The sequence below is a fragment of the Diuraphis noxia genome, unplaced genomic scaffold, assembly GCF_037042655.1.
Source record: "Diuraphis noxia isolate RWA-SAM2 unplaced genomic scaffold, SU_Dnox_SAM2 contig0004, whole genome shotgun sequence".
Taxonomy (NCBI): Eukaryota; Metazoa; Arthropoda; class Insecta; order Hemiptera; family Aphididae; genus Diuraphis; species Diuraphis noxia.
In genome coordinates, this window is record NW_028301714.1 from 24,559,332 (window position 1) to 24,631,420 (window position 72,089).

The 72,089-nt window shown below is 28.9% G+C and overlaps 2 protein-coding genes across 3 annotated transcripts in view; both read left to right on the forward strand.

The window, feature by feature from the left end:
* LOC107169356 (dyslexia-associated protein KIAA0319-like protein) overlaps positions 1-1,460 on the forward strand; it is an 8,847-nt gene extending 7,387 nt beyond the window's left edge. The window contains exons 15-17 of the mRNA XM_089226538.1: positions 1-72; positions 748-912; positions 979-1,460. The exon at positions 1-72 is cut by the window's left edge and continues 30 nt beyond it. Of these exons, the coding sequence (XP_089082664.1) occupies positions 1-72; positions 748-912; positions 979-1,130 (389 nt within the window). The 3' untranslated portion in view covers positions 1,131-1,460. The remainder of the gene's footprint in view (positions 73-747; positions 913-978) is intronic.
* A 14,423-nt stretch (positions 1,461-15,883) lies between these two features.
* On the forward strand, positions 15,884-49,824 carry LOC107169362 (uncharacterized). 2 transcript variants are annotated; one of them, XM_089227833.1, is made up of 23 exons: positions 15,884-16,272; positions 30,995-31,099; positions 31,170-31,302; positions 31,361-31,524; positions 31,591-31,746; positions 31,837-31,965; positions 32,037-32,234; positions 32,416-32,712; positions 32,851-33,048; positions 33,127-33,273; positions 35,254-35,403; positions 37,288-37,428; positions 40,043-40,198; positions 40,262-40,360; positions 40,470-40,670; positions 41,747-41,918; positions 45,157-45,237; positions 47,370-47,492; positions 47,635-47,740; positions 47,854-47,871; positions 48,261-48,485; positions 48,781-48,941; positions 49,390-49,824. In XM_089227833.1, the coding sequence occupies exons 1-23, from the start codon at positions 16,231-16,233 to the stop codon at positions 49,695-49,697; spliced, it is 3,510 nt and encodes a 1,169-aa protein (XP_089083959.1). In that variant the 5' UTR covers positions 15,884-16,230; the 3' UTR covers positions 49,698-49,824. The 2 variants fall into 2 exon arrangements, with proteins under 2 accessions (XP_089083959.1, XP_089083960.1); XM_089227834.1 differs by lacking the exons at positions 15,884-16,272; positions 45,157-45,237 and adding an exon at positions 29,471-29,649.
* The last annotated feature ends 22,265 nt before the right edge of the window (positions 49,825-72,089 follow it).

Here is a 72,089-nt window from a genome sequence, read left to right on the forward strand (position 1 = left end):
TATGTGTTTGTGAAGCATTTTGGATGCACAATTTGTACAGAGCTTTATTTGGAGACGGCGAATCCAATTGTGGTAAACTTAAACATACAATTTTATTATTTTTTTTTTTTATTTTCTTAATAATGTTATGTTTTCTTAAAATATTTTAATATTATATCATTTTAAATAATTAGTAAGTTATTTTATTTTTATGTAAAAGTGACTCAATAATTCTAAGCCCTATGATACCTATTTGATTTTATTCTAATTTTAAATAATGTTTAGGTAGTATTAAATTACACGAGTATACTGTCTAACTTGAATGGTAAATTATAATTTTTATTAATTATATCTTTAAATATATAAACATACAATTTACAAGTCACAAGGTGATTGTTTTTGAGGGGTTTCAAGTAGTCTTTTCTACTTCTCTACTCATTTAAAATTTAAATATCTTATTATTAACTACTCGCCTAAAATTAATATTTTTTTCATTTAAAAAAGTAAAAATTAAAAAAATAGTAATCTATATTTTTTTATGTCTTTAAATTATGTAAAAGAAATGTTTTCAAAAACTCTTAGCAGTTGTATTTGATTTGAAACCCACTGTAAGTATCTAAAAAAAAAAATAATAATAATAATAAATTAAAAAGGATTATATAAATAATAATCAATGCGGTAGAGGATATCATTAATGTTATTATTATTTATAGAATATTTATTATGTGACTTTTGTATACTATTTTCCAATTTTTTTTTTTTTAATAGAATGGAGTATTGTATACGTGGTCATCATATTAGTGGCCATGTTTGTAACTACAGTTTTTTGTTTTTGGAGTATTGCTTGCTTCTGCAATCGCATTTGTAATACCAAACAAAAAATTAAAAAATACAAACTGGTTGGAGTCGATGAAGATAATCACTCAATGAAAAGTTAGTCTTATGATTTATTATCACCATTATTCACTATCAAAATTTGGTTGTATTTTGTTTTTATAGGTTCAATGTCGCACTTAGAATTATCTGACACGGATTCAGATTCAGACGTTTTATTAGATGTAAGGAAGGCCAAATTGAACCAAAACAGTATGTCAAACAAATTTTTAAATGCATCTCGGTACAAGAAGAATAAGAGAGGAGTTAATGCTTGAAATGCTGAAAATTGCTATTATAATTTTTACTATTTATAACAGAACTTCAGAACATAGCTTCTCATACATTAAAATAAGAGCTTTATAGTTTATTTTATGAAAAAACTAAATTATTTTTCAAGTTTGTGGAAAATGAATTGTTTATTTGACGAACTGATTATATTTTACACACATATTTCTGATATTACTTTAAATTATTTGAATATTATATTTTAAACAGAACCTTTATCGAATATTCTGATGTATACCATTATTTTCTAGTCATGCTTGTTTTGTTTTATTGCAAACTTATTTGTGACAAAAAGTAAACCAATTTTCTCAACTATTGAACATTGTGTATTTAATTTTTATTATTGTTACTAGCAGGGCTTGTAACCATACTATGTAATTTATAAGTATAATATTTATGAACACAAAAAAATAATTTATGAAATTTATTTCATAACCTAAATTATAGTTGAGAGATATTTTAAAGTTAGGCAAAATTATTACTTTGTTATAAAATAAACAATATTATTTTATTTTATACCATTAAATTCCTAGTTACAAGCTTTGATTTATTGTAGTTATTTTATTATATTATGTACTAAAAACCAATTTAAATTTTTATAATAATATATATTATTACCAATTAACATTTGTATGAAAAAGTTCCTTGAATATAATATAATTATATAATTATTCATATTGGTATCTACATCATAATAAATACCATTGTCTATTTATTTTTCATAACATTTTAAAAATTGTATAAGAAAAATGTATGATATATGATCATAGTATAAAATGTAATGCTTTTTCAGTAACATTTATCAAAGAAATTAAGGAATTCACTCTGCTGTATAGTAAATGTGATTGTATTAGATGTTCTAAATTTAAATTCAATGATAAATCACTGTATACGGCGAGAAATTGATTCTGAGTGGTATGTTATTCAGTTCTTCCAAGCCTTTCATTATATTTCTCTTTGCCAAATAACATCTACACCATGATACAATGGAATAAAATAACTGGTGTCTAGATCTCCTGACAAAAACTAAAACATCATAAAATTGCCAATGTAGAGATACAGTAATGTTCATAACTTTAAACTTAAAGTTTTATTACAGGTGAATTTACTTTAATATTAAAGGTAATAATATTGGTTTAGTTCTGCTAAACATAAATTTGATATAATATCTGGTATCTGTCAGAGAGATAAAACAAACGGTGTGCTGACATCCTCGCAAAGTATATGAAATTTTCGATGACTTTTAATAATAATTTATTTAAGAACAACTTATGAGAGTTATGAGTAACCTAGTATACCCATGTATAGATCATCCACATGGCCACATGAATTTTTCAACTACTGAATTGTCTGAATTACAAATAAATTCGGGCCCCAATTGTACATTACATGTAATTTAAAATATTAGTTTCTAAACTAGCTTCTTTTTCTGTTATGCACCTCGATAGAATATCAGGTATAGTTCAATATAAAATATAATATAGTAAAAAAATAAGATGTTTTTAAAACACTCGCACGCACAATTACTTATTGAATTTTAATATAAAAATCAACTTTTACGTTTTGTTGAAACACTTACCTACTAATAAATTAATTATACAGCCATGAAGCCATGCAGGTATAAACTAATAATTATTTAATTTTCAATCGGGAAAAAATGGCACTATTAGAAGAGCAGCTAGGTGGCAGACTTCGGATTTCAGCTTTAGTATCTATGGCTTTGGGGATATTATACAAATTGCTGGTATCATCCATGTTTTTTTTTTAAATGTTCACGTCGCACGACTCACCCGCCTAATGCCGATGCCAAAATTGCCTTATATTTTTTGAAGTAAAACCAATAAAGATACACATAGATCTTGTATTAAGAAATCAAATTATTTATTTAATAGTATTGTGAAATGGATATGGTGACTTTGGTGGTACGGATCTTTTTATTTTTCTAGATTAAAATACCTATGTGTATATGTATATTGACTATATATTGTATATATAATATTATAATACCTATTATGTTTTTTCCCCGGACTCCGAGACCATAAACTTCATCAGCAGTCCAAATTCACGTCCCGCTAACCGCGCCAGCAGAATTCATGGCGTACCTACCTACTAAAGTAACACATTGATTATGAACCTAAACCAAAATTAAAGAGTTTTTCCAGCTATTTTTTGGGACACGCGGTATATATATGCATTAAATATATAACATGTATATTGTATATATTGTTATTATTTCATGTACAATCGACAAGTGCAGATAAGTACATACACGAAAAATTAATATTACCAATCAACAATTCACCTATTATGTATGTGTCTTTAGCCTAGTACCTAATAAACTATAATAATATTACCTACATTAGGTATACTAGCAAAAGTTGATCAATTATTTTGTTTGGTCGCCGTCGTTCGTTTAATTTTCATTTTTCCCCGTCGCCACTATATTGTATATAACATTATATACGTCTACCAACCTATTATACATTATCTTCATCATGACATCGCCAGCATCATTAGTATTGTTAAATGCTGCAGTTGTGGTGATAATAACGGGCGCTGAAGCCGGGGTGTTTATAATAATGAAAACAAAATCCTCTTCGTGTTATTGTATGCTGGCGAGGGTACCGTAATATTATTATACTTGTATGATGCGTAATAATAGGTTATATTATTTTATCACTTTACCATCGTAAAACGAAAACAAACCCTCTCTTTTATACCTATAATCCCGCGGAAAGCCAGAGCTATAATACAATGTGTTGTGCTCGAATAAACATCCATCATCGCCGCAGTCTTGTAAAGAGGACGCCACACCCGCATGTGTGTTGTATTCGTCTTACAATTGTGTGTCATACCTGATTTTACGCTTAGCAGTTTAAATTTAGATCCGTTAGTTTAGAATTTAGAGTGAATTGATGACCTCTTATGAAAATTAAAGGTAACATTATTATTTATAGGCTTAGGGCTTTTTATTAAATTTTAATTTTGAAGCGAGTTATGAGTATTTTAAAATATAATAAAAAGCCTATATGATAACCTAGAACCTTTGATTTTTATAAGAGGTCAATTCACTGTACATTTTAAACTAACGGAGCTAAATGTGAACTGCTGAGCGTACGATTTGCCATGTTACGCAATTGTAAGACGGAAAGTCAAATTATGCGGGAGTGGCGTCCTCTTAAGAATACTTTTTACATACATTCAAAATATGCTGTATTAAAGAACTTAGTGTTGCTTGCATTTAAAATGTGTATTCCAACACCGCTGTATTTCAAGAGTTTTTTAATATAAATACTACGAATATATTTTAAAAGTACCTATTTAAAATATACTTTATGATCATTTTTTGCAGTCCTGAGCATTAACAAGCTTAAAACTTAAACATAAAGTCCTAGAAAACCAAAGTTCAAAATAATCATTGAGGTGCATTGCTACCCCTAACAAGAACGTCACTTTAGAGTTTAGTGATCATGGGACTAAGGAGTCAAGCAAAATAAAAATTGAAAATTAACCATAGAGTAAAAGCGCCCATCCCATCATCATCATTTTAAATAAAAATCAAATAATTAAATAGTACCTATATAATATTATAGTACATTTATATATATATATATATTAGCTACCAGCATAAAACTATAGTTCAACAATTATTATAAAATAAGACTAATGAGTGGTTTACAAAATTAAAACATAGATAAATCATCTATAAGTATAACCTTGGATAAATGTTATAATGAGGAAATAGTTATGGAGATAAAGTAACTTTAGAGATTAGTCAATTTAGAACCGAGAAGAGAAGCGTAATTGGTGGACTGATTAAAGAGTTGAGATTAGTGATGAAATTACTAATTAGATATTGTGAAAGAATATTGAACCTGGGTGACATCCAAGTAAGATTTCACACTGGAATGAGAGTGTGGCCCTGGAAATTTGACTGGAGGTGCTTTTGAAGGGTATATATTTTATAGTAGTCAGTAGATGGCTTAGGTTAGGTTATACGTCTATTTATACATATATGGATATTGGATACATGTCACCCCAAATCAAAATACTCCAACTACTTTTCTTTTTTTAAATACAGTTTTGTCTTGTCGTCGAATCGCAGTGTACTTCACTGAAATAAATGTCAACGTTTAACACAAAGCACATTATACTTACGATTATCGTATCGAATGTCAGACCGAAACCCGTCCAGACGGTTATTCCTATTATTTTTTACATGACATCTACCATAGTTTAAATATTACTAATATTAGTTTATCCCGAGCACCGAAATTGATATACATATTATGTACCGACTATACCTATGCCCTATGGCTACGTATATACACGTATATACTACCGTAGTACCGCAGTGTGTGATTTGTTTGGTATTATCGTATTATTGTTATTATTATTATTATATATATTAATATTATTATTATTATTATATAATATAATTATTATTATTATATTATTATATTATTATATTATCGTATTATTGTTCTGTGGTATTATGTATATGACCACAAATCCACAACCTTTAGTGGTTAGGTTAGTTAACGGAAATTATAGATCATTCGTCATTGATGAACCATTTTATTGAACAGTGTATAACTGTATAGGTATATAATATCACAGTGTACGATAGGACCAGGTATACGATAAACAATTTAATTAGGTACCAATAAAAACGATTGAAAAAGATGCACAACAACTATCGATGTTTTAAACTACTAAACAAGTTATTAAACGATTTCAATCATTGTTTTATAATACATATATAACCTATATAGTACCTATTGTTTGTGTTATAAAATTAATGCCCACCTGAGAAATAAACCGTTATATATTAAGCAATCGTATAATGTATGAGAAATATGAACAATAAGCATAATATATCTAAACCCCGAAAATATGTTTAAATATTATTTGAAATACATTCTTTCCCACGCGTTATTCTTTAATCAATAAAGCATACACATTTATTACCACTGTTATTGAGCTGCCAGTTGCCACAAACCCAACAAATAAATGAAATATTATATAAAAACCTACAAATCTATTTTCTAATTCTAATTATACTGCAGTTCACAGAAATAAAAAAAAACCGCAATTTTATAAATGTTTACAGTACCTACACGCCTACGTTCTACACTAATTTATGTCCAAAATCAAAATATTTAGCAACATATATATCAATGATAATTACATTTGATTTCGACTTATCTTTAACTGACAACTGCACATAAATATGAGTTGAACCTCATCCTCGCGCGCCTACACACCCGTTGAAGTGAAATGTAATAATAATTAGTAATTACTATTATAATTATTATTATTATTATTATTATTACATGTTATTGGTAAGACAGCACTGGCATCATCGGTCTCTAGACGGAGGAAATAGAGAAGAGAGAGAGAGAGATAGAGAGAGAGAGAGAGAGAGAGAGAGAGAAGAAGCAGATGAGAGAAAATGAGAGCGAAAAATTAAAACAAAATTGGATACGACAACCGCAGAGATCGCGTATCACACACCACACTACACGTCCGCACTCACGCTCCACCCCTATTATAGGCCTGTATACTGTGTACACTGTACAGTGGAGGTGCACAACACCTATGTAATATTTTATATCGGGTGTCTCGAGGGTCGTCGTATTCGGATTCGTATTTTTCGAATTAAAATTTATGAAATACGATGTCGGACGCTTGTTATATTATGTATATTATATAAACGGTAAACTGTGGAAACTATAAATACTAAATACAGCTAACATTTATTCAATATAATTATAAAGGTGATACATGAGTATTGAGTATAATATACCATGTGTTCGTATGGTATATATGTATTATATAATATATAATATGTCATATGTGGATATGGATATAGATGTTTTTGTTTTTTTTTTTTTAAATTTAAAAAGTTATTGGTACAATACTAGTTTTGTTTTCTCAGGATCTGTGTAGAAAACAAATTAGTGAAAATATTTTTAGGGATAATTCACCGATTTCCATAATTAATACTCGAACGCTTATTATTATAGCCACCGACTGTATAGCGACACTTTCAGTTCATAGGCAAAAGGCTCGGTTTTAGATGTTAACAAGATGAGTACGAGTGTCTGGACATTTCGTCGATTCAAACCGGTATAAAATAGGCTAGGTGTAATACTCAAGATTTTCAAGAAATAAATTGGAGTGTCGATTTTATTTTGAGTATTCAAGAAGTTCAACATACAAGCGATACGTACCGACCTGAATCGGGTTTAGACTTCGATACGAGTCGGTACTTAAATATTCCCAGTCGATACGTATCGAATGCTTTTTCTTGAAAATTTCGAATGTTAACGTGCGGCGTAAACATCCCGATACATTTATTTCAAAGCGCGCACAAGCGAATTTCTAAAGCATTTACCGTGCAGGTACCTAATTATAATATTAGACCATCTGCAGGTATTTACCTATATTACCACGGTAGCAGCGAACAGGTTTGTACAAGAGTGAGAGAGAGAGAAATAGAGTGAGGGGGGCAGTGAGATGAAAACGAAATCCCGCGAGACACCCTGTACATGCTGCACTGCAATATTTACACCTATTCGCGGGATCGATCACCGGCGGCGGCGCTTCTCCGCCGGATACACCGCCCTGGTGGTGGTGCGGGCTTAATTCGCTCGTCGTCGCGTATCCGCTTATCTTTATCGCCAAGCACCTCCAGACAGCACGGCCACCGTGCGAGTTTGTTTTTTTTTTGTCGGTACGATTTTTATACACACATAATAATATATTATTATCATAAAATAATCATCCTAGATACGCTTGATATCGAATCGTAAAAAATATACGGGCCAACGAGCGCCACTCGGTAATCAGTAGCGACATCGGTCGTCGAATCGACCACCGTCGGCGCAGTCATGTCCTGAGCGTATAATAACAATATTGTATTTATAATATTGTTGTATTATATACTGGACAAGCGGCCGCGAGGACTTCCGTTCCACCATGGAACAAGAAGAACCGGAAAAGCCGAAAAAAGTGAGTAAACGATTCTTACAACATTATAATAGGTATATTAATCACGCACGCGCGGATGTCTGAGTGCGTTAGATATTAAATTAAATTGATGGGCATATGCATATAATAATATTATTACATTAAATACTTGTGTAAAGATAGTGTGTGATGTGTGTGCACGGTTATGTAGGTATCAGGCATCAACTCTACTCGTTTTCCGACGCATTTTATCATCATCGATTGTTGTTTAGGTATATAATATGGACAATATGGTTTGTTATTTTGAATTTTTGATATTCATATAATACATAGGTAGGCATAATATTCGCAAAGCGAAGATATACGCACTAGATAATAATATAATATGATGTTGTGTATTTGGCATCATGTAATGGTATACCCGTTAACGACGGGTAATAAATTGTTATAAATGACGAACAATTTAATGTATATTATACATACAATATTTATATACTATACTGCAACCGACGTCAGTGCGGGCGGGTTTTTATAGGGCGTATTCACGACAACGACCGTATATATATAAATATATATATGGCTATATAATACTATTTAATAAGCGATTTGGGTACTGTATGTGAAGTAATATAAATATTTTAGTTTTTAATTTTGTACATCGAATTATCAATCATTAAAATGTAATCACTATAGGGCATTAGTAATATATATTATTCAATTGGCATGAGCTATCTTTATAATTATCAGAAGGTCCAGTAAAAAAGATTTTTGAAAATTAAATAAATATATGTATGTTTCTACCTACTGCATAATTATGTGAAGAGGTACAATATTATGCGCCTAAATTTCTAACGTCTCGTTAAAAATCATAAATAAACACTCAAAGGAATCAATTATTTGAATTTTGAATGCGTTATATACACATTATATTACTGTAGTAAAATTAGCGCTGAAGTTTATATTATAGTAAATCATCATTGTGTCCGAAAGAAATAAGATTTTTTTCACTTGGTAGCTATTTTCACGCAATTTTATTGGAGAATTTAAAATTTAAGCAATTCTATATAAAAAAAATTATATTATAAAGAGTGTTTTAGTTTAAATAATTAATATATAATATATAAATTATGACTAAATTATCTCTGTATGACTATAATTCTAATCATGACATATATATATATATATATATATATATATATACTGTTATAGCAATACATGTATAAAATTATAAAGCATAATATTATATGAATAAATAGTACATAATATATGGTGATCGGAAATTTACCCTTATTGTTATAGTGTATGAGATGTATATATTTACATATAAATTCCATATTCTTATATAATGTTATATATCTCATGACCTATAATAATTGTACAAGACTGCGTTATTATTATACATTTGGTTTTCCGAAAGATTGAAAAACGTCAATACGACTGTAGGGCTATGTATAAAATGAAATAGTGGGACCGCCCCCAGTGACTGGGCTTCTCTCATTTGAAAAACCACGTTCCAGCGTTAAAATGCCGATCGTCTGTGAACAAAGATTGTAGTACTCAGGCATCAATCAAATTAGATAGAGGAAGCGTAAAAACGTAAGCCCCTTAGGATTTTCTGTTTTTTTCACATTCTGTTTGTACCAGTAACCATTTATCCATGAAGTGTCAGATATCTGTTTATTGCTGCTCAAATTGTGCGGAAACAATAGATACAAAGTGTGAAAATTACATTTTGTTGAAGTTTAAAACCGCTGTTTATATATCCCCCTTTTTTTTTTATTAAAGATACATCCTAGTAAGATACGTTATCCTTAAAAAAATAGTTTCAAATTCAAGAGTGCGTAATAAGACCACTGCAGCAAAATGCAATCTATATAGTATGTAATATATTGTTTTATATATGACTGTCTCAGTTTAAATTGAATGTATAATGTTTATGAAATTCTAATGCATATATTCAAACCGACGTATAAATGTTTTATGTAGGTTATTTAAGCTTTTATATTATTTTATTGATTGTTTTAATAGTATATGTTATATAACTTAATCCCCTGCTGTATTCTAATTTTTTTTTATACAAATAATGTATAAATGCCAACTCATATAAATAAAAAAAAAATTTTATGTAGTACCTACTTTATAAAATATGGGATTATTATTTAAAACGTATACTTAATAATAATATGTAATGCGATTTCAAATGCAAATATGCAATATATTATACTGCAATTCTATCACGTGTATTATCCAGTAAGCATAATATTATATTATACATGTATGGACTAAATGTAGGTATACATTTATTTCGATATTCATTAATTATAATTTATAAGTTAAAACTTATAACATTGAACATTAAAATTTAAAACTTTTTGTTTGGTATTATTTTTTGATTTTAATCATATAATGGTGTGTAACAAAATCTTGTTTCAGCATAAGTTAAATTTAATGTATTTTTCTTATAATTTATTGATCGCCACTTTATCAGATCAATACGTCGAATATCGCTTCACCGGACGATTGGTTTAAACTCTAAAGCCAAGATTTAGCTAGTCTGCGACCGAGATTATACTTTAGGTTTTCGATGATCTCCGAGATAATGTTGTTTCAAAAACAATTTAAACGCCTAACTGTAAATTAATATTAATATGATTGTTTGATGATATCGCGTTTTATCACGAACGAAGTTAATTTTTAAATAGATAGAAAGATAGATAACTATACCAGAAAATGTGATTTTAATCACAATTTTATCCAACAATATGATTTATAATTGCTTCCTTAGCATATTTAGTGATTATTATTTAGGTAGGTACTACTATTATTGGTAACATAGGCGGAAATGGGGGGGGGGGGGTTAGTCCCTCCAAAATGTTGTCAGGTTTCATGTGAAATGCATGTGATTTTATTTGAATATAGTTTTTTTTTGGTTAATTTAGCCCTCCCAGAAATTTCTATGCAGTGTTCGGATTAGATAAGTATTTTTCTATCTAGATAAAGATAAAGATGATGCAACTGAAAAGTATCTAAATAGAGATGAAAGATGACTAAACTCATATTCATCTAGATAAAGATAAAGATAGATATTTTTTTATCTAGATAAAAAAAAGATACATTTTTTTAAAAATTATTTTAAAATAGGTGTACCATAATCTGAAATAACAATATAGTTATTTTTTGTTCATTTTATTTTTTTTAGTGTGTAAAAATGGATTAACATATATAGAACAAGTAAATCACATTTTTAAATTAAATGTTAATATTAATTATGCTTTGTTATAATAATAATAATTATAATTTAACAACCGTCGATAATAACCAGACAACGGCAAGCATCTATTCCTAAAATAGACGAATTGTACATTTTTAATTTCTACAGGCTACGATATCGATATGACGATATGTGACAATGGGAAATGAGTTTAACACAGTCGTTATTTTACGTTATTTGTTCATATTATTATAAATTGTATTATTTATAAATAATACATTTAATAAAAATTAAAAAAAAATCGTTTGGCCAATTCTTACGATTTTCATCAATAAAAAAAGTATCTAGATGAATTTATTTAGATTAGTAAATTATTTATCTAAGATAAACGTTTAGATACCTTATAACTATTTATCTAGATAAGATAAAAGATGAACAAAAAACTATCTAGATAAATATCTAGATAAATTTATCTAGATAAGTCCGAACACTGTTTCTATGGTTTTTCGCATATGATTGGTACTTCTCGAGCTCTTTTGAAAATATGATTAATATAATATATACATATATAAATTTTATACAATTTAGTTTTCAGTATTACATATTGTATATCATATTTATTGCAAAATATTGTTATTGTAAAATATGCAAATCAAACGATTGTGTATTTCTGTAATAGGATACAGAGCTATGGTGTCAATCATTATATATAAGTATCTTTTCTTACTATAGTGATTTCAAATATAATTGTATCGAAAATTTGTAGTTAAACTAATCTTTTCTAAATGTTTAGGTGCAAATAAAAATTTTAGGGTATTTATTTTGACTAATATTTAGGGAGGGGAAAAGAGTAAACAAATCGTTCGGTTGCGATGACGACACTGCACCAAACAAAATACAATTCAGAGGACGAAAAAAAAAGAATAGTTGCAGGTGGTGACAAATCAAACTGAACAATATAAAATAGACAATGCGGCGAGATTCGGAAAAATATGTTTTTTTAAACAGTAAAAATGAGTAATAAGTAACAGTAATAACGAAACTCGCAGATGACGAGAAACACACCATATAATAATAATATACATGTGTACGTAGGCATACATACGCAAATTAATTTATATTTATGAGAGGAGATCAATATGGCAGTGTCATAGGTAAGACTCGACGACGACAAACACGGAACATATTACGAATTATGTAACCACTCTACTGAGAGAAATATAACCGCACCTATAAAATAATAAAAACAAACTATGAGTTGTGCTCCAAGCTTTTGATTGAGTGCGGCGAAAACCAGTCATGGACTATATTATTAAACTGTAAATTGTTTCATTACAACATTTACAACGATTTATTTTTTAATTACATGTATATGTTTTAAGTAATTAAGTAATAAAATTTTTCCATTATGTGAAAACATTCTTTCAAATGAACAACATGGTTTTCGCCCAGGGCGTTCAACAATAACTAATCTTAGTATATTTAAACAATTAATTCTGGAATCTTTCAATAACAAATCCCAATTTGATGTTATTTATACGGACTTTGAAAAAGCCTTCGATAGAGTTAATCATTCTCTTCTAACAACAAAACTTAAAGCCTATGGTTTTTATGACCCACTTCTTTCATGGATTCATTCCTTCTTAACCAATCGCACTCAAGCCGTAAAATATGAAAATTATATTTCAGATCAAATTAATATTTTATCCGGCGTTTCTCAGGGTGATCACTTATCACCCTTACTATTCTCAATATTCATAAATGACATTAATACAATTTTAAAACATTCAAGTTGTCTTCTACTTGCGGATGACACGAAAATATATAAGAATATTAAATATACTAATGATGCATTAGAACTACAATGTGACTTAAACAGCCTTTATCAATGGTGTATTGAAAATCATATGTCTTTGAATATTGATAAATGTGCTATAGTCTCATTTTCTTTAAAAAAGAATACTTTACTTTTTGATTACACATTAAATAATTCCATCTTAACACGTAATAATGTAATTAAAGACTTAGGTGTTTTTTTCGATACAAAACTTTCTTTCAATTTTCATGTTAATTATATAAGAAACAAATCATATAAGAAACTTGCCTAAAACGTATGTGTAAAGATTTTTACGATGAATCAGCCCTAAAAATCTTGTACTTTACGCTAGTTCGTTCTAACTTTGACTACGCCTCTATAATTTGGCGTACTAATAATATTATCCAAAACCATAGTCTATCTACTATCCAAAATAACTTCTTAAGATACCTATCATATAAATATCATTATAAAAGAACTCCTTATTCTGGATATGACATATGAAACTGTTTGTAATCTCTTTAAAATAATGCCCCTAAATAAAAGATTTATTATTTTAAACTGTAAGTTTTTATACAAACTATTACATAATATTATAGATTGTCCCAAAATACTCGAACGTTTAAATTTTAGAGTAAACCAATCTAATTCTAGAAATAATTCCACTTTTTATCTTTCCTCTATCTCTTCAAACTATATGCTATATACCCCTGCAAATATACTTATGTCTGCAGGTAATTTAACTAAAGACTTAGATTAAATAAGGTAGTATTTAAAAAACCTTATTTAATTTGTCTAATATTTAATCTAAACATCTCTTATCCTCTTATATTTCTCTGCTTTCTGTTGTCATATTTTCCCTCCTTCTATTTCTTCTACCTACATTTATAACCACTATATTCACAATATAATTATTTATTCATATCATGTCACTTTTATATAATATATTGAAGTTTAAATCGTTATTTAATATTTGTATATATATACTTTCTTTCTTTTTTGTTTATTTTATTTTGATCTTTTCTCTATTTTGTTTTGTTTTATGTTATCTGTATTCATATTACTTTTAAGTTATAACCCATATTATGTGCACCTAACAAAAAAACTGTCACTACAATATTTTTGTAATTGGAATTTATTTCCGTAAATAAAAATAAAAAATTATTATTATTATTATTAATTATATGCTTTGACTTTTAATGATCGATTTCCAATACACTTTAACGTGCATAATTTAAATTTTTATTCATTTATGGGATTTTTTTTATCCATTATGACATGTACTTACCTATACAAATCAAATTTAAAATTTATGATCAACTTTCAATGTGTCAAAAAATATTGTCTTTACCTACGCGTAGTATACAGATTTTAACGATTTGATTTCGTAATGCTTTCAATCACGTAAAGAATAATCGAAATAAATTATTTATCTGTAACCTACACAATATACACATGCTCTGTGGAAAATTATTTAATTATCTGCAGTGGTGAACTCGGTGACGAGTAGTCTGCAGTTGATTACAATAAAACAATAATACAATACAGTACCGATAATATAATATAGTGAAGACGAAAAGACGAAAGGCAAAATCGTTATAATAATTATAGTTATAATAGGTAGTCGTATTATAACTATATTATGTATTTATTAAACAAAAATTATATTTTGTATGACACAATAATCCGAGCCCCGTTTGTTGTTTCGTCGTCCAGTCCGTCCGTCTGCTCGCGTGTAGAGTGTAGATGTTTCGAAAAGAAAAAGAAATCTTTATTATTTTGTCCTATACCTATAATATTATTATAACACGCGTATCTGTGTCTTCGTAATTATTGTATATAATATTAATTATTATAATTTAATATGTTCGTCTCGGTGGTGATGGAGGCCACAGACACGTCTTTATTTTCCGATGTAATCAAGTACTGAGGTAAAAGGCAAGGTATAATAAGGCAAGAATAAGGCGTAAAGTTTAAATTTATCGTGCCCATATTTAAAAATTAAAACCAGGACTAAAATCATTAATATAATTGTTTTATTTTTAACTCGTAGCTATTAGGTTCATAATTTTTAATAAAATTAACATCAACATTTCGTCTATAACACTATTCGTGCACTTTTTATCATTCATTTTGACGTTGATTGTTCTGATTGTATGCGTGTCAATTACATGCGTAATTTTCCATGTATTTCCGGGGAACTTATTGGTTGTGATATACCCCTGCGTGATTTGTAGCGATTATACTTACTTAAATCGATCGTGTTCACGAAAAATTGATTTTTATCATCGGTCCGACAACGTTTTATCAATTGACGACACGTTTACAATTTTGAGGCTAGCCATTGATAGTATGTTTAGGAACTCTAAATTGGTAACATGTATTGATATATATATAATATAAGAACCTATGTCCTATACCTATAAAATATACATCTGCATATCTGCATCAACGTCTGCGTGCGTGCATAATAATATATTATAATTGTGTTCGTCTCGGCGATGGCGGACGGACACGGTATAGTCTTCCTCTCCGACGTGGTCCCCGAATACCTAAGGCGTAAAGTTTATATTTATCGGTCTATTTTTACGGACCTGCGTGCACCGGCGTCGCGCGCGCGAGTTCACGCACACACGGACATGGTCGTGATATCCGCGCGTACGAATATAATCAAGGAGAGGAATATATTCATAAAAGTTTACACGAATCATCCGTCGGTACTCCCGTGATTTGAGTCGACCAAATACGCATGCCACGGGTGCGTTGAACGATCGTCACTAACCACATATAATATTATTTAAATATTATCATTATCATTATTATTTTAGCAGCGCCGACAGTTTTTTTGATATTTTATAGTGCACCGACGAAAATATAAACGCAGCAGATCGATTATTATTCCGCCGAAAACGTAAATCGTACGGTTTTTGTTTTTTATTTTCATCGACGCGAATTGCTCTCCGACGTGCACACAATAATAATAATAATAATAATACTCCTCATCATCATATATACACGCGCGGATATACACCACACACGCGGACGTTGACATTGACCGAGCGATTAAACAATAATAATTACAATTATTATGAACAACAATAAGAAAATCCCATCCATTCTTAACGTCAACGTAAGTACCTACTACAATCTAGTATTATGAGTGCACACTTTGTGAATAACTTATATACATAACATATAACATTGTACCTAAGTTTATAACACGTGCATATAGATTGGTTGGGTACATTAAAAAAAAAAAAAAATAATGTACTTAGGTACGACCTGAATACATATGTCCTATACTAACCAACCATGATGGTAATGGTAAATAGATACCCAATATTTTATATTACTTATATTATGTGTCTTATATATATATATACGTTCTTATCAATACAACTATTGTTGTATTGTATTTTGTCGTCACTAAAAAGTAAAAACGAGCAACAGTTATAGTATATTAGTATATACCTACGTTATTATGTATGTTTTCATATTATGAATATGTAGCAATAATAATATGTCCACCGACTACCCAGTACCTTCCTCCGCCTATATTAATATGCCCAAGCCAATCTTGTTCGTGTTTTCGTATTGAGTCGTGTGATTTTATTGCGTTTCGAACTCCGCTGACGCGCGACGGTCTCGTCGTCTGATGATATTTTTTACGTGTGCACTTGTACGTCGTTGTTGAATATTCGATTTTAACATATTATATCGTGTTTCATAAGAATGTACCTACTTCACCTAATGGCTAATGTCTAACGATATTATTATGATTCAATATATGTATATTGGATATTATATTATACCATACCTACTATAGTAGTAAGATATGGCTGTATGGGAAGATTTTGAAATCTTATAATCGAAACACTCTGTTTATCAATAATAATATTATTCATTAGTCATTGTATAGTATAAACCTACAACTCTACAAGTTTAAATCACTGATTAAGTATATTACTTTATGTATATTTATCTATACTATTATATTTTAATATTTTATTCAATTATTCAAATAATTTTCATTAAAATGTTTGAACACTATTAACATTTTGACTTTTTAGTCTTTTTACATTTGAACTTTGGACGTATTTATTAATAGAATTAATTGGAAAACAACTATAGATATTAAAATATTTCTTTTATGCTGAGAAAAAACACAACGGTTGCTTTTTTTACATCGAACAATAATATTATAATATACAGATTCAACCTGGCATACAATTTTTGAGAAAAACAACATTATCTTGCTTATAGTCTATAATTAATTTAGGATATACCTAGGTAGAAAATATTTTTTGTAGCTTGAGTAGGTACTGTTAAATGGGATGTTACCTGTAATTTGTTAAGAAAATTAGTTAGTATATTATAAATTATAAACAAAACATGGTTAAAAACGATATAATACCTATATTTCTAACAAAATTTATTTAATATCGATTAATAGCAAATAGCTCACGAGTTATAATACGTTCTCAAAATTCAGTTAACATAATATTTTCGTTTAATTTTCCTACTGATTAGATTAACGCACAATAAACATTTTATCAAGTAAATATAAAATTAATGTAAAATTGTCAATTATTGCAGTCACTACAAAATCTAATGAATTTGTTTGATGCAGTTATAAACTTATAAATGATTATTATTATTAAAATCAGTACAATTATTTATTTAAATAAAACTATATAGTTACCTACGAACAAATGCAAATTCTTAAATGTGTGAATCGCTTAATAATTAAAATATACCTTCCTAATTTAAATTAACTATATTTAATTAACGGTACAGTACAGACTTAAGATTAATAAGATTAATTTTTCGTTGTTTTTTGAAATACTGGGAGGTAAATGCACACTTGTGTACCTACTTATATATAGCTTGGCATGACACGCGTGGTATGTTATGTAGCTGTTAATCACAAAGTAATTTTTTCAAGTTCTCTTTAGCCTAGCTTTAGTTCACAGCTGTTATAATATACTGTTATATATCTAGTCAAGATTTGCTAAAGATTTTATTAGTATAATTATGAGTTATGACTCTCTAATTCGATGGTAATAGATAATCTTCTATAAATGTATACAAAAAAAATATAGTAGGGATACTGGACACTGGTTAGTTCTTGAAGAAGATGAACGTATATAACTCAAAAGTTACATAAACAGTTTTATCACATTTGTTTTATCATTAGGTAGGTACCTACTGTGCGTGGCAAAATATATTGATACCTTTTCTACTTACCAGCCATGTTTATTTAAAACGTATTGATTTATTGCCGAGACTTAGTAGCAATAGTAGCCTTGATGCGTTAGTGTTTGTTATGTTTCGTTCTAATGGTTTTATGATTCCCACGCAAGATTATATTTACCCTCAAGTAGTGGCAGTTAACCCGGTGAAATATGTGATACCGTGACGTAGGTATACACTATACATACTATAGATAGGTACTTACATATTAAATTATATTGAACCAACTGGGATATTTCGACTTATGTTACATTGTCAATAAACGCTTGTAATACGTGTTATATTGCTAATGTTTTGGTAAGCCTTTAATTAAATAAAGTTGACACTATCATAATAATATCATTCAAACAAATTTTATTATAATTATTACATACAACTTAAGCTGCATATAAATAGGTACATATATGGTAATATAGATACCAACATAATAATATTAATAAATAAGGTTATTTTTTTAATTTATAACTTTATAAATATACCATAATATACTATATATTTACTCAGTTTTATGTAAAAATTAATTTAGCAATACAAATGCACAATATGCATATTGTCTCATAATTTATCGAGAATAATAATATCATAATACTTATTATAGTTGTATACACGGCATATCATATATATTATAATATTTCGATCTTAGAAAGATATTATCATTTGAAAAAAATAAAATTTAAAATATTACCGCATATAAAACTAAAACGAAAATCCTTAAATCTCCGTCTGCACAAGCTCAGACAACTACTCTGCTCTAAAATCTCACTTGAAAACAAAATGTTAATTTATAAACAATTGATACGCCCGGCAATGACGTATGGCATCCAATTATGGGGCTCTACAAAAATCTCTAACCTGAAAATATTCCAAGCTTTCAATCCATATACCTTCGTCTCCTCACAAACGCCCCATGGTATGTAAGTAACAGATCCCTCCCCGTCATCTCAAACGAAAATGGCCACGTGATTTCCTAACCAATTAACTGAAATTATATATTATAAATACATTTATGTATTTTATACAATTAAATTAAATTTAAATTTTAAGTTCATATTGGAAATAGTGTCAATGGACTCTCAATTAGTACCTAATCAAACAATACCTACTAGATAATATCAATAATTATGTTTAACTTTATTTCTTTACAACTTGCAAGTAGCAAGTTAGTTGGGTTATTGATATGATAATTAATGGAACATAATATTGACAGTAAAATATTTCATTATATTTTATTTTATTTTTATAATAAAATATCTATATTTAAATAAACTTTAAATGAGAATATAAGAAATATTACAGAACTACTTTTTAAAGTAATAATATCGTTCGAAGATCTTTCTAGTTTATATACTATTTATAAAAAAATACATATTATTATAAAATATAAACAGTATTTTAATATACCATTTTCTAATGGTTTTGAGCACGTAGAAATATTGTACAATACAAATTCTCTGGAGAAATTAAGCGCAAAAAACATTAACAAGAAAAAAACGTAGTTAGTTTTAAATTATATTAGAATTGAATGTATTTTATAACCTGAAAACACGAAAGCGATTTTGTTCAGAAAAACTACCATGTTATTTAATACTTGCACCTAAAATTATATTTTTATAGCTTATTCCGTTTAAAATAGTAATTTAATGCTTGTAGATTTCATTTTTTTTTAAAAGTGGTTTGTGTATATACAATCATTGATTATAAATACTATAGATTGCTCACTGGCCGGTTTTTCGGTGGCGTACATTAAAACTCTCGATAGATGGCGATAAGAACAAACAATATTAATAAATTCGTATTTTATTCCAAATGCCGTAACCGCCGCGATTGTCGCGGTGCGGGTATAACTGGTTTTTATCGTCACTCGTCAGTCGTCATGACGTCGACGACTCCCGATCCCGAAGTCCGACTTCTAATAATAATCAAATAATCACTATTTTTATTTTGAATGATTTGGTCGTGTGCGCAGTGTCTACGGGCATCAATTTTTATTTTTGTTTTACGTTACCGATCGATGTTCACTGAAATGAGTGACCATTTATTTTGCTCTCCTCTGATCGTCATTACAATAATTATTTATATTATTAATTAATAATCAAACCTTCAACTATTGTCTATTAACATATTGGGAAAAGAAACTAATTTAGAGCGTTCTAATTTACTATTAATTATAAGAGCTGTTAGAAAATTAAGAAAGAGTAAACTAAAAAATATTGGAAAGATGGGACTTATCTATTCTTAGTTTATTTAGGTAGGTATTTTACTCAAATAAACAGTAATTAATATTCCAGTAATTATTTTATATACCTATAATACCTAGGTACAATTAGTAAATCATAAACCATTAAGAGTTTGAGTTAATGATATTGTTGCAATTTTTATTATTAAATTCGATGGAGCTTTAAGTCCTTATGTTTGCTCAACAAAATCAAAAGTATTATTTTAATGGCTTTCGATTGATGAAAACATTTTTTGAAATATATTCACGTTTACAGAAATAATTATTCAAACAATAATATGAAATTTACAACTACAAGGTTCAATTAATATACTGTATTTATAAACATTTATTTTTATTTATAACAGGTTAATTTTTAAGATTTCTTGTAAAATAACTAAAACTATCAAATGAATACGTACTTTATGCAGCACCAATCAATTACTTATTTTTAAAAATTTTTAATTTGTCTGCATTTTGTAATTCTCTTTTTTTATGACGAATTCTTGTCAATGTTTGAACTTCAAATGCTAATAAAAAAAAATTGTGCCTATGTATTCTTATAATTTTTTAATCACAATAAGAATAACTTATGAGGAACTTTGTATTAAATTTTCAAGTATTTTGGTAGGGCCAAAAAAATTTTATCGACAATTCACAAAATTTTTTTAAGAAAAATTGAAAATTTCTGTGGTCTATAAATATCTCAAAAAAAGTCAAAATATTTTGAAAATTAAATCATGTAAAGAAAATGCCAATCTTAATAACTGGTAAAATTTTCAAGTATCTGTCACTTATACTTTTTGAATAATAACAAATATTTAAAATCGTTTCAGGATAAATCGTTATCGTTACGCTATTTCGTAAAAATTTAAAATTCAGATGCACTTAAAATTTTTCCTATAATGACGCTTCGAGTTTTGTCTATAGCTACTTGAAGAAAAACTTATGGAAGACTTAGTGTTGTATTTTCAATCCTTAGTTATAAACACAAAAATTTTTATGAATTTTCAACTTCAAAATTACTTGCGAATTTTCGCGTTTTCGACAGATTTCGTAAAAATTTAAAGTATAAACGCTTAAAAAAAAAAATTGTGTCTAACGATTTTTAATTTTTTTTAGCTATAATAAGAACAACTCATAAGGAACCTTGTATTAAATTTTCAAGTTTTTTTTGGTCATCCAAAAATTTTTTACCGACACTTCAAAAAAAATTGCTCATAAAAATCGAAAATTTCAGTGGTCTATAAATATCTCAAAAAAAGTCAAAATTTTTTGAAAATTAAACTGTACATAGATAACACTAACATAAACATTTGGTAAAAATTTAAAGCGTTTACAGTGATTAGTTTTTGAATTACCATCATATAAAAAAATCGATTTGGTCTAAAACTGGTTTTGCGTAAAAACTCCCGTTTTTCCGTCATTTTTTTTTGTTTTTCTCGATTTTTTTGAAAACTGTTGGAAAATGTTTACTTTTCACCTCTATAATGCACCAAGGATATTCACTTTTACATCAGAAACCACCCCCAAAGTTGGAAATCGAAGCATTTTTTCGACTAGTGATGCTGTACACAGACACACATCATTGTAAAATCAATACATTCATCACTTCGTTCAGAATCTAAAATCAATAATAAATTATGATATACATACAAATAAATATAAATTTAATAAATTGGTTGATTTTTTAATCCTATTTTTTTCACATATTCTAAACGATTTATTTCGCCATCCTGGTATTTCTTCGTGAGATACCCTTAATTTATTGTTAGGAGGAGAGTTCATATAAATAAATGTTTCGCTTTATAATTTTAATAATACATCAATTACTATGGACGGAACAATGAGCAAAATAAAATTGATCTTTTAAATGTGGATGATATGATTCAGCTGCATTTAAAGTTCGTATAACCTCATTATCCGGAATTTCAGCCTAAATTTACACAGGTACCTAGGATTTTGGCGCTTTCGTACGATACGATTTTGGCGCTTTTGTACGATAAGACTTTATTTTGTCTTATCTAATTTTGGCGCTTATGTCTTCCATCGTAACAGATAAAACTGACTTTTAGAATAACTTTTGTTCTAATTAATATTTTTTTATTTTTTTTGTTGCCGGAATGGATTATCCACTTTTTTAATAAATTAGAATCCAACGGAAAGGTGTGAAATCGAGTTTTGGTATTTTTTTGCATATTATTGCAATTAAAATAAGAACACTTTCTTCTCGACATTTTGGCGTAATAAAAGAAACGTTACAGAACGTGTTAACAATCGCGATACAACCGTGAACCGACTGTCAAAGCGTCAATTGGAAATGAAAAACTACACACCATATTATCCATTATTGCATATGTGTGTGTGTGTGTGTGTGTGTGTGTGTGTGTGTGTGTGTGTGTGTGTGTGTGTGTGTGTGTGTGTGTGTGTGTGTGTGTGTGTGTGTGTGTGTGTGTGAGACATCGAGCCATTGACTAAATTATACACGAAACCAAAATAGATTTTGAACGTTTATTAGTTATTAGGTACTTAATATTATATTTAGCATTTCGCACTCAGTTAGACGCTAGCGATTGCAGCGTTACCGTGCACAACTAACCACGCGTCCGCAGCGCAGCCTAACGATACCGTGCAAATAGCACGCCACCGAAAAACCGGCCAGTGAGCAATCTATAGTATTTATAATCAATGATACAATATATAGATTATAGGAAGATACTAGATATACTTTTACAAATATTATCAAATATATGATTGAATCATTATAGATAAATATTAAAACTAATGCGAAATAAATTCTGTATAGGTAGTGTCTATAATATTATTTATTATTTATTTCAAAATTAAATATATCATTAATTTATTGTGTGCCTATTTGCATTTAAGTTTTACATGTTTTAATTTATTTATTTTTGATGATTTTATTCAAATTTAGGTTAATTTGTATTTGATGAGACTAAAACATCTAAATATTGATTATATTATACCTCATGTTTTTGAATCATCTGCAGTGTATCTAATTTTGGAATGTTGGAAAACAATTGCCATTTTGGCTCGGAAATACGTTACTGTTAATAAGCGACGAATGATGCTGCAGTTCTGACATTTAAGTGTATATATTATTTTAATAAAGCTCGTTAAACCATGTCATCTACAAATAAAACGAGATTATCCGTTATTATATTTCCTCATGAAATAAAATTGTTCATTTGTTGTTTTTATTTGATTTCATTTAAATTTTCTCTTTTTTGATTAAATGGAAAATTTACTATGCAAAAGTATTTTTATACTTCTATACAGTGACTCTGGACGAAATCCAATTGTATCTACTCACAATATGGTACTAAAAGTAAAAAATACAATATCATATATTACCTATATTGTACACAAAATACAAATGTATGCTAGGTGAATCTAGACGCAACTGTGAATTACCACTCGTATGTCCTATTTGACCTTTGAATGTTATGTTAAGGAAATCAATAGTTTCCACTAAAAGTAAACGCTGTTTTGTTCAGCGCAGAAATTTCGTAGAAAAAAATACTTTAAAGGTGAATAGATAATGTTTTATTAAGATGATATTAAATATTAAGTTTGCTCTAGATATATATGTTTAAGACACGTAGGTAAAGTTGTAATTAATGATATTAAAATATATTTAATGCCTATTATAATATCGAAATACTTATCTACCAAAAATGTATCAGGTTTATTACTATTAAAATAAGGGTTTATTGCAAAAATATTATCAATGTTTATTGCTTCAAAAGGTTGGCAATCTGGTTATACAATATCTATAGTTTTTATTTCCATTTCCGAGTGTATTAAAAATCATATCTGCGTGCGTGTTGAGCTGCGAACAACTGTCGCCAAAATATATTATATTATATAAATTTTCGTGTAGTCTGACAGCACAATATGATGGTATTTCTGATATGAATTTATAAATTATTTTTTCATTTGTATATATGAATTCAAAATTTCAGAATGATGTAGGTACATGTAGGTATACTGCCGTATTATATATATATAGAGAGATAGAGATTCTAAACCAAGCGAAGGAGATAGATAGATTTTAAAATTATATGTGGCGTGTGCTTTTATATATTATTTTAAAATACTTGCTGGTATAAAAAAAATATTTTTTATTTAGCTTCAATTATACTCGTAGTTTGTAAATCAAACACAAATGGCACTCATCAAATGTCAGCGACTAGGTAGTGGTTAAAGTATAAAAAAAAAAATTATATTTTGGAAAATTTACAAATATGTGAAGTTTGCAAACTTTAGGTTTAATAAACGTATTATATTCATTAAATTGCGTTTTGTCCGATTTTATAAACATTAATCTTATAATTTATATTTTTTGAATAATTTAGTACAATTTTTTTTTTACTTACATACCAAATAGCATATGAACGATATAAGAAATAACCACATTAACAAAAACCATTTTGTTCATAAACATAATCATTATTTTAAATTATTTTCATTGTTATTCACTGCGAATGAGTGAAAAATAAATGTACTTCAGGCTTACACTTGACCGTGAAAACTTGTAACCCATAGTTTAAATATTTGGCTAACACTTTTCGTCCATCTATTATTAGCATTTCAAAAAGCGTATTTGTTTTTAATTAAGTTCTAACTACTTGCATAAAATCACAATAATAATAAGTATAATTTTAAATAATATGCTTATATAGAATTTGTGAATTATGTCAAGGTATAACTGTATTATTCAAATCGCAATAAACAAAAATAAATTAGTTTACACCGAAAATGTAAAATTAGAATTTAAAATAATTATACTCAAAAATTATATTAAACTAAAAATCATGTGAAAAAAAATTAATATTTATTCAGTTTGTCAAAAAATTTCATTATTTTTATAGTTAACTAGATTAACAGATAATTATGAGTATCACTAGCCACCTTAAATGACAATACAATGCACATTATATTACGCATAGGTAAAATTTAAATACATAATAATAATATTTAATATTCTTATATTAAGGGGGGACAATTTGGTATTAAATATTTTTCAAATATATGCCTGCAGGGTTTATTGTATAAAATATTTTTTTTCTATTTTATCTTAGACTGTCTCAAATTCGACACGCTTATATACAATTTTTATTCTAAAATATTAGGTATCTATAATACAATATTGAATTACAAACTTGAGGTTGCGTAAGTAAAATAATCCATGAAGATAATGCGACATGAGAAACAAGACTACGATGTTAATTTACTATATTTAATAAGGTCGTATACTCACATGAATGCGATTTTTAAAATATCACGACGATATTATTGCGACAATTATTGTCAATTTATTTATATACATATTATATATTAGGTATGTATTATCTATACCTATACCTACTGTTTACAACTATTCTGTGTTAGAGTAGGGCTAGTAGAAATGTAGGATATATTATACTTTGATAATTGATACAATGAAGAATCATCAGGTGGCATTAGTTTTATAATAATATAATTTTTTTAAGTGGTGTACTCAGAAGCGTTCGCACTGTTCGCAGGATTTTAATTCGATTAAAATTTTCACTATAGGTTAATCAAATACCAGCTGCTCAATCGCTGAACTAGTAAATGATACCAACATTTAAACACAAAATAATTCTTCCAAATTCCTTTTTTTTATTAATTGTCTTAAATCTTAAAATCTTGTTAATCTTATATCTAATTTCATAACTATGAAATGTTTTTTAGTAATAAAATAAAGTATTTAGTAATAACATTTTTTCTACTTAAAAAAGTAAAAATAACTAAATGTTATTATATTTTAGTCCATCATTATCGTAGCCGTTTTTTTAATTGTACTAAAATTAGCCGTAAAAATTACCAATTAAAAAAATAAAAGCAAAAAAATAAAAAAAATTGAGAGGAGGAAAAATCTGGAAGGTAGAACTCTACCTCTATGTACGCCACAGTGTGTTACTCGTTACTCTTACTCGTTATTCTTATTGATAGTTTTCGATACGACAAAATATGAATGCCAGGTATTAACAATTATTTATTATTTCAGCACAAATGTCACGGAAATTTAAATTTTGTTACTCCGTAAATTTGATAAAGTATAAATGTTAAATACCTATATAAGTACATTCTAATATATACGAGTAGTGTTATTGTTTTAGACACGCGTTGTTCAATTATGCGAATAATAATTATATTTTATTATTGATATGTTATTTAAATTTAAATGCCATGCGTTTAATTTCCAATAAATTAATTTTAAAATCTTCAAGGGGCGTTATGCCGATTTAATTATATTTTAATTTGTACTACAGAACTCAAAATTATAAGTACTGATGATTTCCCCGAGTCGTTGACACTAGGCAATTTTGTATTGCTATAAATCAATTTCTAGAGGGTGTGTTTTCGGCAATATATCACAATATCTTAAATATATTTTATTGTATATTATAAACATAAGAGACTTCAGGACTAGTATGATGATCGCCGTGACGCCACCCACTCTAATATTTAATATATTGTATTGATTCATGTTTAAAGGTTTGGCCTATACTATCTGAAACATCGATAAGTTTTGGACTAGAAACCGGAAATATCACAAAAAAATAGAAATCAATAAATAATATAATTTTTTTTATTAGCTTCAGTAGGTACCTATACAATTATTATAGCTCGACAATCATATATATATATTATGTAGGTATATATACAACAAAATATAATTTATATTAAATATTATTGTTGTGTATTATACACAGTACCTATAAAGAATAATATTTTATTTTAATCGCAACGAAGGTTACAAGTGCAGGTAAGTTGTAAGTACTTACAGTTCTAATATTTTTAAATTGATGGCGGAAAAATTAAAATTTAACTTTTTCACAATTTAATGGAGTTTGAAAACTCGCTGTTTATTATTTACTACACAAGTTGTAACTTTTTAAGCCATCGTATATATATAATACATAGCAGCGATTTAGTGTATATAATAATTAGGCCATGCAGGCAAAGTGTGAAATTATATATTATACATTTATTATATTATTATGATATACGTCAGAAAATTCGCACTCCAACGTTGCCAGATTTGTGCTAATAAAGAGAGTAGGGTAAGTTTTCGTTCGTTCCCCGGGCCTGGGGTTCCGCCACTGCCACACCGGATCTAATCTGCACACCCCTCGCGCGCGGCTGCAGTGACGGAGGCGGCGGCGTGTATTGATTTTGCACAGACCGCCGCGGCTGGCGGCGCCGCCGTTCGATACAAAACGCCGCCGCGCTACACCTACACCCCGACCGACGGTCGTCGCTGGTTTCGCGTTTTTATTATGCTCTTGCACGCATTACCAACCTAAAAGCACGCGACCTCCGCACCCCATCACCGGTATATGATATATACGTGGACGGGTATAATACATTATAGTGGCGACAACCGTCTGTCGAATAATTGCACAATTTTCCCGACATTGGGATACCAACTGTACCTATAGGGTATGTAAAGGAGAACGGAGGCTAGGTACTGTCGAACTCGTGTGGTGTGTGTAATAGCTATAGAGATAGTAATCCATCCGATTCCGCATCGTCAGGAGTAACTTTATCTATAACATTATACATACAAATAAATAAATATCATATTATTAATACTTATAATATTGTCGTATGGACGTCGCCGTATTGTATATATGATATTTTTGTGTAGCACACAGCTACGTGTGTATTAGTTATTGTATTGAATGACGAGACGAACCTAAAATAACCTATTAGTAACCTAAAATTGACCCACCACCCATCCACCCACCAACAGTTTATAATAAACACAAGTATACTATTATTAGTATTTATTAAATCGAGAAATAAGAGCTTTTCAAAGATCACATTCGTCTCGTCACTGGTTCTATGAGCTAAATAACTGTATAATATGAAAATCTAAGAAGATCGTGAACGTAGGTACATACCAGTACACGAATATTAAAAGATCATTATTTGTCGTTCAAAAATGACTAGTATGCTTTTTAAATCTTAACATTTTTATCGGACATATCTTAGACCCGTTTTAATAAACCACCTTTACATAATATATAATAGTGGAAATAAACAGTAAATGATTACGATAGAAATCATTAACGATTCATTAGGAAATTATTTCAGCAAATTTTAAGAAAGTAGACATTATAAGTTTAATTGTGTGTCGTTTTCATATCATAGTTTTATTTTTTAATAATTTCAGTTTGATAGTATACTGTTAAATAAAATTCAGGAAAAATTGAGAAATTTTTCAACAGATATCAAATTTTTTTATTTAAGTATCTTCAAATGACATAAATCCAACTGCTACACAATTATTTTTAACGATAAATTATGAAATATAATATTGGGGTGATGTATTAAATAATTTAAAAAACAATAATCTTAAAATTTAGTCAAGTTGCTTAGTGAAAATAGATAAAACTTTTCGTTTAGCCTCATTGTGTTCACATTTTAATCGATAAGTCAAGTGTTTCAAAAGTTAAGAGTTCAAAATAAAACAATAATATTGATATCTTTATTTTTTAAATTTCTTACAAATAATTTGGTATTATCCTTAAGAACTTTTTCTTTTTTTTTTAAATACACATACAATAGGCCAAACCCGCATATATAAATATCCATTCTTTATACAGGTCATGCGCTTGCATACAAACACACACACATACACACATACACAAGTGTACGTGGCATTTGCAGCAAGTGCGCGCACCAGTTACGCCCGTAGGGGTTGGCAACATTGACCAGTTGGGGGCTTTTTCAGTAATGACATTTGGGTGAGGGCGTCACACAGGGGAGGTGTTGGCCGTCTCGTCGCCGGCAATAAGCTCGAAGGGGCCAGTTTAGTATCGGTGCCGTACGCGGCAACACCGGCACAAAAATGGCGTAATTCAATCACAATTTACTATTGTTGTTATATTATTAATACAAAGTTAGACTAAAACAATTCGTTAAGTAGTATACGAACCGCGGTCCGCGGCGTGGGTGGACATGGTCACCGAAACCGGACAAGTAAGAGTTTTGATAGTGTATTGTCGTGTCAAAAGAATGTTGGCGTAATAATAATATTTTTTTTTTCTTATTAATTCGCACACATAAATGTACGAAACAGCGCTTCGCATTTCTGGCTTTGTAGCCAAATCGTTCAAAATCTGTAAACGATAGGACCGATTGTAAAAAAATAGCATTGATCTATTATGGTGTCATCCAACTAATAGGATTTTTTTGATATTATGATTTCTTAAATTATAATTATAATAAACTCTTTAATCTACAACAAGTGTTACACTGACATCCTCTTGCTCTTAACATATTTCATATTTTTTTTTATTATCTGATCGTGCGACTAATGTTTAATTAGACGTCTCGTAATGAAGCCTTAAAGATTTCGACATAACGTTAATACGCATTAATAAAAGCCATCAGTTATCACATCCTATATATACAAAACTTAACATTAAATTGGAACAACGTGCATTTAACGACTGCTTTAAATCGTTTGGTATTTCATCTCGTGTAAATAAACCGTATATTATATTTTCATTTTCGTTATTAAATTAATTAATATATATTTTTTATCATAATTATAAGGCTATTGTAATTTGTAATTAGTAGTGAATACCTACTAACTAAAATTTATTATTTTGTAGATAAACTTTGTTTTCTTAAGTTTATTAATCTTACAGCGGATAAAATATATCAACATTTAATTATTAACAAAAATAATAATTACATAAAATTTCTCCACTGTTTAATGTGAATATATGCTTTAGTAACTGGTAAAATAAAGAAATAATAAACTTATATTCGAAAACTGCTTTCCATTTTAAATCGATTTCTAAAGAAAAGTAAAAACATTGTGAACTATAACAACGCCGAAAATGTATTAAATAAAATTACTGTTTTATTTTGTATTTTTTATTATTTGTGTACATTATATTATAGTAATTTCTATTATTTAGGGATTGTTGATAGTTATTAACATACAAATGCCTTTTTAACAAAAATCCAATTAATAAAATATTTTTTTCAACCATGATTCTTTAACCATACCTTATTTTAAAATACACTAGTAAATTATTCCAAGTTTTTTTTATCTTTTCCCTACATTATTTTTATCTATTTAATTAATTTAAAATTTTTGAATGTATAACAATATGTAATTTTTCAATCCGTAGATTGGTTTTAATGACCTAAATTTAATTTACTCTAAATGTAAATAGTATGCATTGTCCACTAATACTATGTTATTATTAATAATTACAACACTAAAATATATGATTATTTATTTTCTTTTTTATTAGTAATTACATTTTAATATCATATGGTTTGTTTAATGATGAATATAATTTTACAGGCGGAGGGGAATACCTCTTCGTTTTTAAGAGCTGCACGATCCGGGAACCTTGATAAAGTCGTTGAACATTTGAAAAATAAAATCGATATAAATACATCTAACTCTGTAAGTATTTAGAATGAATTGTATCTGTCGCATATTTTAAAATTGTACTCACTTAATCGTTTATTTTCAGAATGGTTTGAATGCTTTGCATTTGGCTTCAAAAGACGGACATTTGGAAATCGTAAGAGAGTTATTGAAAAGGGGCGCTAACGTAAACTCGGCTACAAAAAAAGGAAATACTGCACTTCATATTGCTTCTCTCGGTATACAATAAATATTCCATTTTTTTTTCAACGATTTACATAAATAATGTGTTTTTAGCGGGGCAATATGATGTGGTGGTTACCCTCGTGGAACATGGTGCATTTGTAAATGTGCAAAGTCAAAATGGTTTCACCCCTTTGTATATGGCTGCGCAAGAAAATCATGACAGAGTTGTTAAGTATTTGTTAGCGAATGGAGCCAATCAAAATCTGGCAACTGAGGTATGACGTGTGAAAAAAAGATTAAGTTCGAACAAACTATTTAATAACTGAAAATTGGATTTTTAGGATGGTTTTACACCATGCGCTGTTGCAATGCAGCAAGGCCATGAAAAGGTAGTAACTGTGTTATTAGAAAATGATACCAAAGGTAAAGTGCGTCTTCCTGCATTGCATATTGCAGCAAAAAAAGACGATTGCAAGGCCGCAGATTTACTTCTTCAAGTAAAAAATAAATATTGATTTAAACTATGAAATTATTGCATACTCGTAAAATCGAATTGCTATAACAATAATATACTTTTTGTCGCATAGAATGATCATAATCCAGACGTAACATCTAAGAGTGGATTTACTCCATTACATATCGCTTCACATTATGGAAACGACGGTATTGCTAAACTTCTTCTTGCTAAAGGCGCTGACGTCAACTACTCTGCTAAAGTATGAAACTAGCATAATTATTTTCGTTAAATTGACTATAAAAATTAATATTATTTATTTTTTTGTAATAGCATAACATTACTCCATTACACGTGGCAGCGAAATGGGGCAAAAGCAACATGGTATCTTTGTTGCTTGAAAGTGGTGCAAATATTGAAGCTAAAACTAGAGATGGTTTAACGGCTTTACATTGCGCTGCGAGATCCGGACACGATCAAGTGATTGACATGCTTTTACAGAGAAATGCTCCAATCAGTTCAAAGACCAAGGTTTGTTGTGAACCATACGATTTATCAATACAAATTAAACACATAATATTATAATACTTAAAATAAACCTAACCTAGCCTAACCTAAAAAATGTTCTGAAATGATTTTCAATTTTTATTCGTTTTCGAAAATGGATGAAAAAAATCAAAGCTGAAAAATATGTTATTTTTTTAATTTGTAGAACGGTTTGGCGGCATTGCACATGGCGGCTCAAGGAGATCACGTTGAAGCCGCTAAAGTGCTATTGTCCAATAACGCTCCGGTTGACGACGTGACCGTAGATTATTTGACTGGTCTTCATGTGGCCGCACATTGCGGACATATCCGGGTGGCCAAACTCTTGTTGGAGAAACACGCGGATCCAGATGCCAGGGCGTTAAATGGTTTCACGCCACTACACATTGCGTGCAAAAAGAACCGCATCAAAGTTGTAGAACTGCTACTTAAGTACAACGCGAGCTTGGAGGCGACTACGGAAGTAAGTATACTTAGTCTATACTCTAAACCTGATCATAACTAATATAAGCGCCTCGGACCTCGGTCTAATGCGGTTGATTCGACGATAATCGCTATAGTGTAATATCGATGTTTATAACGATTATTGTTTTTCATATAGTCTGGTCTCACTCCGTTGCACGTCGCCAGTTTTATGGGTTGTATGAACATCGTGATTTTCTTGTTGCAACACGAGGCAAACCCGGACCTGCCGACGGTGAGAGGAGAAACTCCATTGCATCTGGCTGCCAGGGCCAATCAGACAGACATCATACGGATATTGCTCCGCAACGGAGCTCAAGTAGACGCCAGGGCTAGAGTACGTGTGAATTGTGTGCCGATTCCTAAATGGTCAGATGTACATTTTATTTTAAATATTTTTTCGTTTGTTGTGCAGGAGAAACAAACACCGCTTCACATAGCTTCCAGGTTGGGTAATGTGGACATCGTAATGTTGCTGTTAGCTCACGGTGCTGCAGTCGATTCGACCACGAAAGATCTATACACCGCTCTACATATTGCCTCTAAAGAGGGCCAGGAGGAGGTAAGAGCACTGATTATGAAACGCATTATGGATCACGTGGACACAACATATTTGCTTGATAAGTTTTGGTCTGTTAGAAGAGAATATTTTATTTAAAATGATTAAATATTGTGATTCTTTCCTTATTATTATCTTTATATCATAATATTTGGTACAGCAGTACAGCGTACATCGTCCTTATTTAATTGAGAAAAACTGGTGATATCTATTCGGTAAAATATTTTATCACCATCAAAAATACCCAATGTCTTTATTTTAATTAAATCTTGACCAATCAGTTATTATAGACCATAATAATTGTATCAATATAATTACGTATAAAAGAATTCTTAAATAACTCAAGTGATTTTAATATTTGAGTTACAAATATGCTACAAATATTATTATTCTAAAATAATTTAAATTTGTAAATTAAAAGTAATTACGTATTCAAATTCAAATTTCGGTGCCAATAATAATTTATGTAAGCTTTAAGTACGTAAAAAAAAATGTTATCAGTTATAAGAATATGAATTAAAGTGTCCTTCTAAAATGTCGTCGATTAAGTACTTCGTGTATGACGTAATTTATTTCTGAACAAAGGATTCACTGCCATATTATTTTCATCGAAATGTGTTCGTATTCTTCGTAAATAATACTAAATGATTAAATTTAATCTTGAATAAATATTAATTAAAAAGCAATAAGAAATGAGGAAAATATACCTACGTACAGTGCCAAAAATTAGACATTTGTTTTTAAATGTATGATATTTATAAATCAGTATTACTTCGGTATTTATCGTGTCATATATTAATCTTCAAGCCTAACCTATTATGATGTTCCTTTTTGTAATCAGTAGGTTGGGAATCAATACACTAGTCTTCAGGTCTATAAATTGATGTATGATTTAATACTTTAAAATTTGATAAAATATTTTGATCAAATTGTGCATAAGCATTTAATAAATTATTCATCTTTTGATTTTCAAATTACAACTAAATGAAACTACATAATTGAATAAGTTCAGTAAATTTATACGTAGACCCAAAACTAAGTTCAAAATCAAATTTTTTTTATTTAGTTAATAGTTAAGCTATATAATATGATTATTTTATATTATTTAGCAAATTTGCACTTATAAATTATTGTTGTACGGTTTAATTATTATTACTGTGAATGTTAGAAATTAGAAAATATAATAGATTTACATATTTTATAACATTAAAAAGTTGTCATACTAGATGATGATGATATATTATAATACAATTAATATAGTGCTGTTAGTTTTTTTTTAAGTTTCATAAAAGTTTACATGACATAAATGTTATATTATAGCATTATTTTGATCTCTTAATCGTTGTTAAAATTCAAAAGACATCTTTTTATAATAGTTTAATCTCCGTTAAAAATAAAACTAGAATATGGATGTGAATATTTTATGCTTAATCATTGTCATTGTTGTTTTCTTAAATTAAAAAAAAAAAAATATTAAATATTTATAAACACGTTTTTGTTCGCTTTGCCTATTTTTTTTTTTTTGTCAAGCCACCGCAATTAAAATGTCATTTTTCCATTCTAAATTTCTTTTATCTTCAAAAATCAAGCAAGTCACTTGGTACTTGGTAAAATCGATATTCATTGATTACCTAGGTAAGTCCTGTAATGTTATTCTTATAAATATTTTCCATTTTTCCTACCATATTAAATGTGGCTGAATATTATTAGCCTAACTATCCTAATGCAATAATATATTATTTATTATGACTTTATATTGACTTATTGGCTGTAAACTATTTACCATGGGCACAGGCTTTAGCTTCACAACACTGATGCAATGTATAAAAATATTTTAAAAGCTTGAAATTATGTATAGAAAAAATATCTAACAGCATTAACTACTTTAATAACAAGCTTAAACTTTGTAAAATATTGTACACAAATTTATAAGTTGACAATGACTGATAATGAATGAGAAACACTGGACTTTTTTGTTGGCAGGTTGCATCAGTGTTGTTGGAGAATGAAGCCTCAGTGACAGCAACTACTAAAAAAGGGTTTACCCCACTACATTTGGCATCAAAGTACGGCAACATTAAAGTCACCAAGTTGCTGTTACAAAAACAAGCTCCAGTTGATGCACAAGGAAAGGTTAGTAATGATTTTATAATTAACCGTTTGAGTATTAATATTTTAACAAGTTTTGGAAAATACATTTCAACGTATATTGTATTACTTATATTAAACGTTGAAATATTAATTAAAATAAATACACATTTAGTAGGACGTCATTAGGATGTCGTATCTCTTGTATCCATCCTTTTACATATATTTGGAATCTCTACATTCAAGCTGTCTAATCTCGATTTATTACTTTACTTAAAGATTTAAAGATACTTTGAAAAATTAAATGTCACTTAGAATTATTTCGAGGACAAGAATAAACTCTTCTATGAAACACCAAATATTATATGTAATAATATTATAATATAAAGTTATAAGATATTATACATAAAAACTTATAAATGATTAATACTAAAAATTAAATAAAATTTCAAAGAGCTAATAAAACAACTATAATTGGAGGGAAAAAATGAAGTTGAAAGATAAATACATAATTAACTTTAGTCATGTGACAATTTTTTCCTTGTACGTGTAAATCCAAAATTCTAATTAAGACTTCAAGATTCATAAAATAAATAAATACATAATAATAGAATTTTTTATAATTTCATAAAGTTTAATCGTTATTCATGAAAAATTCAAGATATTTGTCTAAATATATAAAATATATACGTAATTTCACGTTGAAGATTTAGTTTATAAATTGAATGATTTTACAAAATAGGAAGTAATAAATGAGTTTTTTTCAACAATTAAAATTTATAATATCAATAAATTGTTGTTTTTGTAAAAATTGTGTTTAAATCATTTTAAAAATAAATTTTTTTAAATGTTATGCTAATTTTTACGTTTTTAATAATTGTTCCACTATAAATTAAAAACATAATAATTTAAAAAATATAAATAATATTTTCAATTTTCATTTTTCATTTTTGATCCTCACAATTTAGATTATAACTGTAATATATATATATATTACAGTTATAATCCAAATTGTACATATATATATATTTATTATTTATGGATATTTATATGATATTCTATATTTGGAACAAAAACACATATCAAAATCAAATGTAGCTATAAACGTGCATATTTATCTTTTAGCCGAACAATAATTATTTTAGCTCTTAAATAAAAATAAAAAAGCGGGTAAGTCGTGGATGTCGCTCTGCTGTATAGTAGGTTACAAATGGGTTACTGTAATGGATGGGATTAAATTTTAATCCAATGATATTATATGATTGTATACGAAAAACAATTCTGAGCGGATATATTAAAAATTTTAAAATCTTAGATTTAAAAAGAAAAAAGTCACTCAAATGTTTTGAAAATTTTACTATGCCTAGGTAAGGCTAATATAAATAGACAACCCAAATTTTAAGTTTTTACGAATGTTTTTAACCGAATTACAATAAAAAAACTCCCAAAATTAAAATGTCTATAAATAGCTCAAAAATGGCTAAAATTTTCCGAACATTAAACCGTAAGGAACAAAATACAACAAAAAAGATCTCTTGTCATTTTTCATTTTAAACAATATTTCTGGTAGAAAACGTCGTCCTTAATTATTTAATATTATAAATTTGTGAAATCGTGAAATCGTACGTTTTTTCTCCTTTAACCGCTTTTATTTCGAGTACCGTTTTGAAAATCGAAAAATGACCTTTCTAAAATATCAGCTCAAGAATATTACCTTTCAGAAATGATGCTACACTTGATACTTTTGAGCAAGTTTAGAGGGAGAAAAGTGTTTACAGAATAAAAAAGAAAAAGAAAAAGAAATAAACATCATTGTAAAACCAATAATACGAGTACATTTCTCACTCCGTTCAGAATTTAAAATTTAATATTAAGTTAGTATGTTATCTGATATTATAGTTTGAATTTCTCAATAATTTTAACCTTTAGAACGGCGTAACACCATTACATGTAGCAAGTCATTATGACAATCAAGCAGTTGCATTAATGTTGCTTGACAAACAAGCATCACCTCATGCCACAGCAAAGAATGGCCACACGCCTCTTCATATAGCGGCAAAAAAGAATCAGGTAATTTATTACGTCTTATATGGTACAGTATTATTATGTTTGTATTTATTATTAACAGTATTATCATTTATATTTATCCCTCTTTAAATAATATTTTTATTTTCATAATATTGAGTGAGTTATAATTTTATTGTATAGACATCGAAACTGAAAATTATGCATGATTCATAGGTACTACTATTCGAATTTATTTAGACCCGATTCGTCATTTTATGTGACTAAAAATTTTATGGTACGTTGTATATTATGTGCAAATAAATAATTCTTGGTTATCAGTTTATCACCGTTTTACGCAATATGGGAAGTATAGTAAAAATAAAAACCACTATCCTTCCTCAAAAGATTTTAATTGCTCCGCGTCATGAAACTATTTTCATAAATAATTAACAAAATGTATATAGATAATACTAATCCTTTAGCCTGCTAACATATATAATATGTGATGAACAGGTCACAGGAAAGAGCCAGCGTGTTACCAAATTTACTCGGTTGGCTTGATTATATTTTGATGGATTTTGAATTCAATTTATTGGTTTTAATCCAACTCAACGGGTTTAGTGCTAGTAAAATGTCTAAGACTCCGTAGATAGGAATACTTACCTTATGCGTCATTGATGCCGAATTAGTCTCGTTTCATCGCTTGTCCAAGGTCTGCAGGTCATCGGTAAAGTAAAATATATATTATTCAATTAACATTTTATGTCAATATACGTAAATATAAACGATGTAACTACTAAGTGTCTAGCCCAAAATATTATTGACATAAAAATCTTTCAGAAAATCCTCCTTTTTATTCTTCTTTTTCGTATCATATTAATCTGTCACTGATAAATCGTACATTCGTACCTGCAGCGATAGACACGTATATAACGTATTAATGGTTACTATACGGCATACACCACATAATCGTAATATTATAACACCAATCGATAAACAAGAAATATAATAAATTTAAAGAATAGAGCAAAAATTTTGTCATCAGCCGGGGATCAAACCACGGCCGTCTATTATTACCTGTTGATCAAAAGCGATTAGTTTCACGTAGAACGGATTAAATAGCCATTATTCGAATATTACTGCGCATCACAGGAAATGTGAAAAAGAGATGTGGGCCACTAATCTAACTCTCCAGTGGAACTTATATTTTCTACTGCAATTGGCTTCAAAGGGTTTAGCTTTTGGAGAGCTTAATTAGTATTAATATATCTTTAGATCGACAACTCCATCGGACGTATAACTCGAGAATTTAAATCCTTATACGATTTGCTTGTTATCGTGGCAATGAATAAAAAAATAAATAAATACAAAAATGATTAACTGTAATAATATGTGTTAATCTGGGATCAAAAAGTAAATTCTCCATTGTCCTGGAATGAGGTGGCATGGAAACCGCACAGATCAGTGAATTCTTATAACTTAAAATATTATTTAACTCTTGTATCTTGCGTATGCACAACAACTTAACTTTTTATGTGTTTTTGTGAACATACGATACATCTATATATACATTTACATTATTATTTTTTTCCCTGTGCATTTGAAAACTTGTGGGAATCTTAAATTCTGACCTCCTGATTGCACCAACTAAGTTAACTTTGCCTCCTGATAAGATACTAAAATTGAAAATTAAAGCATTATTTCGACTACTTAACGAGTACAGACACAAAAAAAACACAAAATTATAAAATCAATACATTCATATTTCATCGCTTCGCTCAGAATCTAAAACATATTTAACTTCCACTTACAAAATATGTATTATATCTTATTAGATAAAGATGTAAAAGATAGTTAATGCATTAACCTATGGTTGTAATAAAATAACGAATTAAGTAGATGTACATGCGGTTTTGAGAATATATCTACAAATATATTAAATGCATATTTGGTAAATTCTAATTTTTTTGTTGTGATGGAATAAATTCCATAAGGATGGTGAAGGGGAGTGCGTACCTTGCATATATTTTTGTTCCTCACCAAAAATCAAAAATTAGTTTAATAGGCCGCTATACAAAAAAATATGCAAAAGTGTAAGTAGTATATGTATTTGTATGCTCACAGTTTATGATAATATAATGGCATTTCCACATGCTCTAGGTCTAGGTATTGCATAACACATAATCATAGATTTTTTTCAAAAAGTGATATTCTTATGTTCACGAATGCTCTACTGTATTTTTCATTTGTGTAAAAGACAAATAATAATTATGTGTGACAATACATTTTGCATTTGAAAATATCCGCTTAAACTGATAAGATCTCCCTGTAAGGAAAAGGAGCTGTGAACAAATTTATACTATTAGTGCACTCCAAATCTACGTTTTTAGTTGTCTTCATAATACATAATTTTTATGTTTACACAAATTAGTTGAGTTAGGCATATCTTGTACTAAAACAAGGTTTTGAAAAGGAAGGATACTCTACTCTGTCACATGCCAAGCCGGCCAAAGCGAACAATATAGTTCAATCATATCATTTGAATAATTTTAAAATATTTAATGTTATTTAATATTTATTTAATATTAAGTTGATCGTTTGTTTGTTATTTTTTTCAAATAACTTTATCCAAAATTTATACTATTAACTATAATATAAAAATATATGTGTCTTATAGATGGATATTGCAGTTACATTATTAGAATACGGAGCAAAAGCAAACGCTGAATCAAAAGCAGGATTTACTCCTCTTCATCTTAGTTCTCAAGAAGGTAATGTTGAGATGACTACTTTACTTTTGAACCACAACGCAGATCCTAATTATAAATCAAAGGTAATTAATACAGTGCTTGTGAAAACCATAACTTCTTTTTTAAACGTAAAATGTATTTTACAGAACGGCTTAACACCAATGCATCTTACCGCACAAGAAGATAAACATAAAGTAGCTGTTGTGTTGGATAATTACCATGCAGATATTAATCCAGAAACTAAAGTAATAATAAATTAAGTACACCTGATATTGCTTAGTTCGTAATTAACGTGCATTAACCAATGTATTTAAATTATAAATATAAATATATCTATTTGTACAATTATATTAGGCTGGGTTTACTCCTTTGCACGTTGCTTGTCATTTTGGTCAATTAAATATGGTTCGATTTATAACCGCTCGTCAAGGAGTTAACATTAACGCGACTACAGCTTCTGGATATACACCACTTCACCAAGCAGCTCAACAAGGCCATTCTACCATTGTAAGCCACTTATTGGGTAAGGGAGCTAACCCAGATTTATTGACAAATGTAAGTAAAAAAATTATTTTTAACGTTTTAATGAACATGTTGATTTAATTTTAAAAAAATTACATGAATGTAGTTTTAGAACCAATTAAATTAAATTAGTTATAAACTTATAAATCATTGAAGAGTATACGCGTTCCTAGGTATATTAGTACAAATAAAAATACACCTATCTACCAAGAGGGCAATTTTTAACTTTTGAAAAGGTTATAGCAAACATTCCAGATTTTCTAAAAGCATTATTATTCATAAGCGAGTGAAAATATTTGGAAAACAAATAAATTAAAATAATGGTTTCAGTTGATTAAAAATATGGTTTACCTAATTATTTTATTATGTTATACTATAAATGTCATAAACCTACTTATCAATATAATCCTAGCTTAAATAAAAGGTCCAAGTATGTCAAATATTTAGTTATATAAAACTAAATCCTTTCATTACAATTCAATTACATACACAATATAATTTACACTAATACATTGAAATCAATAAAATATACTTATAATGTCGTTGAGTGATTAATTAGTTTTATGGAACTATATATAGACTCTTTGCCATTAAATCATAATAGTATAATTTACTATATATTTAGAGAATTACACTTGTGTATAATATTATGTATGATAATTATTACGATGCTATAAAAGTATAATTTGTACTTAAATACATAATTATACTAAATAGTGAATACATCCACTTCAAAAGTAATAATATTTATACCATTTTATTTTCCTTTATTTTGGTACAGTATTTAGCTGTATTATATGTATTAATTTATACAGCACATTAAAAAAATAAACTTATTTTATTCATATAGGTATTAATATTAAGTACCTAATATAGTAAAATCAAAGTAATGTCTGAAATCTGAATAGAATGACAGTGGTTTCTAAATTGGTTAATGAAAACAGTATTAATTTAATGTAGTAATGGTATACAATTATAATAAGGCATGCAAGTATGCAACACATCATAAAATAATAATTACATAAGATTTTGCATTTAATTTTTAAGTTAATATTTTATTGTCTTGAAAATGTCTGTAGTTTTAAATATTGCATTGTTATTTTATACAGCAAGGACAAACGGCTCTATCAATTTCTCAGAAATTGGGTTACATAAGTGTAGTAGAAGCTTTGAAGAATGTTACAAAAGCTGTACCTTCATCGACATTGGAAGAAAAATACAAAGTAATTTCTCCAGAAACCATGCAGGAAACATTTATGTCAGACTCAGAAGATGAAGGTGGTATGTAAATACAATAATTATTATAATAATATACCTATAATATTAAATTAAATATATTTCCAAGAGAGATTTTAACAGGTTATATATTATTTATTAACATTCAATAACAATGTAGGTACTTATTAATAAAATAATTCGATTTCACCGTAAATAAGTACTGCAAGCGATTAAAAAAATTTTAGTGCTTTAACATTGAAATAAAAGATAAATATACATAAATAACATATTTATATTATATGCACTATATATATATATATTATATATCAATGTATCAATGTATCAAATATTCTATATAAGTCTAGAGCTACTAACATATGAACTGACATTTCTTGGATTTATAAGGATAAACCTTTATGAAGAATAATTTTATATGAAATTACGTATATAAGTATCTTTCACGTACAATTCATACAGCAAATTAAAAATCAAATATTTTCAAAATAATTGAAGAAGCTTTCTTGATGAATATTTGGTTGAAATATCTCAAAAATATTTGGTCCAATAAATTTCAAAGCAAATATACCTGGAATATTTTCAAAAAATTGTGTATCAAATATTAAAAGTTAATCTTTCATCAAACATTTTTAAAATATTTGGTGTCAAATATATTTAATTTTATAAAATCAAATATAATATAGGTAGTAAATATTTATAATAAAAGTTGATATATTTACATAATACATATAATATTATAATAAATTAAATCAAATATTTTAACTTGTATTAACAATATGTTGAAAATAATATAATTTCAGTGTATGGGATAGGTATTTCAAAATATTTTCCCTGATATAATATACTTTGATTGCCGTATCATTCGTATCAAATACTTACATATTTAAGCAAATTTATTTATTTATAATATAATATAATGTATATAATAAGTACCCATCACAAAATATTAACAATTTAAATAAAATATTACAGATTATGACGTATACGAGCTCATATAAATGGCTATAATATGGACTGACGTTTTTTAACTTAAATTATTAAAAAAAAAAACAAAACCCCTATATTAAAACCCCTACGCATTGGTTCTAATAAATATTGTTGAATAATTTATATATTTTAGAATAATGTTATGTGTGAATTATTTTCCAAAAAATTTAACAAATATTATATAATTCAAGTATAAGATTTAAATACTTAATTACTTTTATTACTGTTTTATATAATCTTATATAGGTACCTTATATATAATCTTATCTTGTATACCTTCATGAATGTTGCTATAGTTTAGTGAAACATAATTAGGTAGATAGAAAACAACAAATACAGTTATTAATTTTAACAAAAATGCACTAACTTCATAGTAAAATGTAAAACTCACGCTAGATAGTTAAATCGTAAAATAAATAAAAATAATTAACAACGAATAGATCAGAAAAAATATAATATGGGTTGGAACAAGCATAATATTAATTTCAGGAAACATTTTAAATAAAATTAGCTGCTACAACTCGTTTGCGCACATTTCCCTTTTTTACAACTTATTTCTGCAAAAAAACACAATTATTGATTGTGCATAAATATTTTGGCTATACCAGTAACGAAAATCTCTAGTATAATAACTTGTTTGCGCCCAAATTTTCCTTCTTACTTTAATAGGCTTAGGATAATTTTGATGTTTTTCCGGATTCATACATTGATCTTCGTAGCAATTTTACATCATTATGTCCTAAGTTTGTTGTAACATTTTCTAATATTACTCTTCATGAGTGTCGGTTACTTTTATAATTTTGTTTAATTTATTAACAATGACACTTTCAGGACATTTTTTATTAGTACATCTAAAATTTGAATATCTACTCATTAAAACACGATATTTACTTAAACTTATTATTACCGATATTATACTGAATCTAAACTAAAAGTATTTAGGTACGAAAAATCTAAAATGATATAATCTACACTATCGGTTATAAGATAATGTTGCTATCAAATATTTGATAGTTTGTATTGCGATCTGTAGCGATATATACCTATGCGTGTGTGTGAATGTGCGCAAACGAGAGATCTGTTTTCTGGTAAACGACAGATTTTGTTGTGTGCAAGCGAGTTGTCAACTTTCAGGTAAACAATTTTGAATGTGCGTAAACGAATTGCATTCTTCCGATTTAGATGTTGTCTAAATAAATAAATATGTTTACATTAATATTTCATTAAATTGTATCTGTTACTATTTTATTATTTTCCTTACAAGGTTAGGTTAGGTTATGATGTTATGCAATTTTTCTGTTTAAGATATTATAAAAAAACCTCAGCATTTAAAGGAAAATATTATTTCAGTTTTGTTATCAATAAATCAAACGATATCCAAGTACCTAGACTCTAGGTCCTAGAGCATACATAACATATTACCTATTTTATTTATTAATAAGCTCAATAAATGAATACTTTAAAAAAAGCGAATAATACTATATCATGGTGAGATACTTTAAATGGAAATATATTATCAAGAAATACATAACATTCAAACAAACTATATTACACTATCATCACTAAACTTTCAATAACTTTTTAGTTTAATGATATTCTACCAATAAAATATAATTAGTTCTTAGTCATTAAATTATTTTTTTTCTGATTTTAATTTTCTTAAAGCAACCTATACGTATTTATAAGCATAATATGATAATATGTTATATCCATTTGTAATACAATCGATTTTAAATGTAAATGTGATTTGATATTTTAAATGGTTAATTATAATAATGTGTCAGAATAGGCTATAGGCGCAACTTGAGTCATAGTTTATTGGGGTGGGGAAATATAGCTCCGATTAAAAAATATGTGTGCTAACCAATATGGATTGTCGTCAATACATTTTTCGCAACGAACATTTCCACCTTTGAGCTATTAATATAAGTTTGAAATAAATTTTTAAATATAACGAAATATAAAATACAAATCCTAACTATATAATATTAACAAAAAAAATAATAATAATAATTTATAGTTTTATTACAATGTCTTAAATAAACAAAACTGTTCTCAATAAACAAGTTTTTACGGCTTTGTAAATGTAAATAAGAAAAAAAGATTCACTATTTCGGAGGCCTCAGCCTTTTTAGACTCACCCTTGCCGTCCACCCCCTAGTCGCAGCGCCACTGGCTACAGCACAATACAATATTAGAAAGTGTGCGCTCGCTTCTTTATACTTTAGTATTGCGCAAGCGCGGTATCATTAATAAATGCTTGTAGTATGTGATTGAGATGATGATTGGCACACAGGTGACGTTTTGCAAAGCGGAAGCGTCGAGTATGGTCTCAACACTAGAGCTCAACTAACACAAAATGTTATCGTTTCATCACGTGAGTTTTGTATAGTAGAAAAAAAATTAATAAACAAACAAAATTTGGACCTATGGTATATTAGTCAACATGCATGAATTAATAGCCAAGTTCAAAATTCACGATTGGCCGTCACCCAACAGCCACTAGACAGTCACGGTCCATTCGGAATATATTGAACTCGGGTCGTGCAGAAAACGAAATCGTTTCTCGTGACCTACTACCCGGGTAACCCACGGCGTCAGTATATTGCGAACGGGACTCATAGATAGACTTACCATCAGTGTGCTTCCATCATCATCAAAGCTATTACATATACCATTGTAGAACAAACGATAACATTTTTCCATCATAGAACGATACATTTTACGTCGAATGACCATATACATAATACTATAGCATGCGAGTAGTGGTAGTGAGTAGTATCTATCCATACCTTTATAGGTTCACCTATATTATAATATGATTTGTCTTATAATTTTACTTTTAAAAAACACACGGTGCGTGGAAATTTTTTTTAGATCTATCATAAAAAATATGGCATTACACCGAATAGATTTAAGTGCCGTTAATATTGTATGTCACTACTATATACTCGTATATTGAGCGCCGAGTGTCGACCGAGATATTATTATAATTATAATATGCATAAATGTCGATCGTTCCAGTTTTTCTGAGTAGTACTTGTAGCGTCCGTTTAAAATTAAATATGACCAGCCATCTGGTCAGTTAACTTACTGCTGTTTGGCACTTTGCCGGTCGTTTCGTCATTGGCTTCCTCATTTCGGATTTTTCGCGCTTTGGCTTCACCAGCGTCATAATAATGGATCAACTTTAGAGAGGAAAAAATTGATAAAAATAACTTTTAAGTTTTAGTTGTCGGCTGTCTGCCTATTCCGACGGTACCATAACTAGGTCGCTGTATTCGTCTAACTTAAATTTTTCAAAATAATCATAAAATAATAACAATAAATAAGATAAAATAAGATACAATAAAATACAATTTTTTTCATCATGTGTAAACGGAGATTTTGCTGTTGTTGCTGTTTTAAAAAACAAAAAGAAGAAGAAAATCTTCCAGGTTAGAAAAACACGTACTTACATATAGCGTTTTAAAGTTTTCGAAATTCATCATTATGGAAGAAGACAATTTTTACAATATTTTCAACTACATAATAAAGTCATGTTTGTATTGGCTCAATGTGTAACACTCAATATTAGGCTCATAATTTTTAAACCAATATTTAATTTTATAAAAAAAAATTTCAGGTACCTTATAGGTAACTTACAAATATGTATTTTTTGTATACGCCCATCTAATTAAAATAATTTTGTTTCAGTCAGACAAATAATATTTGTGACATTTTATTAACTTTTTAAATTTAATTTATGAGCACACGTTCGTCTCAGGTTTCAGTAATAATGAGTTAATTTATTTTATAGACATTTGTTGAATATGCGCTTAATTTTTACTTTATTAATGATAACTTCTCTACTAATATTATTACCATTTTTCTATTGGTTAGTTATTTTAGAATTTTTGTCCTAACTTTAAATGTGTTATTATAGAACAAAATGATAAATGGAAGTTTAAAAAAAGTAATACCTCAAGTTACTGATAATAACCTTCAATATGATCATATAAATCTCTCACGAATTCCTATGCATAGAATAAAAAATCACTTTTATAACAGAATATAAAAAATAGATGTTCAAAAATTTTAAAAACCAATAAAATTACGTTGAAATAACTGTATTAATAATAACTGTATCATTATAGAAATAAATCATTTTTCTTGCATAATTAATTCTATTGTTTCCTGTAATATAATTTAAAAATAAAATTTAGCCCTTCAATATCGTTTCATCTGCTTGCTTCTTGGAAATTATTCAAATTTAATACTGTGTTGTCCATTTTTATTAAACAATGTGTAATAATATTCAATAATATGTAATATAAAACAATCATTATTTCATGGGCAGTTAAAGCATGTATTCATTTTTAAAAGCATGTGCTTTTATAATTATTGTAAATTTAAAATTTTAGAAACACATTTTTTTGATTTATAGTAATGTTGGATTATTTATTTTATTTTGTATCGTTCTTAACTTATCGATTTACATTGTAATTTAAAATTTATTTTATTGAACAGGTGAGGAGACCATGATAAACGAACAGTCGTACAAGTATTTAACGGGAGAGGAAATGAAAGGTTTCGGCGACGAATCAGCTCCTATTGATGTTACGCGGGACGAGAGGTGTGACGCGAATACTGGTAAGGAAAACATGAGTATATATATCATTCTATGTGGCCACATGTACCATATGGGTACTTGTACTGTGTTAGATGTTCAAAAGTTGGCCAGGGTACACATGTGACACATTTTATTAAAATTATCTTGTTGTTTACATTTTAGTGCCCCCCACATCCATTGACGAAGCAATCAGTCCACAGACCGTATATGACAGTTACAGCGGCCCCGTAGATAATGTCGACATCGTTAAATATCCACCTCACGTTGGGTAAGTAGATTGGAAATACATTTTTTTGACTACCGTTTAACAACGGCTAACAAAAACATCGTCAATTGTCTAACAAAATTGTTTATTGTTTTAATATGCGTGCTTTCGGACAGACGTTTACAATGGAAAACGTAAGGCTTTTAATATATATACATATATAGTAATAGTAATAGTAATACTTACCTTGTAATTTTTTAAAACCATACGTAGTTTTATATACCAGTAGTGATGTATTGAATGTTTTTGAATAAATATGTCATAGATATATAGTGAAACATTTTTAAAACATAGTCTTAGATATAGTTGGAATATACAATAATATAGAAAAATCTATAATAATGAAAACTGAAGAACAACTATTATAATATTATACCGACTACCTATAACGCTGTACATCATCCGATGAATCAGTCACCACACACTCATGCTGAATGATCGTCGACGTTGTTCAGCACTAGTTTTTGTTTTTTATTATTATATATAGTTTTTCAAAAAGAAAAATCATTTCACAAAATTACAGGTTTTTGGTGAGCTTCTTGGTAGACGCTCGTGGCGGAGCGATGCGTGGATGCCGGCACAGTGGTGTCCGCGTGATTGTACCGCCCCGACGAGCATCCATGCCTACGAGGGTGACTTGCCGATATTTAAGACGAGAAAAATTGGTGCACCCGCCACCGCTGATGGAAGGCGAGTCGTTGGCTAGCAGAATACTCGAACTCGGTCCTGTAGGGGCTAAGTTTTTGGGGTAATTATACCAAAATACGATAATAAGCGATATTATTATTATCTATTATATATTATGAAAACAGTGTCGGATTTAAAGGAAGCCGAGAGGACTCAGCCCTCCTCCAATGGCCTAAGTAAAGGCCCACTTACACGTAACGACTTATTGTACGTTTTATCGAATACAGAAATTATCACTGTATTTTGGACTATGCCCCCCTTCCAAAGTTCCAAAATTAAATCCTGCATTTGTCACTGAATTAATGAATAAAATATAATCTCGAATGGTATTCAACGATATTGCTTCTCATTTGCAGGCCCGTTATGATTGAAGTACCTAATTTCGGATCACTCCGTGGATCTGAAAGAGAAATTGTCGTTCTCAGGTCAGAAAATGGTGAGACGTGGAGAGAGCACACAGTTGAAGTGACCGACGAAGTTGTCAAGGATATACTCGGAGCAAATTTTGACAAAGAAGGTATCTATAAATAATTCAAAAGTATTAATCGATTTTAATATTTTATAATATATAAAACTTATTATAAATATTGCGATCCTGTAAAGTAATAATATTCAATATATAGCAAAAAGAAATAGGGTCCTTTAAACACACCTCTACATCTAACAAAATGACACACTGAGCTTGGATAAATTTAAATGACTAATTGTCTAAACTTATGAAAAAAAAACTTATACGTATAACTTGTAAACGATTAAATTTTAAAATCAACTAGGTAATGTATAACTAATAACCATTGCTATATTTACAATAAACAAACACTAAACATTTTAAAATTATATCTCCAAGACGTGTTGATTTGTATCAGAAAAACTTATGGGTAATAAAAAAATGAATTTTCCAACTATTTTACACGTCGAGTAGACGAACAAAAATATTACCATTTTACTCGTGTTCGTTTTTGCAGACCGCGACCCGTGGCATTCCGGTAACCGTTTGACGAGGATCGTGACGACGGAGTTTCCGCATTACTTTGCCATCGTGTCCAGAGTCAAACAAGAGGTACACGCCATCGGACCGGAAGGCGGCATGGTTTCGTCGACGGTGGTGCCACAGGTGCAGGCGGTATTCCCGCAGGGAGCGCTGACCAAACGTATTAAAGTCGGCCTACAGGTAAACTTGTTTAAACCGCGAAGAAATGTGGCCAGCACGTGCCTAAAGAAAATCTCCGTTAACCATGTGCCGAAAAAAAAACGGTTCTCGTTAATGTGGTAAACGGCACCCCTGACACGATCATATTTCGGTGGCGGTGGTGGTTGTGTCTCGTCTTGAAAAAAAAAAAATGAAAAACGAGCAATTTACACAAGACTTGACATTTTTTTTTTTTACCCAACGCTTTAAACACACTCACATATTGCGCATAACACATAAAAAAAAACATTGCGATTTATTGATGTTATTTTTATTACTATCATTTTTTTTTTAATTTAATAATATTAATGATTTAAAAATACTATACACACTTCAAACGTTTCTAGTCATTAGCTATAATATCCACCTCGATATTCGATAACGAATCTAGTCTTCCTCCCTAGTCGATCTTGTTTTTCTCGTTATACTTATATGTATTCCAAGTATTTACTATATTTATAATTCAAATTCGATAGAACACGAACCACACTTTACAATCGTTATTTAAGTAGATTATATTTATAACATACATTCTATTATTATTAATAAATATCGATTTTTTTTAAAACTAATAAATTATTTTAATAAATTAAAAAAATTAATATTTTACTATTTATTCTAAGAATAATTTTATGTTTTATAAGTGTTTGTTCTTGAAATATTTAAATTCTATAAAATAAAGTGCAGTTTTTGACGGCACAGTTGGTTAAGTGCCAAGAGCTTCATTACATTTTAACGCGGCTGAAGAGTATATTGTACAGTTACTAAACATCCTATTTGTGTACTCATAATATTATGAAATATTTTTTTTTCATCAAAATTGTAAATGTATTTTTTTAAATTAAGTTATAGCCTATAATATCATTTCACTCACACAGATATTGTATACGATTAGCACGATTTTTTATTATTATTTTAATGTTTTATTTATCATTTAAAAAAAAATATATTTAATTTTAAATGCCCAATAAATATAGTATAAATAATTTTTTTATCAAACTAACATGTTTTTGTCATTTCAATTTGTTTCGAGCTCGGATAGTTTTATTTTTACATAAAGAAAAAAAAACATATATGCATCATGTTTAAACATAATGTACTAAATAATCGTAATGTATACGAGAAATGCCACCAGTATACTCAGTTCTGAGTAAATTTCTATTTCAGTACATTTAAAATTGTTATGTGTCAGATAAAACTATACGAGTTCAAACCTCATAATCTCAGTCCTTTTGTCTTGTTAATCATTCCAACTAACCGAATATTTTATGAAAATATGAAATTATATAATAATAATGTCTATAGAATATATTATAGTAAAGTAATTAATCGCTATAATCAAAAAGCTACTATTTATTGGGCCATCATTTTGTTTTAGTTTGTTTTATAGATTTTTTTAAATTTTTTTTTTTTTTTTACCTAGTGCGTCTAATATTTTACATCAGATTTTTTTTTTTATTGTTTTGCTTTATCGTCATAATATAATATTCTGCTTTTGGACACACCGCTTCTGAAAACGATTTGCTAACTCACGAAAACGACCGACCACAACTATACATTGCGACAAGCTCACGCGGGCACACGTCCATCACCACCCAGGCTCTAGCTGACGTTATGTTTATTGACACCACGACTGCAGTTGTACAACATATCGTTATACCAACACGATTATCGTTTTATTTATTTGATTATTATTTATTTTTTATGTTTTGTGATGGCCCTTGGTAAGACAATACCTATATAATAATATTGTAAACTACAATATTAAAGTGCTGTAGTAGCAATTTGCATAGTTTGCTATGGCACAGATCGTCTGTAAATATTGAAAACCAGTGGTTGAATTCCAAGTAAAACGTTTATTAACTCATCACACCCTCCGATTTCATAGGAATTCCAGATTAAAAAAGAAAGTAGAAGCGTATGAAATTTGTACCAAGCTTTTAGTTAACAATAATTAAAAAATGTTCCGCTATAACACAATTCTATACCAATAGGCAACAATACTTGAAATCACGTTTAGGTTTCTTTATTATATTCAAATAGTTATAAAAACATATGATCAGAATATACTATATACCTAATATTTAAATTGCTATCAAAAAATCAAGATATCTTTACGCATTAAAATATTAGAAGCACAATATATTTAATTAAATATAGTTCACCGTTTAATACTTAACATAATATTATAATACCAGCTGTCCTAACTACAGCGTCGTAAGTAAGTGTAAATCAGTTTTTTTAGGTTATAATAATTATAATATCGTGAATGTCATATGAAAAAAAAAAACATATATACAGTAATGTAATATTGTCGCAGTACTTTCAATTCACAACGAATTTGAAATTTGAGACGATTTAAATGTTCGTATTGTTTCACATTTTAGTAAATAAAACTTTATCCTTATATACCGATGTGTGTTAAAGGAGCACACAACACAAAAAACAAATATTTAGATTATTTTTAAATGTTAAATTATTGTAGATATGGCTATATGAAATGATTTAGTGAAAATCTGATGCAAAAAAAATTATTACTTTAAGAGATATTATAAAATGTAAAATAGCCGCGTGACGTCATTGGGCCCTACTCTTCGTAATCGCTTATCATATACGTGTAAAAGTTCCTCACTTCTCACAACGATTTACCTTCCTAAACATTTTATTTTTGAAATTTAATTTACGTATAAATGTGTGGTTTTGTGTGTTTAAGACGACGCAAAAATCAGAATTTTTATAAGACGTTTAGTTTTTTAAATATTTAAAATCTTAAAAGAGAAATTTTTGAATTTTTATTTCGTATTTATTAAATCGCCATAGAGCGCCGTTTAACAAAAATATCACTTTTAAGATTTTAAATATTTAAAAAACCAAACGTCATATAAAAATTCTGATTCTCGCGTCGCGTCGTCTTAAACACACAAAACCACACTTTTATACGTAAATTAAATTTCAAAAATAAAATGTTTAGGTGGGTAAATCGTTGTGAGAAGCGAGGAACTTTTATATGTATAAGATAGGCGATTACGAAGAGTAAGGCCCAATGACGTCACGCGTCTTATTTCAATTGCTCATAACTTATTGAATAATGTGAGTAGAAACGTAAAACTTATATCATTATCTCTATAATTGAACATTCTTTCAAATAAAAAAAACTTTTTTTTTGTGTTGTGTGATCCTTTAAGATAAAAACAATTTCTTAGGCATAGGTACTTATATATTATGTAAGCTAACAAAAATCAGGCTGACAGTGTTTACAGATCACATTCAATTCCGGTTAATCCACCAACATCTTAGTACAGTGAAACTTCCATAACATTACGAAGTCTTTTGGAAAATTCGTTAAACAGAATTGCAAAAATTTGATTTAGTGCCCAAAAATATTTCGTTAGACAAAGATTTTTGTTAAATGAAAGTTTGTTATATGGAAATTTCACTTAATATACCACCTCTGCAAGATAGTATAGATTTTTTTGAGATGTATATTTTTTTGATCGTCATCGTCACGATTTTATATAATAACGATTATGAAACAAAAATTAGCGATCGGACCTTTAAAATATACCAACGGGCTTATTATATTATATTAAAACGCGCGCAAATATATCGTCGACTGCTTCCGAAAACGATCGTCAGTATTTTTATTTTTTACGCGTCCCCTCGGTGATGTCCGATAACGGTTCGAGACCGACCGCTCTAATATTAGCAACATTTATCCATGAAATAACCCTATACGGTCAAACTAAACGCCGCACCGCTGTGGTTTTGTCAAATCCAATGAATCGCGTTACGAATATAGTTTTGCACATGCCATTCTTACACACACGTATGTAATACTACGACCATATACGTATTGTGTGCGAGGTCGATCTCAAATCTCACGAGACCCGTGTTTTTTTTTCATTTTTAATTGCAGACGCGTGTCGTGTACGCCAGACGCGAGAAAACGAGTTTAGATCCTGCAGAGAGCAAAACGATAAATGACGTATTGCTGTCATTGCTGATTTTAAAATGATATTTGTTTTTGTATTTTGTTGTTACTGTTGTGTTCGAAGACACTTTTTTATCTGATAGAAAAATGCTTCGACCGTCAACTTCGAGTCAGGTTTTCCTGCAGATGGCGAATTGTATCTAGTCTGTACTTTTTGTGGGTCAAAAGTAGAAATTTCTCAGTACTCTTTAAAACAATCGGGAAAACACAAAAAACGAAATCCCGTCAAGAATAGGTAGCCGCTATGTTACACAGTTGTAGGTGTAGATTATGCCTCGTAATTGATTGTGCGCCGTGATGGATGTTAGTAAACTTGAATTCATTGGTTTGAATCATTGATCATTGTTTGAGACGGAAAACTATTCTGAGCCAAAACAGTTAAACTTTTTGGTAACCTTGACATAATGCAATTAATATATTAAAAATATTTACAAATTAACATTTGTATATTTTAGCAAATAATGTTAGTATATTTTTTCAACGAAGTCGGCTAATCTCAGAAGGCATATCAACATATTATTTTATCTATTCGTTTATTATAATAGTCGCATTACTTAACGTATCTTATATTTTTATATATATTTTATTTTAAGTAATATAATATAAGTATATAATTAAATTAAATTTAAATTAAGTTCATATTGGAAGTAGTGTCAAAGGACTCTCCCTTCCCTCAAGCCGTCCAGTCTGGTAAAAATTGTTATCCAAATTACTTATTGTATTTATGTTATACAGATTGTATATTTTTCTTTTTTCTACTTTAATAAAAAAAAAAATAAAAAAAAAAGTAATAAACGATGGCGACGCTGTCGACGTGATGCATAAGCAGTTCCGGCAGCGTCGTCAATCACACGAAAAAAAAGGTTAGGTAAAAATGTTTTTTTTTCAATTACTTTAAAAATTATCGAGAATTTTCAATTTGGATCATCCAAAAGCACCAACTATATAGATTCAATTTTTTACAAGAAAACTCTTTCAAAATGTATGATCAGATGTATTCAAACACAAATATAAAAAAAGTAAAAAATCTTCATTTAAAAATGAATACATTCTTAACTCCTACTCTCTTACCATTCCGCAGTGGAGGTCCTTGACCAATTCCAAGGGAGGGGGAGGGGCGAAATATTTTTCACATTAAATACAATAAGTACTCAAAAATAGAAGTCATAAAAAAATTTATTTCATGTAATAATTTTATATTTTATATTTAATCAAGGGGGGTCGATCCACCCATCCCCCCTGTAGGACCGTCACTGCCATTCCGTCTTAGCTCAGAATCATTTTCCGTTTGGGCATGATATCGTCTAATCACATATTTAATGCCAGACGTCCATTAATATAGTTATCCAATCAATGTAGAGGTACACTCGAGTTGGCTCACCTACTTGTTCAATCTTTTTTCACATCTTCAGCACAGAATTGAATACCTGGCGCCCCCTCCTCGTTCTCCCAGCACAGATTCTATAAATATTACGTGAATATATATTTTTCGGCCCGCCAAAAGTAACAAAATAAAAAACCTTCACGGTCTGCAGGCTAGAGTAGATAGGTAGGCACCAACGTCATAATAATAATCGTCCGTCGTCGTAGGCGCCAGCAATATAATATTATATAGGTAACTACGCACAAATTTACTATGAATTTTATAAGCATTCCTTTGGTGCTAACGCATTTTGATCATAGAGGATCTATTCGTAGACACTACGCTGGTACCTATATGAAAACGGTAGGTATAAACAACAACATTATGTTACATAATATTAGAAACGATACGGCGTAATAAGTGTAATATAATCATATTAGGTATTATAACGATGACAAAAGTGCGTAAAACGATTTGCGTGTTCCACGCACGGGTGACTGCAGTGACGCGGCAATATCATTATAGACGTAATTGTTTAAGTGGTTTTGATCAGAAGAATGGTGTACTGCGCGTTGCCGTTAAATACATTCTTTAGTTTATATCAAAAATAAAAAAAATATTAACGCGTTTCAAACTATATATGGCCTTAAACCACCGTGTAAGCGAAATAATATATGTACCTATATATTGTATTGATGATGCGTCGATTGTCGAGCAAATATTTAAAAAGTAAACAATAAATTCAGAGTAATTAAATACCCATAATACTTGTAAATTACAAAACGATAATTTGAAAACGTAGTACAGTGCAGTGTACCTTCCTTTAAAAAAGTAACACAAAATATTTTTGTCCAGTGGCATAAAACATTGAAATGAGGTTTCGGGAGAAGCTGGCAAATAACACAGTTTTTAACGATTTTAAAAAGTCAAGCTTCTTTGTGCATGTGCAATATAACTTGCACTCTTTTAAATGGTAACATAATTATGCACCCAATATCGACACAATATTAGGATAGATCAACTTTTTTAAAGTTATAGTTTTAACCTTATAATCATGGCTAGATATTAAGTGAAAGTTAGATCGAAAGTAGGCGAAATCGCTAGAAAATTTGGGAAAACCAAGAATGATAATGGGAAATTTAATAATGTATTTATTTAAATTGAAACACTAACCCATTGTAATTTCTTTAATTTTAGATTTAGACCTAAAAAAATTGGTTCATCCAAATATCTAGTGTTGAAAATACGTGCAATAATTTTAAAAAAAAATGCAAGTTGAATTGCGTAAGTGCAAGATAAAAGGATTGAAAGTCACAAAAATTGTGTAAAGTCGTTAAACAGAAATAATTCATGGTGTATGTGCAAAGGGAATTAAAGTGACAAACAAAAAAAATGTTTACAAAAAAGTTAATAACCAAATTAACATTCTCAATTTTATAATTCATTAATGTTTGAGATTTAGAACATCGTTAAAGTGTTTGATATGCGAATGATTATAAGGTGATTCTATAAATTAGATATTATACTAGTTGATTTGTAATAAAATACGTTAAAAGTTTAAAAATTATACCATACATTTTAACCATCCTACTTAAGCATAGATGCCTAATAGTTATTATCATATTGTATCAAACATAGATTTTGGTTTTGCTGAAAGTTTTTTTGGAAAACTGGTTATTGTACAGAAGTGATTGCATTCTACAATACTTCAGTTGTCTTAAATTTAAAGATAGTTATTTATGTCGGTGGTTCAATCAAAAACATTTAAAAAAGCAGAACCATCATTTTTAAATTTAAAATTAATGGACCGAAATAAGTTGATGGTGACTAATATTTTTCATCAATAAATGAAAATAGGCAAATGTGTCGAATCATCTGTAAAGTATGAAACTGCCAAAATAATGCTTATAAAAACCAATTTTTCAGGCTAATGGCCCTTGTTGTCAAAGCCTTAACCCCCCTACCCCCAAAAAACTAATTTTTTTTTTTTTTTTTTTTTTATTGAGCATATTTACATCGACAAAAAAGGCCATTAGTTACACATATTTATACAGTAATTATTTTTATTTATTTAAACCACCGTCAAATATTAAATAATACCTATATAACATTACATTACTACATAATACCAAAAATCATACTGCCAAACTCAGTATCAATTTATCCGTCAAGTGCGCTTGGTATAACTGTATATTTTTATTATAGAATAACAATTACCTGTCAATAAAATCGTTTGCAAGATAATAGACAGTAAGTGTTAGGGGTACTAGAATATTAGGTCTACACACCACAATGTACCTAGTATTTGAAAAGATTTTAGTAAAAGTATGAATTAACAAACCAAGTTTGTTTTAATCGTGTAAATTGTAAATAAATTCGAAAAAATATACCAGCAATTAATAAACATACGAAATACAAATACATTTGAAATGAAATTTTGCAAAATCAACGATCAAAATTCAATCAAATTTACCAACTTTTTCAAATCGGCCGTTGTCCGCAAACTTGAATATGAGGTGAGGGTTTTTTTTTACATGAGTAGGTTTTTGAGCTGAGCACCAATTAAGAAAATTCAATACATATTTTTTTTTGTGATGCGTCAGGTTAAATGGGTTATAGACCCGTATTATGTTACCATAGTACTTGTCACGATAATTTTATCACAATGAACCTATATTGACATCCATTCATATAGTATGTATGGATTTTTTTATCTAGTTGGTATCTTCGTCACTTCTAAATGTTGCAAGAATTACTCATAAGATTTGCAACTTTCGCATCGCAAATTACAGTCATCATCATATATATTGAGTCTCGCAGAATCCAATTTCTATTCTTTTACTATGATTTTCGTTTTTAATCTCACTAGGTACTTTCATTCTTATTTCTCCCTATACGATATGATCCGTTTTTTACCGTGACAAAATGCAGTGCGATTAAATTGAATTTCGTGTAATTTAAAACAAATCTTAAAACGAATATGTCTTACGACTGGGCTTGGGATCGGGCGTATGTAATTTGCGCCAAAAACAAAAAAATAAATAAATAAATAAATATGTAATTTGCGCCATATCTAAAATTGTATTTTGGTAATTTGCGCCAAATAAAACTAAATAAAAAGGCAATATGTAATCTGCGCCATCGTTTACCTACAAAAACTGTAATATGCGCCATAATTCACCTTATTGAAATTGTAATTAGCGCCACAAGTAAAACGAATTCCATGTATAATAATAAGAAATTTTCTTTTAGTAATAAAACATAAAAAAATCAGTCATAATATAATAATTATAAATAAATGTATACAATTAAAACGAGCGTATTATTGTATATCCTATGCGATATCAGTAAATTTATCTGCCAGTAAATTCCAACAATATTGAAGTTGAAAGTGTGGCGCAAATCACATAATCCATTTCATTTTCTGTCGTGGTGCAAATTACCAAAATTAATTTGTATATGTGGCGCAAAATACATATTATATTTTGGCGCATATTACATACGCCCTTAAATGTACCTTTTGATGGCGCAAATTACAGGTAATTAAATTTGCGCAAAATGCCATCTCCCTTGGGATCATTCTATAAATTTGTGCGACACCGGGGCGTCACCAATTCACCATTACGTCATCGTGTTTTTTTTTTTAAGCCGGGAGCTTAAAATACTGTTGTATTTTTCTGACCGATTTCACGTCATTATAGTTGCCCGCCATGACAACCCTACAATAACAAAGATGAAATTAATGTTCCTATCAAACAATAATAAATTAATAATAATATAATAATTACGTTACTATAGGGACCTCATTATGCTTTTTAGATTCCAAGCATAACAATAATGCTTCATAATTTATAATTTTGTTATATTAATAACTTATTACTTCCTATGTCGACTGAAATTTGTAGCCGCAAGACATATACATGAACTGACGTGTACCAATGTATTTGTGAATAGGTACTCTTTTTCTTTTTTATGAACAATTAATTCGCATAATAATAGTCTTACTTTTGCCTATTTGTAAAAGTTCGATATAATGAAACTGTAATGATATATAGGTATGTATTATATTTAAGGGCATGTTAGGAATGTTAGGATGTCTTATAATGATTAACAGATACATTGTAAAATGTACCTACTCTTGAAACCAATTTATGAAATTCTTTTTTCAAATTTATTTTATGTAGCATAATTTTTACTGTGAAAAATATGAAAATTGAACTATCAACTACAGTTAGGTACCTATTTATTTATATTTGATATAAAAAGCGTTGTACTGGCTTGTCCCTTGGAAAAAAAAGTGCATATATTATGATTTATTTTTAGCCCAAACTTCCACTATAGTTCGATTTATGGAGAATTAAGTAGAAAATTAAAATTGTTTTCTAGGTTTTATCGTTCCAAAAATGAAAAATGCCTCTGGATGGCTGAATTTGTTCGTTATGAAAAATCGAGTGTGCGAATGACCTATAAATCGTCCAAATAATGTCCCAGTAAAATTGATTTAAAATGTGTATCTCATACATTTTTACGCTGTTGTTTATAGTTAATAGTTAATTGCTGTATAATTTATCGATAGTTTGTTTGATTCATTTCTGATAAATTTTGTTAATTTAACAAAATATATTAATATTTGCTTCTATTTAATCTATATAGTTTACATAATATATATACAATCGAACATGTCTCGACTAAATGCAGATCAACGTAGAGCCTAAACTATGATAACTAAAGATTTGAAATTTAAATGGTTCCTTCGTTTTTACCATGTAAGGATATGCATTGAGAAAGGATTTTCCAAAAGCCATATTTTAAAGAGGTGCTCAAACAATGATTTTGAAATTTACGGTGGAAAATAATTTTTTTTGTTCATTTAATAATTGCCAATATATGAGGTAAGACCATACAATAATTCGTCGCGCTTAAACCATTAATAAAAAAATGATATCTTAAATTAAATATAAGTGTTTATTTAAAAAATGATTCTTCTATAATAATATACTTGATTATATGTATCTTAAATACTAATCAATTGATATTGACGTAAAATTCAGATATGGTTTTATAACGTCTGGAAATATACTTAGTACACTATAAGACCGAGATAAAATGGTGTAGGTAATTTTATATTTGTTAATTTTCCCCTGGTGAAATCTTATTATACAGTTAGTTGAGTTATAAATACAATATAAAATTAATACAAATAATTAAAAAAAAAAAACAAAACATAAACCATGTATATTGAATGATAAAGTAAAAAATTAATTTTAATTGGGCTATTTCCATATTTTTTTTTATTGAGAATTGGTTACAATAAATTATCGATTGGAATGGACAAATATGTATAGCCCTTTGAGATTCATTGTAACCGATTTCTTCTTATAATTATTGTTTTTTGTCGTTTTATAAGTTTAATATATGTAAATAAATAATCAAACGATATTAAAGTTCATGTTCTTCACTTAACGGGGTATTTGTGATTATTGAAATAAGATAATACCTGATACCTACGGTATAGTTTGATACTCAAATTTTCTCAGTCAATTTTTATGTTACCGAATTTGTTTATATTTGGTAATTATTGCATGTTCTTGTTTTTAAACATCGATTCAAAAAAATCTAATTCAAAGATTAAAATCATTTTTTCCTTCCAGTACATGTTATTCTTTTTTTCTTCAAGAAGCAATTAATAATGTACGAAGATTTTCGACATAAATTAGAAAATTTTTCATATTAATATTTTAAAAGTTATAACAACATTTATATAGCCAACATATTCTTAGGTACGCGTCAATAGATTGGTTTAAATAAGATTTTAGGAGTAAAAAATTTCTCCTCAAAATTTGAAGACTGTCAATCCTTTCTCATCGAGCAATTTTTAATGATATAAAACCGCTACTGTGTGGAAAGTCGGTTAAATATCGGACTATCGCTTTGTGCACGTACACAACAATAAAAATAACAGTAGCATTATAACACAAACCCACAATAAAGAAAACGATTTTAATTAATAATATTGTGAGAGGATTTTCGAGATACGGCCCAGTACGTGCTGAGTCCATTCAGAATTACTTATATATATACGATCAAAAGCGATGAAATAATCGACAACCCACAAATATCTGTCATTCACCACTTCCGCCTGCCAAATCATGGGTCATGAGCGTTCAATAAAATCGGCATTAATAAACGATAAAATATTGCTACCGTTTTGATTTTCAAATATAACAAATTTTTTATTTAACAGATATAAAAATTCACTGAATTATTCGTGTCATTTAAAAAATATTATTTTTAGCAATTGCATAAGCCCGAATTCCTCAGTGGAGAATTTAAGGGGATAGGCAAAAGAGAATGTTCCCATACGGTCCTTTTAGATTTGTTAGCATATTATAACAAATAAAAAAAATATATGTGTATTTACATATATATATATATTTATTTTTGAGATTTCGAATCATATTAGTTTTAATACGTAATAAATTACTACTTGATATTTTTAGTTGTGTACTTATAATTCCAACGATAGCGCATGTAATATCTTATATTATAATTCAATTAGACTGACGTGTCATGATATCATTATCAGAATTCCTGTATACATTATAATAGCCACTATTAAGAATGTTTATTTTTATGAATATGTATTTAAACTGGTTTTTTTATATTGCCCCCTCACCATCCCCCCCCCCCCAAAAAAAAAAAGGAAAAAATAAATAAAATTCTATAGATCCACCATTGTCGCTACTAGACTATTTACATTCTTAATTAGTGCTTTTGAACTGAACGCACGCGCTACGATTTAAAATGTAATCATAATTTGGCTAGTGTCTTATATATACTCAGACTTGCGCGAAACACAACTATCACCACTTTTGACATCTAAGCGTGTATAGATAGGGTTACGAAAACGAGTTTCTTTGTAATATGACATTTTCGACCACAGGCCCAACCGATCTCGTCCGAGCTGACGGCCAAATTGTTGGGAAACCGAGTGGCAGTGTCACCAATCGTCACTGTCGAACCGAGAAGGCGAAAGTTCCACAAGCCCATCACGCTCACGTTGCCCCTGCCGCAGGCCTCTTCCAAGGGGATGATCAACCACTACACGGGCGATGCGCCCACCCTCAGGCTTTTGTGCAGCATCACAGGTGAGCAAAAATCATTTTAAATAAACAACCAACTAACGTGATTTAATCTCCCTCTTTCTCTCTCCCTTTCTCTCTTTCTCTCTTCCTCTCTCACTCCTAACCTACTACAAAATATTTCGACGACCAAACGCTCCGTAACTTCACGCCATAACATAATTGTTAGATTGAAGTATTGAACGTCACAAATTTCAATTAAATTATAATCTTAATAAAAAAAAACGATAAACAGTATTTGCATTCACTAGAAGTTTCAAGATGAGTGATTTAAGTAATTTGATTAATCACATGATGTTTTCAAAAACTAAATACTAAATAATACAATTTATTTTAGAGTATTCAATACTCTCTTTCATTATTAATAATTTTCAAGAGATAATATTAGTTATTATACTTATTAGTTTACAATTGTACGTGATATGTGGTTTGCAATGCGTGTATTCTCTATTATGTTTCCATGTTTTAAATAGGTATACATTTCTTATTATTAAATTTTTCCTACTTGTTACTATATTTACCACCTTCTTATAGTCTATTATAATTTCTAAATATCTTTGGTCGTCAAATATATTTTATTCTCTCCGTCGTGTCCCCATCTGTATTATGGTGGTACAGCACTATAGACGTTATACCAGTTAGTTAAAAAAAATTGATTTGTTTTATTTTCACAAAACTTTTTTATTTTTATAAAATCAACTTTGTTTGAATTTTTCGATTAAAACGATTTTTATTTTTGGCTCTCACTGTTGCGTAACACAATACTGCACTGTTTTGACAGGGTTGTTTCGGAAAAGATCTCGCAAAGGTAAAGACTTACAGAAATCAAATAAATAATAAGAAATGATTTCACTTGATCTTTTTTTTACTTAATGTCACCCTCGTTTATTTTGTTTATTTCTTCAAGCTGACGCTATTTTATTACTATTATTATTATTATTTTTAAATAAAATATATCTATTTAATTCGAGTGTTTTTGATCACGGTAATTTTTTTATACCATTGGGTTATCTATATATATTATATACCTATAAATATAGACACTCAATCGGCATATTTTTTACATTTATATTTATATTTTATCACACTTATTTTAACTTTGATATCCGTAGTGGGCACATGTTTTGTATTTTATTTTTTCTTTCTTTTTCTTATATTTTTTATTCCACACAACAATTTTGGATGTGATTTATTCGAATTCAAAAAAAAATTATATTTGAAAATATATTTTACTTAAAAAAAATCTATGTTTGATTATTAAACATTTAAGAAACGTGATCTTTTCTGAAACAAAATCATTAATTTAAGCTTAAACGAATAAACAAATAAAACAACACTAGTTTTTGCTATGCTTAAAAACTTGTAATTTCAAGTTCGCTTTGTATATTATGATGTGGAATGACGATTTATGTGTGGTAGAAATATTGGCTTTTGTGAACCTCACCCAAGTTATTTCATTATTTTCTATGACATTTAAATTCTCTTACACTGAATTTCAAAAATCATTTTTCACTATACACACTGCAAATATTCGAGTATTTGACATTTCCTATTACGTGCGTACGTGTTGGTATTACAGGAGGAACGTCCAGAGCACAATGGGAGGATGTCACGGGCTCGACGCCTCTTACATTTATCAACGATTGCGTATCGTTCACAACAACTGTGTCGGCGCGATTTTGGCTGATGGACTGCCGAAACGTGGCTGACGCTTCGAAAATGGCCACCGAATTATATCGGGAGGCCATTCACGTACCGTTTATGGCCAAGTAAATAAAATCTTTTTTTTTTCTGTGTGGACGATGTAATGACTTCGTTTATAATTACTTCCTTCCGTTTTTTAAACATTTTATTTCAGATTCGTGGTGTTTGCTAAACGGACGGACACAAACGAAGCTCGAATACGGTTGTTTTGCATGACGGATGATAGAGAAGACAAGACCTTAGAACACAAAGAACATTTCACCGAAGTTTCAAACAGTAGAGATGTCGAGGTACGTTGTGCATAATATGCCGAGTTTACCGATTGAAAATATTACCATCATCGATGTTATTATAATAATATATATTTAGGAAATTTTGGTCTTGGTTTTCGTGGCTTAATTTGCACAAATGTCATGCCCTGACCATGGAATCGTTAATCTATATCCTATCCAAGTATAAAATTTAATGATATTTTTCTCAAGCAAGTTTCAAAGATTTCAGAATTCACCTTCTTCCTATTTGAACATCATATTTTAACCACAAATAATAAGCACTCAAAGTTTTAGGTTCTACATATTAAATGTGACTCTAAAAGTATAAAATATCTAATCATATTTTAATTGCTTTCTGTGTTCGGTATATTATCTTGGTTGTAGATGTATATTATTATGATTTATGATGTACAACCACATATTGTCATCTTATTACATAAGATTATATATATTATTGATCATGTTCAGTTCCTAACCAACGATAATTTTATATTTGTTATTTTAACGTAGGTTCTGGAAGGCAAGCCTGTCTACGTCGAATTTGCAGGAAATCTCGTGCCAGTCACCAAGTCCGGCGAACAACTCAGACTAGTGGTGCGGGCGTTCAAAGAAAACCGACTACCATTCACCATGCGCGTGAAAGACCCCAGTGCCGAACCACGTTCGTGGACCATCGTAATGAAAGAACCAAAAGTATACAATCTTCTCCGGAGAATAAAATCAAGTGATTTATGAAAAAATAATTTTCGTACGTCGTTTTGTACAGGTTTCTAAAAACGAACCAGCACAGACGCCAGTTTGCGTTTTGCAATTCGGATTGCCCGAAAACATTGTACACGATACAGATGTCGATGGCGATGAACATTACAATAATTACACATACACCCGCGATTCGAGTAAATATCCATAAATTGATTTAACAAGAGTTATTAAATTACATCGTTTTAATATAAATGTTGTCCGTGCATTTTAGACACCGAGTCACACAAACGTGCTGAACTGAGGATAACCGATATCAGTAATTTCGTGTCTGAAGATTGGATCAACCTGGCACACGAATTGGGTTTCCAATCATCAGATATCGCTCAAATTCAGAGAGAATACCCAGATAGTAACGGTCAACAGTGTATGAGTATGCTGAACTTGTGGATGAACGAAATATCTGGTCAAGATTCAGGTACTATGATATTATATGCTAATTTAAAATTCTTCAACATCTACAAAGAAATAACGTTTATCAGCACTACATTTATACATTATATAATTATTGATTAATAATAATATTCAACGTTTAAACTTTAGTTTTTACCAAACTTTTTCTGAGGAAGGTATTTCAACTAGCATACCTTAATTTGATTTCAAAATAACAATATTCTATAATTACAGATAAAATAATAATTTCAATTTTTATTTCGTTTAATATCCTTTTTTTTTATTTTTTTATTTTTTTTTATTATTCCGTGGCAACTAAGGCCATTGGGAAGGGGATAATACTGTAGGTTCTTATGGAACTGAAGGTTGGTTTTACATGTGGGTGAGAGTTTTGGCAGAATTTCTATAGGGGCACCCGTAGGTTTCTGCTGCAATACCCCGAAGTGGGGGATGGCGGCACTTGTTCTCCGGACACCGTGACTTGTCCGGAGAAAAATGCCGCCCGATGGTCGAGGATCGAACCCGGTCCGGCTGAGCCACAGCCGACGCGGTAGACCACTAAGCCACCTCGTTACCCTATCCTTTTATTGTTGGATGTATAATATTATAAACGATTAATGATGGTCATACGCGATATTAATGATAGTAAAAATATTTCAACCACACAACAAATATTGTTTACCTTCTGTTTCCCTTGTCCGGAAAAGGTTTTAAGAAATATTCCATTTTTATAAGTTAATACAAATATCATAAAAGTATAACGATTGATTTTTACAAATCTCCAATAAAAAAAAAATTTAGGTACTAACGATGAGTTTATTTTAGTTTTAAAAAAATAATAAATTTCTAATAAATGCATAGTCTCTATTATAGGTTTAGTTGTATAGGTACTAAATTTAATTAATAATTGTTTGATTACTCATATGATTTATTTATACTAATATTAAATAATTTATTTTGGGTTGAACAGTCATAGCTTTAGAAAGAGCTTTAAACAACATAGGTAGAGTTGATGTAGTGGAGAAGTGTAATTTTGCGGAAATCGGACACTATCCTTCGCAAAATGGAGTCTACACAGAATCGGAAAAACACCAAAGTACTAAAAATTAATACAGCAATTTAAAATGCGTCCATGTATAATAATTATATGTATATATAATATCATTTTTAGGCTATCAATCTTTGAACAACAAATATGCTGCCGAAGAGAAGGCTGTGATCGAAGACGAAGTGACCAAAACCGTGACCGAAAGACGTATGGAAATCGAACAACGGTTGAACGGTGAACCTGTGGTCATCGAAAAGAAATATGAACCATTTACTAGCGCAGACGACGTGGTCCAAATGACATCCATGCCCACGGACGTGTCCACTGTTGAACCGATTGAACCTACCGAGGTGTCGTTCGAACACAAACGCATGTCATTCGAGAGGGGTGTGTCGATCGAACAGGTGCTCCAAGAAGACATCCCGATTAAAGACAAATCGGTCGCGTCGGAAGATAAAAAGATGGCGTCCATCGACGAAAAATCTATCGACGTGGACGTGGACGTAGACGCAACGAGCCTGACGTTTCACGAAAAGAGATTGTCGTTCGAGCAAGGCATACCCGTCAAGGAAATCATACAGAAAAAGACGGAAGATACTATATCCGTACCTGCAGGACACGGAAAAGAATCGACGACGATAGTTGAAACTGAAAATTCGGTCGTTAAGAAGGATACAACGACGGCAAAAGGTGATATTATCATAGAAAATACCTATATAACACCAACTAATCATTAACGAATATAAATCACTAAATAATTGTTATGCTTACGACACCTGGTTGATCGTTTTTTAATAAAAATATTATAATAAGTGAAGAAAAATTTAAAAATGACAAATAATATAAGCTACCACTATCCTTTTTATTTTTAATCCAACTAGTGCTAGAAACTGATAAATCATACATGAATTTAAAAAAATAAAAATAAAATAATAATTGCTTTAATAGGGTAGTCATTAGGTAATGTTAAGAAATTACGCGTTACTTAATCAAGTTTCATTTAAGCAATAAAACCAAAGAACTTGTTCTGCTGGATAGTATTATAACATAACAAACGATAACAACGTAAAACATTTAAATATTTAAATTATCATAACTCGCTTCCAAAATGAAATGTTAATATAAATCTACGATATGGCCTATATAATAGTTTTTCTTTTACATTTGATAATCATACCTAATTAATTCACTTAATACTAATGAGTAATGATAACTACTCAAAATTGTGGAAAATTGCTCCAAATGAACTCTAATTTGGCATGTTGTACATTTAAATGATGGAAACAACACATGAGAGAGTGTTATTGTCCTATTAACATTATTATTGGTTAAGTTTTAAAATATACAAACACTAAACAGTTATCTATTATTATTTTAAACAAATATAGAAAAATCTGAAGGTACATCTTCAGAATATTTTTACATATTTCAAAATTTGTCGATTTTGACATAATATTAGAACACACCAATAAGCTTATAAAATAATAAAACTACTATATTACACAATTTTTTAACGTATATTTATATTAATTCAATAATTAAACATTTATTTATTTAGGAACGTAATAATGTGATTGTTAATTGTTATATTAAAAATCAATTTTGTTTCATAAACTACTTTCTAATTTTCAATAATATACGTATCTCTGTAAAAATGTTATTAGACGCAAAACTTTCTGATTCAAAATCAGATCTAAAGCCTAGCATTGAATTTACTGAAGACACAAATGAGCGAATAAGACGCGATTCTATATTGTTTGAAGAAGTTTCTCAAGGTTTAGTGAAATTAGATTCAACTGGATCAAAAGTAGAAGACAAAAGTAATTTGTAAAATATATAATTACAATTTTATCACTAATTATATTAACTCTCATTATATTTAATAAAATTTGCAGCGTCTATAATAACGTTAATTTATTTTATTCCCAGCTGAACTACTATCGCCTCAGTCATCTAGAACTCCTCCACCTAGCCCTGCGGAATTCAAAGACATAGAGCAACAAAATGAATCTAAACAACGCCAGTCAGGAACCGTATCTGAAAAAGAACCGCAAACAGGTAAGTGAATATTATTTTTTTTTTACTGTTTTACTGTATTGAAAGTGTACGAAAACGCAAGCCGTTAACGTTATGGATTTTTTTCACTATTATATGATTATTATTATTAAATTAATATTAACAGTGTGAATATACACAAAAAATAGGTCGACGTTAGTTTAAGCTATCGTTTAAGGTTTCTTATTAAAACAATGGCTTCATTCTTCACTAATGAGATAATCACATTACACGGGAACAAATTGTTCTGGAAGGGTGGGAGAGTAACAGTCGAACTGTGACGGGGATAGCTACAAAATATCACATTTACTTTTTCAACGAAACAGACTTGAAGCTTAGTTTTGTGTGCCCATGATATAATAACAATTGTAGTTTATAATTCACACATTGAAAGTTGTCATAAGACCGTAAGTAATACTTTAGATATTTTATTTGTAATAAATTAATTTCAAAACATAAAAATGAGATCAAAGCTATACCACATAATCAAATCACAAAATAAATTAATAAATAGGTACTCAATTTTATTTTATTTTCGTCAGGTAGGAATGCTTACGATTTTAATTTATTAAGTATTTTACATTTCACTTCAGATTGATAACTAGGTAGGTAAAAGTACAAAGTACACAACTTTTTTATTGAACGAAAACATTAATTTTAACTTCTAAAAATAAAATTGTACACCGGCTTGCGTTTGTTTCATACACATTTCAACATACATTGAAGTTTAAACAATTTCAAGTAAAATAATTAACATAGCCTATGTTTTTGTGTATGAGTGGCTTGAATATGTGATAACTAATCCTATTTATTAGTGCTGCGAACAATGCAAATGAGTAAAACCAAAATCTATTAAGTTGTAATAAGTTGCACTTATAACTATTTATTTTGTTGTTAATTGTTTATCAATTAACAACAAAATAAATTCATCAATGTTTTTTTTTCTTGTATAAATTGATTATTTGTTTTTAATTATCGTCAGTAACAGTAAGGTACGAATGTGTACGACTGTTGGTAGTTGTTTACAGCACAATACTATCCTTTGATCCATTCAATCATCATTCAATTGGGTTTATTCATATCGATCTCATAACAAAAAAAAAAAAAAAAAAATAGAACTAATATTTTTCTTTTTATGTTTGAATTTATCATTTAATAAATAATTTTTATGGCTTATGCGGTGAAAAGGGTGGTTGGCTTTATATATTTTATTTAAGATATTGATCTTAAGCTTTTGTAGGTACCAACACTTCCTTGACCTATATTGGATTTTATTTTCAAAAGACTTCTCAAATTTTATTGAGCATAATATTAGAGTTCTTCTATAAATCGCTTCTATATTATGTATTTTTGTATAACTTTTCTGTTTTATAATGTATTTAAACTTTTTTTACGGTGCTTTGATTTTTGTTCTATTTTTAATCATAAATAATAAGCTAATTTCATAAACAAAACGCACAAAAAGTTTGACTCCGTAACTGCAGGCTATGTATTTTTTTTTAAATAAGTGACACGTATAATATATGGTTTAATGGATAAAATACATTTGACATTATATACTTCTATTTTACTATGTATATTATGCTTTTCCACATAGATGGACTTAAAATTATGAATATAAAAATAGTCGATAGTGAAGTTGGTTATTTTAGAAATACTGATCGAAATTATCAATTAATTTTATGTCCATGTTTTTTTCATGTTACAAAAGTAAATATTTAAATGCATGATTATATCTATAAACCTACCTTACTATTATGTAGAATAGTAATTAATTATCACGTTATAACAAACATATAATTACAGTAGTTCACATCTTTGATATCTTCTTTTTTCTCAAATTTAATAAGAGGGTATAAAAATACGTAATATTTATTTCAACAATTAATCCATAAATCAATAGTATCAATGATTTTCTTATAATCAAAATATTATTATTATAAAATAACTGCTCATTATATATAAACATTTTAATTAAAATTATTATAAATTTAAAATATACTTGAGAATAGCAAATACTAAATTATATTACTTTTACTAAAAAAAAAAATACTTCTAAATACACACAAATATATATAATAACTAGGACTTTTTATACCTGTGTTCTTATTATGAATCATAATATTACATTTAATAATAAAATAAAATAAAACTAATCTAATCTAAATTTTAAAACGAGAAGATTACTCAAATGTAATTTGAGGTGTCAACTATAACTTATAAATCTTTTAAAAGAAATTTAAATTTCATACAAAAATAAATTTGGATCAGAAAAATTATTATTGTGTCAAATAAATCTTTTGTTGATTTGAAAAAGAAATTGATTACATTTTCATAACTTAATTGTACAATTCCAAACACTTTTTATTGAGGTTGGATGATAATATAATAATTAATCGTTGATTCTATGATTTGGTGAAATGTAAGAAAAATATAAGTCTAATAATTTTAACAATAATTTAACTAAATCTACTAGTATTCTAATATATATTACACTTATATATAGTCAACCGAATATCTAACATGCTTAAATTTTCTATTTCATATTAAGTTTGATATTTTAATACGTATAAGTATCATACAAATAAAGTACTTAAGTTTTTATACAAGACAAACACTACAAACTTTGAAAAAAATTGAAATTCAATTAGATAATTTCTTTAAGTGAAAGCTTTAATATTTACACACTAACTCAACACACCCTTAGATACAATCACTAACACATATATACACATAATAAACATATGAATAATATATAAAATAAAATAATTGAGGTTTTATTAATATAAAAATTGAAGAGAAAATAAAAAAGCACCTATTCAATAGTAAGTAAAGCAATTAAAAAACAAAGTTTAGAATCTAATTTGAATAACAAACTATTTATCTATAACCTATATTCATCGAAATCAAAGCACCATCGGCACACAAGATTACCAACAGAAAAGTGAACAAACAAACCACAGTATATTAATTGCACACTCAAATCGCTGATGCTACATTGTTAAGTAGAACCTTGCTTGAGAATGAAGAGCTATAATACTATATTGTCTCGCTTTTTCGCGGTTTTCTAATTAATTACATAACAATACACATAAAACACCCACACAAACCATAAAACTTAAATACTTATCATTTCACATTAAATCCTTTGGAACAATTTGCTATGGACCGACTGGCAGTTTAAATGTTAGATAGTAAAAAAAAAAATTAGTCATACGTTGATTTTGGTCGTAGTATTATGGTCACAGGACAATGATGACTTGTTGGACACTCATGGTTTCGGTGAACATCTCAACGGCATTGAAACGCCAAATTTATCGAAGCCGAAAAATCATAAATCGTTGGCGGACATTGATGAGGAATTTGAGGAACGGTCGGTTGTATTGCACCCATTTTTTGATCAACCAAAAAAAGACGTTTATGAACAAGTACAGTTTAAAAAACATCACGATGACTCACCTGCATTTGATAGCCCATTAACAGATAAAAGTGTATCTCATCATGATACGGGAATTAGTCTGACTAGAGAATATTCTGATACTTTAACTAGTTCAGGACTAAAAACAAAACCTAAACATACAGATACAGCTTTTGACGAAGAAGCAGAACTGACTGATAATGGATTAAGTCCAATTCAACCGGATGATGTTGGACTTTCTGCAAATGAAATAATAGATATAAAGAAGAAAATTGGAATGTATGACACCGGAAATAGCCCAATAATATTTATGGAATCCATAGCATTATCT

Excerpts from the sequence above, each read along its gene's own strand:
- LOC107169362 (XM_089227833.1), top strand. The coding sequence starts at position 16,231 with ATGAACAACAATAAGAAAATCCCATCCATTCTTAACGTCAAC. Across the intron at positions 31,966-32,036 it reads ACGTCAACTACTCTGCTAAA|CATAACATTACTCCATTACA; the intron begins GTATGAAACTAG and ends TTTTTGTAATAG. Across the intron at positions 48,486-48,780 it reads GTAGGGGCTAAGTTTTTGGG|GCCCGTTATGATTGAAGTAC; the intron begins GTAATTATACCA and ends TCTCATTTGCAG.